The sequence below is a fragment of the Salvia splendens genome, chromosome 2, assembly GCF_004379255.2.
Source record: "Salvia splendens isolate huo1 chromosome 2, SspV2, whole genome shotgun sequence".
NCBI lineage: Eukaryota > Viridiplantae > Streptophyta > Magnoliopsida > Lamiales > Lamiaceae > Salvia > Salvia splendens.
Window position 1 is genome coordinate 25,302,123 of NC_056033.1, and position 72,089 is coordinate 25,374,211.

General features: G+C 39.9%; 5 protein-coding genes across 7 annotated transcripts; 4 read left to right on the plus strand and 1 right to left on the minus strand.

Moving 5' to 3' along the window:
• The first annotated feature begins 20,051 nt into the window (after positions 1-20,051).
• LOC121776914 lies at positions 20,052-21,209 on the plus strand. Its single transcript, XM_042174065.1, has 4 exons — positions 20,052-20,245; positions 20,291-20,321; positions 20,392-20,591; positions 20,765-21,209. Exons 1-4 carry the CDS (start codon positions 20,052-20,054, stop codon positions 21,207-21,209), a joined length of 870 nt encoding a protein of 289 aa, XP_042029999.1.
• Positions 21,210-24,720: 3,511 nt separating this feature from the next.
• Positions 24,721-31,091, plus strand: LOC121792045 (histone deacetylase 9-like). The gene is made up of 14 exons (XM_042189826.1): positions 24,721-25,070; positions 25,176-25,288; positions 25,368-25,485; positions 25,653-25,727; positions 25,813-26,032; positions 27,401-27,464; positions 28,087-28,179; positions 28,255-28,363; positions 28,502-28,551; positions 28,636-28,726; positions 29,773-29,843; positions 30,332-30,430; positions 30,617-30,683; positions 30,757-31,091. Exons 1-14 carry the CDS (start codon positions 25,034-25,036, stop codon positions 30,840-30,842), a joined length of 1,293 nt encoding a protein of 430 aa, XP_042045760.1. The 5' UTR covers positions 24,721-25,033; the 3' UTR covers positions 30,843-31,091.
• Positions 31,092-32,140: 1,049 nt separating this feature from the next.
• On the plus strand, positions 32,141-34,857 carry LOC121792044 (probable glucan endo-1,3-beta-glucosidase A6). Its single transcript, XM_042189825.1, has 4 exons — positions 32,141-32,239; positions 32,311-33,293; positions 33,625-33,955; positions 34,597-34,857. The coding sequence occupies exons 1-4, from the start codon at positions 32,188-32,190 to the stop codon at positions 34,632-34,634; spliced, it is 1,404 nt and encodes a 467-aa protein (XP_042045759.1). The 5' UTR covers positions 32,141-32,187; the 3' UTR covers positions 34,635-34,857.
• Positions 34,858-58,224: 23,367 nt separating this feature from the next.
• LOC121766749 lies at positions 58,225-61,158 on the plus strand. Of its 3 annotated transcripts, XM_042163005.1 has the most exons (3): positions 58,225-58,514; positions 58,682-58,737; positions 60,156-61,158. In XM_042163005.1, the coding sequence occupies exons 2-3, from the start codon at positions 58,692-58,694 to the stop codon at positions 60,872-60,874; spliced, it is 765 nt and encodes a 254-aa protein (XP_042018939.1). In that variant the 5' UTR covers positions 58,225-58,514; positions 58,682-58,691; the 3' UTR covers positions 60,875-61,158. The 3 variants fall into 3 exon arrangements, with proteins under 3 accessions (XP_042018939.1, XP_042018941.1, XP_042018946.1); XM_042163007.1 differs by lacking the exon at positions 58,225-58,514 and having other exon boundaries at positions 58,523-58,737; XM_042163012.1 differs by lacking the exons at positions 58,225-58,514; positions 58,682-58,737 and adding an exon at positions 58,748-59,586.
• A 2,279-nt stretch (positions 61,159-63,437) lies between these two features.
• Positions 63,438-68,042, minus strand: LOC121769147 (adenosylhomocysteinase-like). Its single transcript, XM_042165862.1, has 3 exons — positions 67,790-68,042; positions 65,989-66,454; positions 63,438-64,245 (listed from the first exon to the last, which is right to left on the minus strand). The coding sequence occupies exons 1-3, from the start codon at positions 68,032-68,034 to the stop codon at positions 63,499-63,501; spliced, it is 1,458 nt and encodes a 485-aa protein (XP_042021796.1). The 5' UTR covers positions 68,035-68,042; the 3' UTR covers positions 63,438-63,498.
• Positions 68,043-72,089: the final 4,047 nt, after the last annotated feature.

Sequence of the window (72,089 nt, forward strand, 5' to 3'; positions counted from 1 at the left end):
CCTCTATCTCTTCATCGGTCAACCCTTGGCTACTGATCAGATCACACCATGCAGCGGCTTCTACGTCAGCTTGCTCATACACATCCAAAGCTTGGAGTTTCTCCTGCAATAGTTCGGTCTCAAGAAAATCTTGGACTAAGGGGTCAATCACATCAACATAGCATACATTTTCAGAATCAATAGGCTTCTTCATGGCCTCATTGATATCAAAAGTAAACTTCTCCCCATGAAAATCAATGCAAATTGTTCCCTCAGCCATGTCTACTATTGTCTTGGCCGTCCTAAAAAATGGCCTTCCTAACAATATGCCACTAGATTCCCTAGCCTCGGACTCACTCATTTTGATCACATAAAAGTCAGCAGGGTAGGTAAAATCATGCACTCTAACCAACACATTTTCTAAAACACCCTCAGGACTTATGCATGACCTATCAGCCAGTTGGATCAACACCCTAGTACTCGACAATCTAACTCCCTTCAATCGATTATAGATTGACAAATGCATAACATTAATAGAAGCTCCAAGATCACACATTGCATGCTCGACTTTCACATCTCCTATAGTTATAGGCAAAGTGAACATACCTGGATCGGCCCTCTTGGGCGGTAGCTTCTCCTGCACAATTGCAGATGCGATCCCTTCTACCATAATCTTCCCATCCTCCTGGACTTTTCCGGCTATGAATTCCTTAATGAATTTCCCAAGTGGGGGTAGCTTCACGGCTTGGAGGAATGGTATGATGACATCCAATTTCCCAAAAATCGACAAGTAGTCCACCGGGTTCTCCTTCTTTCTTTTTGTAACAAAGCGGAAAGGGAATGGTTTCTTCCCCTTTTTCTCCTCTACCGGTCCCTCAGCAACCTTCTTGGAATCTTCCTTGGGCAAATTCTGGGTCTGAGCCTCCGTTCTGGATTCTACCTCTTGATGGGGTTCCTTCCTGACCAGTACGTTCTCGGGTGCACCTCCTCCACATGGCGTCTCCCCCAAGAAAAATGGGTCCCGCATCCGAGGCATGGATCTCTTAAGCCCTTCCACTGAGATGGTGTCGCCCCCTATCTTCGTTCCACTCGGCTCTCCACTTGGTTGTTTCGGTAGAGGTCCATCATAAGTAGTTCCTGACCTCAATGTAACCTTACTCACATTCGCCTTTTCGGGTATTTAGACTGTAGACGGGAGTTTCCCTGCATTTCCTCTTATTTCACCCATCGAGCTGGCCAGTTGGGCCAACTGCCTATTCATCATATCCATGTTCACTTTATGTTCCTTCTGGGCATTTTGCATCCCATGCACTACTTCGTTGTGGGATTGCAACTCGCCCTTGATACCTTGCTGCGATGCGAGCAATTCTCACATCATGTACTCCATGGACCTCCTTGACCTGTTAGGGTATTGTGACTGATTTGGGCCTTGGTGCTGGTTATACTGGGAACTTTGGTTGGGCTGGAAATTTTGGAAGTTTTGCTAGTTCTGGTTAGGTGGGTATTGGTTATACTGGTCAGGAGGGTTATACTGGTCTTGGTGATATTGATTCTGATTTTGGTTTTGGAATTGATTTTGGTTCTGATGGTGTTGGGGTGCTTGATTCGGCTGATTTTGGTAATTTTGGAAGTTTCTCTGGTGGGGTGGTACATAAACAGGGTTTTGGTTCTGGTTTTGTGGGTGTTGGTTTTGGGATTGTTGGTTCCTTCTTGACCAGTTGAACTGGTGGTCCGGGTTTGCTGGTCCACGGTTGGGGTTTTGGTTCGGGTGGGGGTTATATTGGTTCTGACCTTGACCTTGGTTTTGATTTTGGTTCCCATCTCCCCATCGAAAATTCGGGTGATCCCTCCATGGTGCGTCCCGTTGTCTCCCCTGGATCCAATTCCCATTTGAGTTAAAATACCCGGCAGCATTAGCCTGCTCCATACTGACCACGTCGTTTGGCTGATCATGGCTCGGTCCTTGGTTTCCCTGTTCTGCACCCTTGTAGTTCCCAACTGGGGAAGTCGGCGGTGTATTCTTCTCGATTGCGCTCAGGAGTGACTTCTTCAGCTCATCCATCTTCAAATCCATCTTCTGTTCAAGCTTCTGCTCCTGGTCAGTAGACGAGGCACTTGCAACCCTTTCTCGGTTGTATCCATCCCTTGAATGGTCATACTCCTTCTTTGCACTTAGTAGCTTCCTTAGGACCCTCTTTGCTTCGCTAACCCGTAGCTGCGTGAAGCTTCCTCCCGACGACGAATTGGCCAGGTCCTTGGTTGTTATGTTCATCCCCTCATAGAAGGTATGATGTATCTCAATGTCCGCCATGCGATGATTGGGACATGCATCTAAAAGGCCCATATACCTCGCCCAATAATCGCTCAAGGGTTCTTCGTACCCTTGCTTCACACTAGTTATTTCCCTCTTCAGCGCGCTTGTCTTGGATGACGGGAAAAACTCGCCTAGGAACACTGACTTGAAATCGACCCAACTCCCAATGGAGTCGGGGGGCAGGCGCATGAACCAGGTGTTTGCCTCCCCTTTCAAAACGAACGAAAAAGCCTTCAATCTGTAATCATCCTCGGTCGCCCCTGCTGGCCTCCTCTGCGCCCTACAAATCTTACAAAACTCATGAAGGAACTCGTAAGGCCCTTCGTAACTCTTCCCGCAGTATGTAGGCAGAATTGCGATCACATGCGGCTTCACACCACAGGCAGTTTGCCCTGGGGTCACAACTATGGCTTGAGGTGGTTCTCCCTCGGTATGTGCATTCAGTGTCCCGATCTCAGGATCTTCTTCTCCTTGAGTGGCCATCCTTCTCGGGTTTCGCTCTATCCTTGGTATCTCTTCCGGTATTGGTCCTTCTATGGTGTATTGCTCCTCGTCACTACTCGAACCTAAGTCAGACAAAGCAGTCGACAAGCCGGATCGAGTGGTTACGAGTATAGATCCTCGCTGAAGTATTTTCAGCCTCCACTAGTCAGGAGCCGAGCTGCTTCTCATAAACTGAAATGAAAAGAAAGAGAAAAAGTTATCCACAATATATACGCCAAAGTATCACGCACAATATCTACTAATAACGCCATCCATCCCCGGCAACGGCGCCATTTGAAAGAGCAGGTTTACGTTGGTGTCGTTCAAACAAGGATGTATCCTACTGATCCGTATGGAAGTCCCTGCTAATCCTGAACCTGGTATCAATAAATCCTCAACCCTCTTCTACTAGGTAGTATAGTGAAGGTAGGGGTCGAATCCCACAGAGATGGTGACGGTTGGAGTGATTGCGGTGATATTCTGGAAAGGTTTGGTTAGCTACCACGCTTTGGGTTGAGACTTATCTAGACTGGAATTTAAGGTGGTACTCTACTGACTAGGAGGTGGGAAAGATGTTGGACAGGCGACTGTGTACGTGGAAAGTGGGGAACATGGTTTTCAGGAAGTATATGGAGAGTACTAGTTTACTATAAAAGGTTAAACAGAATATCAGAGGAAAAAGAGGTAGTTAGGTGACTAGACTGACAGATTTGTAGGGTACGAGCTGAAAAGGTAGAAAAAGTAAAGGACAAAAGCAAAAGGTAACTAAAAAGTAAATGTGGTCCCAGATTTGGATGTGGACATTGTCTTCTCCAGCGAGTCTGAACACAAATCAAACAACTCGGGATTCATCACCATAAAAACACAGATTAACAACTTCAAGAACACAGATCTACAATTAAAACTTCGAATCATAAGATCGAACATTGAAACTGCAATTATGCTTACTGGTCAACATGCAAGGTGGCAGAATAACGTAAACTCGGATTTCACACTAAGACACTTCTGGAAAATAAATCTAAACAGCCACTGAACTAACAAATCACAGATCGAACAACTCCAAATGAAATCATGCTTTCAACACTTAGAAATTACTGAAACAACTAGATCTAAGCTACCTAGGCAGAATGAAACAGATTTGAACAGAAAGGGATGCATAAAAACAACTTCATTGCATAAAACGTTTGGATCTCAACAAAACACTTCAAAGGATGATAAGTACTGAAGATGCAGCAGATCCAACGAAAGAAAACAAGTAAAGGTTAACTAAGAAAGCGAATAAAGATTGTTTTGCCACACGGGCGATGAAACTGCTAACTACGATCGTGCTGACTGGAACGAGAGAATGGAACTCCGGCGAACTGATGATCTTCAAGTGACCATGGCTGTGGTGAGGAATGAGACTCTGGACTGGGCTGAAGGACTGAACTACCGAGAGAATTCTACCTAAGAGTGATGATGATGAATGAGTGCTTTTCTCTCTCTCTCCAAGTGGCTTCCTTTTATAGGGAGGCTTACCCTTGATTTTAGGGTAAAACCTCGTGGCGAGATGACTTCTTTGCCCTTAATTGTGGTTGATCAGTCCCAGCTATCCTTCTTCTCCATCTCGAGCCATTTTTGCATGTATACTGGTCAGTATGAAATCGTTCTGACGCCCTTTTCACCTGAAGTATCTGAAGCTTTGCCTACTGGCTAGAACACTCAACCTGCACACTTTGAGCAACTGTTTTGCAGATATAATCAATTATGCACATCATACTGACCAGTAACCAAGGCCTAGAATACGACGTATCACTCTTCTTTTACAATTGTGTTTTTTTGTTTATTGTTCATAATTTCACTAATTTATATGTCTATTGTTTATTTAACTTTATTTTATTTTCCTTCAACAACTTAAGACAACTCATCAACAATGATCATATAAACTAAAACTTTACTAATGGATGAACTTTGGCCAGATTTTAACATTGATTGTGCTTGCCTAAGACTTGTGGTTCAAGCTTTTTTGCATTTATTCAAATGTGCTTTAAGTGAAGAAGTGTCATTCTTAGTATCTCCACAAAATGTATTCTCACGGTGCACACTTAGTTATCTGTTTCTTTTTTTTTTTCTAAGAATGAAGTAAAATGATCCAATTCCTCTAATCTTTTCGCCATGGTTTTTCTCTTTTTTGCCTCTCATTTGTCCTGAGGATCCTCAGGTGGAGTATCTTCAATTGCATTATTTAATCGATTGTATCTCCAACCACTTCACTTTCATTACTTGGCATCTACAAAAGAAAGATTTAGAGATACTTAGCAATCAATTTGCAGCTTAACAATACATAAATGACACTAAAATTAATGAATAAACTTACATTACAACTTGATGCCGAATAATCTATGTTGTAGATTGGAGAAACCCGGTCTACTTTTTACGTACTAAAATCTGGAATCTGAAATACCAAAGAAACATGTCGTGACAACAGGAAAAATACTAAAATCTGGAATCTGCATATATTATCAATTAGTGTTCTTAATTTGAACATACAATTAGCTACTTACTACTTGGTGAGCTAATGAACAATGCATAATAAAACTACTAACTCCTAAACAAGGTAAAACTCCTAATTTAACATTTGAATAAACTCAACTCCTACAAAGTTATTTGAACTTTGGATTCTTCAATCACTATAAATTTTAAAACGACCTTTTGATGATTTTTGATGATCCCATGGATTATTCAATGTTGTTCAATGACAAATGAAGTTTTGAACTTTTTCTTAGTTTAGATATTGATTCATACCCTAAACTCAAATTCAGGAAAAAAAAATGAAATTATAGACTCATTGGAATTCTCAACTATGACAACACATTACCACCTATGTTATGCCTGAAATCTGAACCAATAACATAAACTGGTGGGGATTGACCAATAAATTTCAAATAGTAAAAGAAGGGTTAGATAATCATACTTCCATCATTTAGCTCGATCATATTTTCAATAGGAAAACATCAAATACATGAATACACCAAATACATGAATACACAAATACATCAATTTTAACATGTGTTTTCGACTGTGGCTCTTATCTTTATTACTCAAAGTTGAGGAAGGGGCAGATGGGTCACGTGATTGTGCAATTGTTGAAGGTGCAAGTAGAGTTTTACATGGAGCTGGAGCCGTGAAGACGATGGCGTGAATCTGTGAAGGGGCGAAGGCGTGGTGCGTGAGGACTGAAGGGCGACGGCGGAGCTCTCTCGCTGACGGCGTAGAGGGGCGACGACGTGGTGTTGGAAAGGAGGAGAGATTTATGTTTACAGAGAATGAGGAGGCTGGAGGCGGAGTATTTTGTATTCACGAGGGTTTTATTTTTAAGTATAATTTGGTTTTTCGGTCATTCGTTTTTTTTTTCGTCCGAACCGAACCGAACTGAAAACCAAACCGAGTTTTAAATTTTTGGTTTGGATCGATTTCGGATATTGGGTTTTTGCTCACCCCTATGAAGAAATCACCAAAGGTGGCATTGTATTCATTGCCCCCACATAATCCCCCTAGGTTCTGTTGAACTCAATGTTGGTTTCTGGGGATTACAAGAGATAAAAGCCGGGCGTAATACAACCCAAAAGAAGGAATACAAAAGAGGAAACTGAACTAGAATGAGATTACAAATGTAAAAACGAAACAGTAACCGTGAATAAAGTTTGAGCCGAGTCAAGGAAGTCTCTTCCCGCAAGACGAGATACGCCCCGGTAGTGCTCTTCGGTTTGGCGTGTCGTCCCCAAAGGTAAAACGGCTACGTCACTATTGATGCAGCACCGCAATCAGTAGAGCTCCGGCGAACTGGATGTAGGAGAGGGCAGAGCTTCGACAGAAAGACAATGCAGAGAGTGAGAGAGCTTATGTTGTAATGCTTGTGAATGATGTAGTGTAATGCATGGAGTGGCTAGCCTATTTATAGGCTCAGTCCACTGCAGTGGGTCAACAGCCATGAAGGCTCATCATGGTAGATTTGTAACCGCCGACGGTTACGAGCGTGTGGCAGGAGTGTGCCATCCGTGTGTGGAGCGTGTGGATTTCTCACGTGGCAGCCGTGACTGTGCCTCGCTTGACGACGTGTCAAGCCACTTGGATTGCTGACTCGGCGGTGGTCCAAAAAGAATAGTTTGGGCCAAGCCCCAAGCCCAAAGACCAATTGCCAAGATCCAAGTCCAAGTCCAAGTCCAAGTCCAAGATCAAGATCGGGATCGGGATCGGGATCGGGATCGGGATCGGGCCCGGGCCCGAGGCCCACGGCCGCGAGCGCGAGCGCGAGCACGGGCGGGCGGCGGCGGCGGCGCGCGCGTGTGCGCGCGTGTGGGCTCTTTCACCCATCTTGGTCCACTATAATTATTAAGTAACATAAAGTCACTTAATTTATACACATTAAAAAATGTGTTAATCCTCCAATGTGGGATAATTAACACTAGTTAATTATTCCCTAAGCTCCAACTCCAAGCTTTAATAAAAGCTAATTATGCCCAACTTTAATCCACTATTTCTCACTCACCGGAAATCGGATTTGAGAAAGTGAATATACTACATTTATCTACGTAAAATGTAGATCGACGCTATGTCATTTAATTTCACAAAATTAAATGTCTCGTCACATTTATTATTTGGTCAAAATCCATTGACCGGGCATATTTAATACCATGATTTCTACAATCCCCCACATGAGTGGAAATAGCCGAATGCATATGCATGCAGACACAAGCTCAACCCTCGAGAGGTATATAAGCATAAGGATAGGTAGTTGTTGACTTTGAACCCTCCATAGTCGACACCATCGGATACACAGGCGGCTTAGTAGCGCGATGCTTTGAACTAATCCCCCACGGCGTGCGCCGAGACAATGGTGTTAACGCTTAAACACCTCAACCTCATCCGTTCTCACGTTTTGTGTCCATTGCGGTCTTGGACACCACTTTGGATTCATAAGTGCGTTTTTTTATGAAGCGACCACACTTCGCACTTACATAGGTGATTCTTAGTCAAGTACCTTGCCATACTTGGTCTCTTTGAGAATTCTATCTCTTTGAGATCCTTAAGAACCGTTAAAAGTCATAGACTTAGCCTTTACCACTAGGCAAGCTCTCCAACACTCTATTGCTCTCTAGGGAATAGATATAGTTGAGTGTTTCTCATGAACTCTCATAGCTTAGTTGTCCCTTTGAACCAAGTTCTTGGGATCTCCAGTCATCATGGTTGGGTTACCACTATGATAATTCTTTAGTTTGTGGATTTCAAACCCATTCCCTCTAGCAACTTATTCATTTGATCACGGTTTAACCCTTTGGTTAGCGGATCCGCTAGATTATCTATTGACTTCACATAGTCAATTGTAATCACCCCTGTTGTGAACAAATGTCTCACGGTGTTATGTCGTCGACGTATATGTCGAGACTTACCGTTATAGAAGCCATTGTTTTCCCTTCCAATAGCTGCTTGGATATCGCAGTGGATCAACACTGGTGGCACTGGCTTAGACCAACATGGAATGTCTTCAAGGAAGTTCTTAAGCCACTCGGCTTCCTCACCAGCCTTATCCAAGGCAATGAACTCCGATTCCATTGTTGATCGGGCTATACAGGTCTGTTTTGTGGATTTCCACGATACAGCACCACCCCCAATAGTAAAGACATATCCACTTGTTGAAAGTGAGTCTCTATTATCGGATATCCAATTGGCATCACAGTACCCTTCAAGTACCGGGGGGTATCTCGAGAAGTGTAGCCCAAGATTTTGAGTGTGTTTTAAATATCTCAAAACCCTCACAAGAGCTCTCCAATGCTCTTTGCTTGGATTGCTCGTGTAACGACTCAACTTGTTCACGGCACAAGCAATGTCAGGTCGAGTGCAATTAGTCAAGTACATAATGCACCAGATGACCCGTGCATACTCTTCTTGTGCAACGGGCTCGCCTTTGTTTTTGCTCAAGTGAACGTCGAGTTCAATTGGAGTCTTAACCGGCGCGCCATCATAGGCTTTGAATTTATTCAATATCTTCTCAACATAATGTGATTGTGTTAAGATGATTCCATCATTCGTTCTTAGAATCTTCATTCCAAGAATTACATCGGCTAGACCCATGTCTTTCATGTCAAAGTTTCTCTTTAACATGGCCTTTGTATCGTTAATTACTTGAGTGTTCCTACCCAAGATTAACATATCATCAACGTAGAGACACACTATAACATGACCGTTATTAGTGCTCTTGATGTAGACACATTTGTCGCACTCGTTGATTTTAAACCCATTTGATAACATCACATTATCAAACTTCAAGTGCCATTGCAATGGCGCTTGTTTCAATCCATATAGGGACTTTACGAGCTTGCATACCTTTTTCTCTTGTCCAGGTACTACAAACCCTTCGGGTTGTTCCATATAGATTTCATCTTCTAGTTCACCATTTAGAAACGCGGTCTTTACATCCATTTGATGAATCTCAAGATTGTGCAATGCAGCAATAGCGAGAAGCACTCGTATAGATGTAATCCTTGTTACAGGTGAATAGGTATCGAAGAAGTCATGTCCTTCCTTTTGTTTAAAACCCTTTACTACTAATCGGGCTTTATACTTATCAACTGTTCCATCGGCCTTAAACTTTCTTTTAAGAACCCATTTGCATCCTAAAGGTTTAGCACCTTCGGGCAAATCAACCAACACCCATGTGTGGTTTAGCAAAATTGAATCAATTTCGCTTTGAACAGCTTCTCTCCAATGCAGCCCGTCTGGGCCAGCAAAGGCTACTTTTATCGATGTTGGTTCTTCATCCAACATGAAAGCAATGTAGTCAGGACCAAAAGTTTTTGGTGTTCTGACTCTATTACCACGTCTTAGTACTGTATCTTTTGGATCGGGCCTTGCACGCTTGCGCGATTCAGGTTCCGCATCTGCTGATTTAGAACTAGTGGCTTCTTCTTCCACTTGTTTAGAACTAGTGGCTTCTTCAATTCTTGTCTCAGAATTGGTTGAGACTTTTTCCTTGTCTTTGCAAGGAAATGTATTTTCGAGAAATTCAGCATTCCTCGACTCAATTGTTGTTCCTACTGTGATAGTCGATATTTCAGACTTGTGAACAACAAATCGATATGCACTACTGTTAAGTGCATACCCAATGAAGATGCAATCAACCGTCTTAGGTCCGATTGTAACTTCTTTGGGCAGAGGAACCATCACCTTTGCCAAACACCCCCACACTTTGAGGTATTTGTAGGATGGCTTCCTTCCCTTCCACAACTCATAAGGAGTGACATCTTTTCCATTGAGAGGGATCTTATTCAAGATATAGTTGGCTGTCAAAACAGCTTCCCCCACATGTTATGTGGTAATCCTGAAGTTAGAAGCAGTGCATTCATCATCTCTTTTAGAGTTCGATTTTTGCGTTCTGCAACACCATTAGATTGTGGTGAATATGGAGCAGTTGTTTGATGAATTATACCACTTGCGTTGCATAACTCCTCAAACGGGGCTACATATTCGCCTCCTCTATCGCTTCGAATCATTTTGATTTTACAACCAAGTTGATTCTCAACCTCGTTCTTATAATTTTTGAACGCTTCTATTGCTTCATCTTTACTTCTTAAAAGATAAATGTAGCAATACCTTGTGCAATCATCTATGAAAGTGATAAAGTACTTTTTACCACCTCTTGTTTGCACCATCTTTAAATCACATACATCCGTGTGAATTAATTCAAGGGGTTTTGTGCTTCGTTCAACCGAGTGAAACGGCAACTTAGTCATTTTTGCTTCAAGACAAATTTCACATTTATCTTGGATATCCAATTCATTAGCCTTTAGTAAGTCTAAATTTACTAATCTTTTAATGGCTTTTGAATTTACATGTCCCAATCTACAATGCCACAAATTTGAAGACTCGGTCAAATAAGAGGAAGTAGATGCTTTATTATTATTAGCCAATGGCTTTGCAACACTGCGAGTTGCTACACTAAGCTTGAAAAGCCCATCGGTTACATAACCTTTTCCGAGGGATTTTCCAAACTTATACAAGACAAACCTATCAGACTCAAATACAAGTTTAAACCCCTTATTAACTAGTATTGATCCTGACACTAGGTTCTTGCGGATGTCCGGGACATGCAGCACATCCTTCAAAGTGATTGTGACGCCAGACGTCATCATGAGAATCACGTTGCCAACGCCGAGGATTTCAGACGATGCTTGATTCCCCATGTTGATTTTCCTTCCTTCAACAGTCGTGTAGGAGGCAAACTTGCTCCTGTCGGAGCAAACATGAGCAGTAGCGCCGGTGTCGATGTACCAGCCTCCCTTGTTATCAACAAGGTTAACCTCTTCAGTGACCACTGCAATGAGGTCGTTCTCATCCCAGTCCTTGAACTCCTTCTCAACGACGTGGGCTGCCGGCTTCTTCTTCTTGCTGCGGCAGTCTTTGGCAAAGTGGCCCGGTTTGCCACATTTGTAGCAGTCGCCTTCAAACTTCTTTGAAGGATGCTTTCCCTTCCCTTTGTCGTTTGGACGGTTTGGGCGAGGGCGTTTGTTGGAGGGACCGCCCCGCTCCAACAGGTTGGCTTTGGCTTCATTTGGGGTGAAGCCCTTAGCCTTTTGATCACTTTTGCGCACGTCGGCCTCAATGCGCAACTTCACGATCAAGTCTTCAAGGGTCATCTGCTTTCGCTTGTGCTTGAGATAACTCTTGAAGTCCTTCCAACTTGGAGGGAGCTTGTCAATGATCGTGCACCTTAGGAACTTATCGGGCAAGGTCATCCCTTTAGCCACTAAGGAGTGGATGATCATTTGGAGCTCTTGGACTTGCTCCATGATGGGTCGAGAGTCGACCATCTTGTAGTCCATAAACTTGGATGCTACAACCTGTTCAGTCCCTGCAGCATTGTCTATGCTATATTTCTTCTCTAGGCTTTCCCACATTTGTTTAGATATGGTTACATTGGAGTATACATTATAGAGGCTATCATCTAATGCACTTAAAATAAAGTTTTTACATAGATAATCCCCTTTTCTCCAAGCCTCATAGTCCGCCATGACTTCGAGCCTAGTCTCTTGGTCGCTTGGCGCGGGCGGCTCGTTCTCCGTGAGGAAGTTGGCGACGCCCAATGTTGTCAAGTAGAACAACATCTTTTGGTACCACCTCTTGAAGTCTGATCCTCCAAACTTGGGTGGTTTCTCGGCCGGTGGCATCATTCTTGGTGCCAAAGGTGCCGCAGTTGGTCCTTGGAAGGAACCAATTCCGTTGCCCCCGAAGGAGCCAACAACGTGGTTGGGCATAGAGCCCCCACCATTCACGTTAGGCATAGAGCCCGCCATGAACGTACTATTCCCGAAGGGACTAGCACTCGCATGAGACCCGAAGGCCCCAGCATTCGTGTGAGGCCCGAAAGCCCCAACACTCGATCCATTAAAGGATCCGAAGGAACCACTAAAAGTGGAACCAACCGATCCACTCGAGGTGGATCCACCAGTGAGCCCAAGGGGGTTAACGAACTCCCAAGGGGTTGATGATGAAGAGGGATAGCGCCCGGGAGTGGGCATCATCATCGGAATTGACGACGTATTGACCGGTCCAGTGGTCGCCATGGTGGAGGGAATGGCGGCGGTGGTGGCGCGCGAAGACCAATTGCCAAGATCCAAGTCCAAGATCGAGATCGAGATCGAGATCGGGCCCGGGCCCGAGGCCCGCGGCCCGCGAGCACGAGCACGTGCACGGGCACGGGCTCGGGCGGGCGGCGGCGGCGCGCGCGTGTGCGCGCGTGTGGGCTCTTTCACCCATCTCGGTCCACTATAATTATTAAGTAACATAAAGTCACTTAATTTATACACATTAAAAGATGTGTTAATCCTCCAATGTGGGATAATTAACACTAGTTAATTATTCCCTAAGCTCCAACTCCAAGCTTTAATAAAAGCTAATTATGCCCAACTTTAATCCACTATTTCTCACTCACCGGAAATCGGATTTGAGAAAGTGAATATACTACATTTATCTACGTAAAATGTAGATCGACGCTATGTCATTTAATTTCACAAAATTAAATGTCTCGTCACATTTATTATTTGGTCAAAATCCATTGACCGGGCATATTTAATACCATGATTTCTACACTCAACAACTTCTAGTATATCCTCAGTCAAAGTAGGGCCATGATTTCCTACGCATTTCCATCACTCTGCATGATTGATTATGTGTTTTGAAAAATTAGTACAGGTGGGTTAGCAACAAAGATTAGTGAGTTTGAATTGTTTAACTATAATAACATCTACCATCACAATTCATTAACTATAATAACACCAATTTTGTGATATCCATTCAGGTTAAATCCCACCACTTAGAGGATCTGCTGCACAGATGTTGGAAATAATGTTAGAATTAACCTCCAGATCAGTTGTAGGGAACTCAACGCCTCCTCCAGCCTAACAAACTACCTAGCTTGAATTCCACCATCAGATCTCCAGCTTTGCATGACGAGCTCCTTCAAGATCGTCAGTACAACCTCTTCCTTCTGATCACTCCACATACCGCATTGTCCGCTTACTTATGGGTTGTTTCAGTAGAAGACTACTCCTAACAAGAACATATTAAAACACGAAAATACTATCACCACAAATGAAGTACGAACTAAATAAATGACAAGATCTAGGCTCCAACTACAAACCTCGAACAGCAAGAGATGAGTTCACACTTGCTGTGTTTCCTCTAGACAAATTTGAATGGTTTTTAGGATTTCCGACAAATCGAAAAACATCTTATGAAATTAAAACAAGAAATACTCCATCCGTTCCACAATAAGAGTTCTATTTCACTTTTACCATAAAAGGTAAGTACACCTCACATTTTACCAACTTATTTCACTCACATTTTTTTAAAACTAATATATATAAGTGAGACATATATTTCACTAACTTATTAAACCCACTTTTCTTTACATTTCTTAAAACCAGTGTCATAACTAAATATGATTCTTATTTCGGAATGGAGGGAATAGTAATTAAAAAGTTTCAAGTTACATAATTAGTACAAAATGTTATGTCAATTTTTAATTTTAATACAAACCGTTACTACAGCACTAAGAGTGTCACGACCGCCCTTCTAGGGTATAATAAATGCGGCGATCGTGACCTAACAGGACTTAAATGCAACAAGGAAAAAGACTAGGATTTTATAAAAGGGGTTTGACCAAGGTAATTAATGAACAAAAATCAAAGAGAGAAGGTCAGGGTGACGCTTTGACAGACAGACCAAAGAGAAAACAATTATCATCATTGATATTCAAGATAACAAGGGTTCAGCGTACTCCAAAACGTATCATGTCTTTAGATTCTAAACGGAACTCAAAATAGTGTCAAGATCAAACAATAAGTAAAACAGGTTTCAGCGGAAGCATCCAAGAGAAGAGTGAAGTTATGTATAAAGACACAACGATACTCACAGATCAAAGATAAACAATTCATTCTTCAATTAACTTGCTCAACACCACCATACTCTCGTCGCCGCTCAACCTGAACATAGGAAAAACATATGCAGGGCTGAGTACTATAAAATACTCAGTGGACTCATGCCGAAAACAGTTTATCAAAATATTATTTATCATGAATTTTTCAAGTATCCATCGGGGTTTTTATTTTTAGAAAGGCCAGAGGTACCAAAATATTTCATCGTTCAAAAGTCGACTGATCAGTCATTTCCCCATAGACGTTTACCATATCTGTCAATACATGACTTGGAATGTGGCCACAAACCAAGTCACTAGACCGGCCAGCCCGTACGCTAGCACACAGTCTACCATAGGTGTACACCAATCCAAGTAGGGTTTGCGGCCCTACGAGGACCTGAATTCGATTTAAATAATAGTGGAAAAAGCCACATCAGATAGGCACGTTAAAATCAAAATACCGCATGATAAATATAGTTGCATTCCCATCGATAAGATATTTAGGACATGGTCCTTATTTAAAAGAAAAGCCCACCTCGCTTGTTTAGATAACACAATACAAAACTCAAAGCAACCCTCGTTCCTTGTGCTCACGTACGCACGACAACCCTTGTCAACACCACAATACAATCAGCCTTTCATCACAAAAATTATCATGCATGCCCTAACGTTCCTTCCATCGTCTCTTTAATTTACCCATCCCAAACATTCATCAACACAAGGAAACACACCATAGCTTACATCAACGAACAACACATCACTTCATCATAGAATGGGTTCCTTAACACATATGCATCATGTATATCATTCAAAACTTAACAACATAGATTTTTTTATATGATAGAAATCTGGCAGAATAGCACAGTCATTTTGTAAAAATCATTAAACATTCATCCGACCTTCGTTGGGGCTGAAATTTACCACAATACAGAAGACACCTTTAAGTTTACTCAGTTAAAATTTCATACCAAAATAAGATCGTTTGGTCAGTCAAACACACGTTGGAATCTACTGTCCGAACACCACAGTTGTCATGCTTCCAAATTTCAAATTAGGGTTTATCAAATATTCATCCAAACACATATATTCATGCTAACAACACATAATCATGCTTCAAAAGATCTCACCATCATGTTCTCATATATTTACATAGCATTCACCACAAATCATCCATAAGTTAATTCATAAACAACCATAAACGCATATACATATCTTTTTCTAATGCAACCATCAATCCCACCCGATTAAATCTTAGATCTACGATCTCTACACTCATTATATGCATGAAGGAATCAAAATCAAGGTTTCAATGGAGAGGATGAGGAAAAGAAATTCAATTATACCTTTCTTGATCGAAACGATCGGTAGAAACAAAGTAAAATCTTGATTCTTCAACAATTCTTGAGGCTTCAACTTAAATTCTTCTCAAAAGATGAAGAATTCTTGGAGAAAGATAGAAGAAAAATTGAGAGAGAGTGGGAGAGTGGAGAGTGGCGTGTAGTTAGTGGCCAGGGTTATGGTTTTCCTCCCTTATTTATAGAAATAATTTCCAAGATTTGATTCTCCATAATTAATTAAATGAATAATGTGGAGTTAGAGAAAGAGAGAGAGAATGGCGTGAATTATGGGAGAAGAATAAGGAGGAATTCAAAATCAAGGCTATTTAATTAGCCTACGATTTAATTTGGTATTTCACGGAGTAGAATAAAATAATACGGAGCAGAATAAAATAATAATTTCCACCATTAAAATAGGGAAGTAGGCGATTTTTATTCCTCTCCCACAAGGAATTAAATTCAAATCCTAATTTAAATAGGATATGACAAGATCTCCTTAGATATGGTAAGATTGCTAGAATATTTGTATTTATTCATGGAAGGGAGTAAATAAGGGATCAAATAATATAATAAAATAATTTCCTTCTCCCATAAATAGGAGATTTTTGAAATCTCCCTTGGAACAAGCATAGGGGTCGAATTCTCATGGAGAAAAATAAGGAATAATCGGGTTTTGGATTTAATTTGGATAAATATCCCAAGCAATTAATTAAATCCAAGGGAAAAATATGATTTCTTCTCCAATAATAACAGGGGTCGAAAATGCCAAATGAATATTGATGCTCATATTTAATCTCACTCATCCCTTAAGAAATAATTTGCCACAATATATTTCACGCCGCATAGATTATTCACACAGCCACGTCACAATTTCAACCATTTTCACTTCCACCACATATTCTCAACACTTTGACCTTTCAATGGCCACGTCATATGCTCAACGGATTTGACTAATCAAATCTAAAATCCAAAACGCAATTAGGTCACACAGAAAACATGCAATTAATTCACTCATCATTTAATTCACATACTTCACGGCATTAAAAACATTAAATGCAAAAAATTTATGCTTCGCAAATTAGGGTTCCAAAAGTGGGGCGTTACAAAGAGCATCTCCAATGGCGGCGAGCGGACAGGCTAGCCGATTCCCTGCGCTAGCCGGTCCGCTCGCCGAACCATTGGAACCTGCGAGCGCCATTTCGGTGAAAAAAACGACGACCCAACGCCGATTTTCGGGTGCTGGCCGATCCGTTCGCCTGTCGGCAGGGCCGCCATTGTAGGCTCCCCATCGGCGAGCGATCGGCCAGCTCAATTTTTTTTTATTTTTCGAAACACTATATATACGCGATTTGCACGTCATTTTCATTCGCACCACTTGTTTTACGAGTTTTCTCTCCATCTTAATTTCTGTACAAGAGCAACAACGTGAAATGAGTAACGCGGGTGGTAGTAGTGGTGGTAGTGGTGGTGATGTTGAGGAGTACGAACGGCAAATGAACGAAGAGTTGGAGGCCTATACATCCCGCGAGATAAACCGGTTGATACAAAGGGCCTTGCAGCCGGCGGTACCTCGACCTCCACCCGTTGTCCACCGACGAGCAGTGATTGATCGGGATCACGTAGCTGCACATCAGCGGGTATATAAAGACTACTTTGCGGAGGAGCCGCAGTTTGGGGTGCCTCTTTTCAGGCGGCGTTTTAGGATGCGTAGGGCAGTGTTTATGCGTATCGTTGATGCTTTGGAGCGTCGATATTTGTGTTTCCGGTTCAGGTACGATGCGGCTGGCAGACCCGGCCACACACCTATACAAAAGTGCACTGCGGCAATCAGACAGTTGGCCTACGGAGGCGCGGCAGACATGTAGGATGAGTACCTCCACATCGGTGAGACGACTGCCCTAGATTGTCTGAAGTATTTCTGTCAGGGCGTCATTGAAATATTCCGTGATCAGTATCTTCGAAGCCCTACCCCTAAAGAGTGCCAGGATCTGATGCAGATGCACGGGGAGAAGCATGGGTTCCCCGGGGTGTTGGGCAGCATAGATTGTATGCATTGGGAGTGGAAGAACTGCCCCGCTGCCTGGAAAGGGTTCTACACGACCGGCTACAAGGGAAAGAATCTCACGATGATACTCGAGGCCGTAGCTGATTACCGGCTATGGATTTGGCATGCATATTTTAGGGTAGCCGGGTCGAACAACAACCTCAACTCGTCGCCCCTTTTCAACGAGCAGTGCCAGGGTGTCGGTCCGGCCATCAGTTTTATCGCCAACGGGAACCAGCATGATATGAGCTACTACTTGGCGGATGGGATATACCCTAGGTGGCCCGTCTTTGTGAAGACGATCAGATGCGCATCAGATGAGAGGAAGACCTACTTTGCGGAATGGCAGGAGTCGGCGCGCAAGAACGTGGAGCGCGCATTTGGTGTGCTCCAGTCTCGATGGGCGGTAATTAGGGGTCCAACGCGTTTGTGGCATGTCGACTGCATTGCTGATATAATGTACGCCTGCATTATCTTGCACAACATGATTGTCGAAGATGAAGGTGTACAACTGACAAGTTGGGCCAATGACGATGAAGCCGGCCCAAGCCACGGCGTGGCCACCCCCAATATACGAAGGGGGGTACCTCACGATGAAGTCGGCCGCCTCAAGGCACATGCCGACATGCGCCAAGTGGATGCTCATATTCGACTCCAAAAGGATTTAATTGAAAAGTTGTGGGCGCGGAGGACTGCACGTCGTTAGATTTTTTTAATTAATGTAATTTTTTTTAATTAATGTACTTTTTTTAATTTAAATATTATTATTGAATTTTCTCTTATCTATGTCGTAAATTTAATTCCGTATTTTGTGTGATTGTTAATTATTTGTTTTTTATAATTTTATTTATTGTGGCTAGTCTATTGCTTGTCCAGTTGCTTGTCCTGATGATATGGCAAGAGGAGTTTTTAGTGCTGATGATGTGACATGAGGAGTTTGTGGCTAGCCTATGGCTGACCTATTACCATTGGAGATGCTCTAACTCCATTAATTAAGTGCTCGTGTGGCATGTGACTCATCAACTAAATAAAAAAATCAAAATTCTAGATAAAAACTCCTCAACTCCCATAAGCAACTCTTGACATTCTTCAAAGACCAGTGAACCAAGAGCAGCATTACCTCCACTTCTCACGGTAAAACTTCTCTCTCTCTTTCAATTTTTTGTCAATCTTTCTATTCTTTGTTGTTATTTCTTGTAAAAAATTGTGTTTTTGTGTATTTGAACTATTACATTTTTTTATGTTAGATGAAGTATATTGGTTGTTAAAGTATATGAGCAGAAACTTGTACACAGGAACATAAAGGATTACGCAAAATAAATTAAATATGATAAAGTAAATTGCATAGCCTTTCTCTAATATGCTTATTATCGCATGCCCTCCATATGGACGACATGATAGAGCCTTCTACTTTGAGTTACATTGAGTTCAACAGATCTTGAAAATCTTTTAAAAAGTAGTCGAATTTAAGTATAGTTATTATTTTCTTGAAAAATGTAAGAGTTCGAATAGGAGCATATATATATATATGTTAATCAGTATGCTTACATTTTTATGTTTTTATATATATTATTTATAGGTATAAGATGGATGCGGATTTGGGTTCAGATTATGATATTGATATCAATCTTGATGAGTTTGATGGTATTTTAACATTTTATGACAGTGATTTTGACTTAGTAGATGATATTAATATTGATGAACTGAATGATGTTGTGGATGTCATTCCTCTTTATGTTAATGTTTGGGAGGATGAAAGGAACGGAGATGGCAGAGATGGGATGATTAAAGAATCTGAGTTTGATGAGAATATGGATAAAGAAGATGAGATTTGGGCAGAAGGTGAAGGGAGTGAGTCTGATGGGACGACAAGTGTTCATTCTAGTGAAGAGGAAGCAAGATCAAGATGGCATGTATTCAATGCTAAGAGGGATATGAAAGACCCAAAGTTCAGCATGGAATGTTATTTACAAACAAGGAGGTGTTGAAGCAGGCTATTAGACAATATGCCATTGTTACCAAGTACAATGTAAAGGTTGTGAGGGATGAAAAGGATAGGGTTAATGCTAATTGTTTAAACTGTGGATGGATGATCAGAGCATCTACAAATAAGAAAGAGAAGGCAATTCAGATAAAGAAGTTCAAGGATAATCACAAATGTGCTTTAGAGATTCCGCAGAGATATATCACTTACAAATGGTTGAGCGAAACTTACAAAGAACACCTACGAGCAGACCCCAAATTCTCTAATAAGTCATTGGCTCATCAACTTGAGGTAGACTTTAAAGAAAAGACATGTGGGTCAAAGCTTTGGAGAGCAAGAAGGCATGCTTTAGAAAAAGTTATTAAATCTGAGGTTGAACAGTATGGTAAACTCAAGGATTATGCAGAGAGTTGAAAAAATTTAACCCCAACAGGACTGATCATCTGATTTTTCAGAACATGTATGTATGTATTGATGCATGGAAGAGAGGCTTCTTAGTTGGTTGTAGGCCTTTAGTAGGATTAGATGGTTGCTTCATGAAAGGTGGATACAAAGCGCAACTCCTTGTAGCTGTGGGAATTGATCCAAATGATTGCATATTTCCCATTCCATATGGAGCTGTAGATGTTGAATGCAGAGAATCATGGACCTGGTTTGTGAGGGAACTTGTCCATCGACTTAAATATTGAGAATTCAGGCTCTGGACATTTATGAGTGATAAAGAAAAGGTACTTTGTTAGTTGCTTTGTTTTAAGGATTGATTCTTTCTCTATACTAACTTAATGTATTGTGATTCAGGGACTGATTGTTGCTCTTGATGAACTTATGCCACATGCAGAGAAAAGATTTTGTGTAAGACATCTCTGGAAGAATTTGTGTAGGGCAACAACTATAAAAGGTGGCCCAGAACTAAAGGATTTGCTATGGAATGCAGCAAAGGCAACCTATCCTGCAGAATACTATAGGAGAATGGCTCTCATGAAGAAAAAGATATCAAGGCATGGGAGTGGCTAGAAAATAAGCCCCTAGTCTAAATCACACTTTAGGGATTTTTCCAAGTTTGACATTCTCTTAAATAACCATAGTGAAAGTTTCAACAGCTATATTTTGGAAGCTAGAGATCAACCAATTCTTACAATGTTAGAAGTGATTAGAATTAGTTGATGAATAGAATTTGTTTGAAGAGGAAGGTGGCTCATAAGTACACTGGGGCTATTTGTTCCAAGATCATCAAGAAGCTTGAGAAGTATAAGGAATTGTCGTCTAATTGTTGGGCAACTGAAGCTGGTGCTAGAAAATACAGCGGTGATGTATGGGAAAAACTATATGTGGTTGATCTAGATGTTCATACTTGTAGTTGTTGCCAATGGAAGTTTTTTGGAATTCCTTGCCAACACATCATTCCTTGCATCTTACAAGAAAGAAAGAATCCAGAGGAATTTGTGCAGGAATTTTACAACTTAGATAGATTTAAGGTTGCATATGGACATGTCATAAATCCTCTTAGAGATATAGACGACTATGAACCAGCAGGTTATCTCCCGATGCAACCACCTCCTGTGAAAGTGATGAGAGGAAGAAAACAAAAGCGTATGAGAAAAACAATAGATGAATAGGTTTGTAAGGTAGCAAAAGATGGAACGAAAATTTTAGGCAATGTAGGACAAGTAAAAGGAAATTGTTCTATGTGTGGAGGTCAAGGCCACAACAAAAGGACATTTGGTAGGCAAGCTTCTCAAGCTTCTCAGGGAAATGTTAGAGAAGATCAAAGTGAAGTATAGTGAAGTATGTGTAAGCATGGTAATGAGAAGAAACAAGCTGGCCGCGAGAAGGAAGAGTGCTAAGACTTCACAAGAGCATCAAGATATATCATGTCAACCTTCTAATGTTGAAAATTGAGATGATCTTGCTCTCCATGATTTGAATGTTTCATGGCTATTATCCTTTTTTTGAACGACATTTTTGGATATCAAGTCAGCTTTTGATATTGTTGTTACTTTTTGTTGCAATATTAGACATTTTATATTGCTGTTAACTTTTGTTGCAATGTTGGACGGTTTCATATTTTGCTGTCAATTTTTATTGGATATTAAGTCCTAAGTACTAATTTTCTTGCTATAGTCATTTGTCCTCGCCTACATCTTTTTTCTAATATTATGGATTTGATTGTGATTTTAATTATGTGTTATTGCTATTTTGTTTCTGGATTTTTAATGTAGGGGATTTGGAACGTGGTTGCTTTTGATTGATTCAAAGGTTATGGAAAAGCTTTTAATTATTTTAGGTGTAATTGTAGTGCTCATCCGAGGAAGCCATTATGGCTGCCCGGGCAGATTGGTCTGAAGTGGTGGTCGTGTATCGACACAAAAAATTCCACCCGGTGTCGATCACAAACCATCAGCTTTTTCTCGTGGAGGTAAAGCCAATCGCAATGATCCCTTATGGAGCTTTGAGTTCATCTCTAGCAAAAAGTAAGAGCATCCACAGTGGGACGGATGTCCCGGCGGACATCCCGACGGACTTCCCAAAAACACCTCCTGTCACGTCATAAGGACATCCCACTGCACAATGGCGGACATCCCCAAGGACATCCCGACGAACATCCCACAATAATAAAAATTCACAAATTCACCAAATTAAACAATTTACGGAATTAAATAAAAAAATATTCATTAAATAAAAAAAGTACATTTCAACAAAAAAAAAGTCTAAACAAATTACATTCTAAATATCAACGACTACCCCTCCGCGTCCATATCTCTTCAATAATATCGTTCTGGAGTCAAATATGGGCTTGTCGTTGGCACATGTCGGCAAATGCACGGACTCGATCGGCCTCTTCATGGGGTATCCCCATACGTACATTGGCGGTGGCCACGCCGTGGCTTGGACCGGCAGCATCAACATCATCATTGGCCCAATCAGTCAGTGCTGGACCTTCATCTTCGACAATCATGTTGTGCATGATAATACATGCGTACATGATATCAACGATGCTGTCAATATACTACAACCGTGATGGACCCTTCACTGCTGCCCATCGAGCTTGGAGCACACCAAATGTCCGCTTCACGTCCTTGCGCGCTGCCTCCTGACGACCCGTAAAATAGACCTTCTTTTCTTCTGTGGGGCATTTGATCGTCTTCACAAAGACGGGCCACATAGGGTATATCCCATCCGCCAAATAATAGCCCATGTTGTGCTGGTTGCCGTTGGCGACGAAACTGGCGGCCGTACCAACATCCATACACTGGTCGTTGAAAAGGGGCGATGACTGGAGGACATTGATGTCGTTGTTCGACCCGGCTACTCTAAAATACGCATGCCGAATCCACAGCCGGTAGTCAGCTACCGCTTCAAGGATCATCGTTGGATTCTTGCCCTTGAAACCGGTAGTGTACACCTCTTTCCAGGCGGCGGGGTAGTTCTTCCACTTCCAATGCATGCAATCTATGCTGCCCAACATTTCCGAAAACATGTACTGACTCCCAAGCATATCCATCAGAGCCTGGCAATCTTCGGGGGTAGGCTTCCGAAGATACCTATCCCCGAATATCTCCCTAACGCCCTCACAAAAATACTTCAGACAATCGCGGGCAGTCGTCTCGCCAATGTGGAGGTACTCATCGAACATGTCGGCCGCACCTCCGTATGCCAGCTGCCTGATTGCGGCAGTGCACTTCTGTATAGGCATGTGGCCGGGTTTACCAACCGCATCCTCCCTCATCCTGAAATACTCGTATCGACGCTCTAAAGCGCCCATGATATGCAAAAATAGTGGACGATGCATCCTAAAACGTCGCCGGAACATGTTCTCCCCAAACCGCGACTCCGGAGTGAAGTAGTCCTCATACAACCGACGGTGTGCAACGATGTGGTCCCAGGGTACTATAGTTCGACGATGGATGGGTCGAGGTACCGCCGGCTACTGCTGCTGCTGCAAGGACGCTTGTATCTCGTGATTTATCTCCCTGGACATAACGACCCGCAACTATTCTCTAATTCGCTGACGTACGTCATCAGAAATTCCACGACTACCACTACCACTAACCATTCTGGATATATAAAAGAAACGTAAAGAGAGAGAGAGAAACTCTTTAAAACAAGTAGTGCAAATGAAATAAAGTTCAACGAGTCATATATATAGAGTTTTTTTTATAAAAAAATGAAAAATCGCGACGTCCGTCGGGAACCTGGAATAGCGAACGTCGCGACGGATGTCGTCGGAATGCCGCGGAACTCAGGTGTCCGCAGCGGACGTCCGTATCCGTCCCTCCCGCGCCTATTGGCAGACATCCCGCGCGGACGTCCGGCACGCCGGTCGGACGTCCGCTTGGACGACCGCCGTTGTGGATGCTCTAAGATGAATGAATGGTTACATTAAAGGCAATGCGAAGTCGGACGTCCGCGCGGGACGTCCGCCGTTGTGGACGCTCTAAGATGAATGAATGGTTACAGTAAAGGCAATGCGAAGTTGGGAAACGACAGCCTCTCTATTATGCTTTTGTTCATTCCCTTTATATTCATTTTGGTATATTTTAATGAGTCATGTGTCAAATAAGCACTTATTTAATGGAGTTAGTGTTGTAGTAACGATTTGTATTAAATTTAAAGGCCGGCATAACTTTTTTAGTAATTATGTAAACGTGAAACTTTTTATATCAAATTGAAACAAGTGTAAAATATTTTGTATGAAAATTGGATTTACTCCTAAAATATAAGATTCAGTTTTTTACATAGGTTTTATAATAAAATGTGATTGAAATAATGATATTTGAGACCTACCTACCATTTATGGTAAAAGTGAAATGTGACTCTTATTGTGATCGAAATGGTAAAATATACCGTCCCAAGATATTAGACTCATTTCTTTTGGCACAAGAATTTAGGAGGTGTTCTTTAGTAATGTGAGTGGGGTTAGTAATAAAGTTAATTTTTACCATAAATAGAAATGACTCAAGGATGTTGGGATAACCCAAAGTAATATACGAGTCTAATATCTTAAGATGTAGCGAGTAGTAGAACATGGAGTAAATTTTTGTTCTTTTTATTAAATTGAGAGGACATACCCAAAAATTTAAAAAGAGTCGAGGTAGTACTAAAATCAAGAAATAAGGACAAAATGGAATTGAGATGAAGTGATGAACAATGAATGTTATGAGGGAAAGTTGTTAACACAGAAAATTAAAAGAAAAACACTACGGAAAGCAGAAACTCAGGAAAAGGAACGAACAAGAAGATAAAGATGAAGATGACGATGAAGTGAAGCACACTATAATTTAACGAGTTTCGATTTCGGAAACCCAAATTAATCGTTACAGCTCCTCATTCCGGAACTAATTAGGGTTTAGGTTTTCGAAAGTCATTATTTCACATTTCTTCTCCATTTCCGCCGGCGGCAAGCGTAATTCAGCGCTCATCTTCCCCAAATCGCTCTACAATGCGCACCAAGGACCGGATTTCCTATTTCTATGACGGTTTCCTTTTTAACTCTCGACTCCTACTTTCAATTCGTGCTTGTGTGTGTGTGTGTGTCTGTGAAAACAAGGGGAACCGTGCTGACCGGATGAAGGGAACTGCAGGGGATGTGGGGAACGTTTATTTCGGGCCTAATCACCCGATGAAGCCGCACCGTTTGTGCATGACGCACCATTTGGTTCTGGCGTATGAGCTTCACAATAAGATGGAAATCTATGTTCGTGCCTTGACCTTACTCGATTCCTTCTTCCCTTTTCTAGCTATTTATACCTGATTAATATTTCCTGAATAATTAGAGGCCTCACAAGGCTTATCCTGTGGAGCTAGCTCAGTTCCATTCTCCGGATTATGTTGAGTTTCTGCAGCGAATCACTCCCGACAAGCAACAACTTTTCGCTAATGAGATGGCCAAATGTATGAGTTTTCTGTGAAATTTATGGCTTTTATAAGTTTTATAGCTTTTATAAGAATTAATCCAGCCACAACTGTTTTTAGTTGTTGGAATTTGTGCATTGATTTTTTTTTTGTTCAGATAGATTTGATGTTAATGTGATTTCTTAAATAACTGTTGTAACTTGTAGATAATCTTGGTGAAGATTGTCCAGTCTTTGAGAATCTGTTTGAGTTCTGTCAAATTTATGCTGGCGGTACATTAGGTATGTTTCTGTTTACATATTTGGTGGCTCTCTACCAAGCCTTGCTTCCCCAAACTTTCACTGAGCCATGCTGATTTGCTGCCAGATGCTGCACGGAGATTAAATAATCGGCTGTGTGACATTGCCATAAATTGGGCTGGTGGATTGCATCATGCAAAGAAGTGCGAGGCATCTGGGTTCTGTTACATCAATGACCTTGTGTTGGGAATTCTGGAGCTCTTGAAGTACCATGCTCGTGTGTTATATATTGATATTGATGTCCACCATGGTGATGGGGTGGAAGAAGCCTTTTATTTTACTGATAGGTACCATAAAAATAATAGTTGATTCATTGTCAAAGTCCTTCTGATGGGTGATATTTTATAATCTGATGATTATGCTCCATTCTAATCGGCATTAAAATGGTGATGACTTCTCTTGGACTGGTGCAGCTGCCAGCTAGGCTTGTGCTTTCATGTTACTTGTAGATGTCTTAAGAAGTGTCGGATAATTTTCTAATGTACTGTTTGCTGTGTCTTCACAAACTCTCCTCCAAATTTTGCCACTTAGACATGAAAATACCATTGGAAACGCTTACCAGATTTCCACGGGCCTTTTCCTCATGTATTATAAAATGCTAGAAGTAAGTTAGATTTGTGACAGAATGAATATAGCTAGATTATGGCATTATGCACATCGCAAATAATCTATTCTTGTTATGCCTTTGAATTTATTGTGTTGGCATATATCAGTGTTGTTAGGGTCGCGGGGCGCACCGGGTCGATGGGGTGAAAATTCGGGTCGCGGGTCGACGAGTCGACGGGGTCGAGAGACCCACAAAGCTAGGTTAATTTTTTTGCCTTTTAATATTAAATAAAATAAATATATTGCTCTAATGTTTATAATATATCAAATAATATAAATGTAGACGCAATTCATGTGAATAGAGATAAAACGGAAAATAGAAATGATCAAAATATCAAAACAATTCATAAGTCATAACACAATAAATAATTGAAACCATTGTCTGAAAATATCAAAACAAAGGAATATATGAAGGGTGGCAGAAACAGATCTTTGAATTGTTTATTTGTTTAGGAGTGAAGAGGCCGAATTCTAAAGTGTAGAAAGTAGGTTTGAAAAGTTTGATGTGGTGCATGCATATATATAGAGAATTGTGATTGAGAGAGTCAGAAAACATGTGAGAGATCTGAGAAAATCAGAGATAGCATGTGTTTAGGGCGACCCAGGCGACTCACTCGACCCAGGCGACCCACTCGACCCAGGCGACCCAGCGGCGACCCAGTATCTCGATCGACCCACCCATGTTGGGGCGGTGATGGTCTCGACCCAGGCGACCCGGGCGACCCGAGCGACCCGAACGACATTTTGACAACACTGGCATATATGTACTTTATTACATATTGAGGCATAACATAATAAATTAAATAACACTAGAGCGATTGATATGTAGGCTTATATGCTCTTGGCATCGATGCTTTTGCTTTTGGAAAGTATCTCTCGAGTAGTAAGACATCATGCTTTAGCTAAATATCCTTTAACTGCTATTTGATGATCATAGAATTTCTTGGTGATGTGGGCTAGAAGGTTATATGCTGGTCATTACTTTGAAGAAGTTATGAACCTGCAGTATTCAACTAATAATTTTTGGTACATAACTTTTTACATGGCAGGGTGATGACGGTTAGTTTCCACAAGTACGGTGACTTGTTCTTTCCTGGAACAGGTGATGTCAAGGTGCTTCCTTCCTTCCGCTATTTTCTGTTTGTCATAGTGGAAAATATGGTGACACTTGAAGATATAATGAACTTCTCTTGGTTCAGTTGTATCATATGATTCGATGGATCGCCACTTTATAAAATAAGTGGATTACATTTTAAAGTTATCAATTTTTGTATTATGATATGCTAGAATTCATGAAGAATTCAGCCCTTCAGATTATCTCTTCTGTCAGCTTGTTGTGTCTGTCTCAGAATATTGTATCTAAATCTGCATCGTATTATGGACTCAAAACAATTTACTGCTAACCTCTTTCTACCCTCTCACCCTTAAATCCCAGATATTGGTTTAAGGCATGTCATGTTTTCTGTTAGCTCGACTTGATTACTGATAGATTTATGATACCTGAAATTGTATTATTATATAATTTCTAATTTCTGGCGATTAAACCTTCAAATTCGGGCAGTAGTATAGGGACCAATTCCTATACTGCTCCATTCAGAATATTCATGCATGCATGGAATTAAATTGTTAAAAAAGTAATCATTGATTCATTACGAGGAAGTGTACTGCTTCTAAACCTCTGTACCATACTACCGATGTTGAATAAGTATGTTCTTGTGTTTTTTTAATTCTCAAGGATGTTGGAGAAAAAGAAGGCAAAAATTATGCGATAAATGTACCCCTTAGGGATGGAATAGATGACGGAAGCTTCTTACGTCTCTTTAAAATGGTAACTTTTCATCAGCTCTGTTTGTCGTGCTTTCTTTTCGGTATTAATAAATTTTCTTATGTGTTGATTTTATAGATCATTTTGAAAGTTGTTGAGTGCTATGCTCCTGGAGCCATTGTTCTCCAATGTGGAGCAGATTCACTTGCCGGGGACAGATTGGGATGCTTCAACCTTTCTATCGATGGTAATATGATTGCTGTTTGAAGTTTAAACTATTCTTTTTTCCTGTTTCATTCACCATCATGTTCGCTGTTCTGTCCTGGGCAGACTGTTGTGATAGTTTGTCTTATCACTTACATGTCACGTGGGGTTTTTCCTACAGGTCATGCAGCTTGTGTGAAGTTTGTCAAGCAACTTAATTTACCTTTGCTGGTAGGCCTTTAAATAGATTATCAGTTTATTTCTGCAATATGGTTTTTATTTTCTGAACTTGCAGAAAGAGTTTTCTGCTTGCAGGTAACTGGAGGTGGGGGATACACCAAAGAGAATGTGGCCAGATGTTGGACTGTGGAGACAGGAGCACTTCTAGGTGTGGAGCTTGCTAGTGGTATGGTTATATACTTAGAGTTGCCATTAATGCTAGTTTACGTTTTACATGATGTATTCCACAGCACTTCTTTGAACTTGGATGACTATTATACCTATTCATCCCTGTCCATTTAGTATAGTTATGTTGCTCACATATCTACTGTGAAGTTATGGTATGTGCTATTCGATGGATCAAAGATTGATTTCTGGCAGTTATGCTCTCATTTATCTTCTTTACCTGGACTTAAAAACATATATTCTCTTCTTTATATGCTCATATCATGAGCATGCTCATAAATATATTTGGTGACATATTAATGGGGCCAATATATCTAACTATTCCTATCCTTTTTCCCTAGATCCTGAGACTTATTATTCTAGATTTAGCTTATGGAATTATATGGTCAATAACAGCACATGTTTGATGCATAACTTTTTTCACTTCAGCCTTCAGCACCAGCACATGGTCAAACTTTTAGTTTTAGTTTTTAGTAAATGTTTGTGTTATGGAGTGAAAAAGGCAGGTTAGAACCATTGATAAACAACTCGAAGATAAAGACCAGAAAGTAACTCTCAAGCTTTTGTAAACAAGAACCAACAGAACTTGGAAATAAAATAGATAATAATCCTCTCACTGAGGCCTAGGTTTTCACTGCCTAATAACTTTGATCTCTCTGGATAGTGGATACATTCTTCAAACTCCACTGTGGAATATATAGGAGTGCAGTAGAATAATCCCATCAAATTTGCTCTAATTAATTTAAAACAAAATAAAAAATAATGCAATAAGCTTAGAAATCTGCAATCACGTGGATCCAATCACCATCCTTTCCATTCCTGGTAATCAATATATTTTGTCTTAGTCATGTCATCATATGTAATTATCCTTTTGAGTCCCTTCTGCAATAAGATATCTTTACAACCTTTGCTATCTTAATACACCTTGTTCTGTGTGTGAGTATTATTGGTTCAAATTCATAGAGGCCATCTATATCGTCGTATAGTTATGCAAAATGAAACTACCTTATGTACCATATTTAATCACTTATGCATAATGTTTTGCAGAGATACCAGAAAATGAGTACTTCAAATATTTTGCTCCGGATTACTCGTTGAAATGCCCAAGCGGGCACATGGTATGTGATCATAAATATCTTATATCCCTGTTTCCCACTTGGGGTTGATATATGAGAATTTAGTATCAGCTTAATCGTGCTTAACTATACTCCCTCCGTCCATAAAAATATGTGCATTTGAAATGGCACCGAAATTAATCCAAAATTGGTAAAGTGAGAGAGAGGAGGAGAAGGATAGTTAAAGTAGTGTCAGTGGATAGTGAGACCCATATTATTATAGTGTTCAATGAGTTGTAATGGTGGGCCAATAGTTGTATAAGTTGTAAATAAATTGATGTATATGGGTAATGCTATAAATGGAAATGCCCATATTTTATGGACGGACGGAAATGGAAAGTGCACATATTCTTATTGTACGGATGGAGTGTATATAGTGGAGTATATGTTATGGTTATTGGCCTAGCCAACCAGGTTGGACTTCATTTGATTCATTTTTGTTGAATGCATTTGATTAGTTTAACAACTTCAGCCTCTTGTTCATCTGGCAGGAGAATTTGAACAGCAAATCATACCTTAACAACATCCGACAACAAGTTTGCGAAAATCTTAGTGCCATTCAACATGCACCTGGCGTACAAATGCAAGAGGTAAATAGAGTACTGATGGGACTTGATTGTAGTCTTGATCTTGCTCATGGCTTTCTATTATTCGTTTGTTCATGCTGAAGCCGTTGTCTGAATAGTGTTGACGTCTAATTATCAATTATGCATGGTATATCATGTTTAACGGATAGTTGTTTAATTGGAATCCTGAATTTATTGTGTTTTATCTAGGTGCCTCCGGATTTTTATATTCCTGATCTTGATGAGGATGAGCAGAATCCTGATGAACGTGTAACTCGTAAGTAAAAGTTTGCCCTCTTCTGATCTCACATCTTTTTGGCTCTAATTTACAAATGAAATATTTCTTCCAGGACAAATGCAAGACAAGCATGTTCAGCGTGACGATGAATATTATGAAGGTGATAATGACAACGATCAGAACAACGATGGTACGTAGCCGGTATTAGGAATTTTGTTTCGATATAGTTCCAAGTCTCTGCTCGAAATGTGAATATGTAGCAACCTCGAAATAGCTACCCTTTTGTCTGTTATTGGAACAGTGTATCTCGACTTTTTTGGATCATGTGTAAATTTATTTTTGTAACGTTGCATTACCAACGTTATTGTAAGCTATATATGGCGAATGAAATGATCAAAACTTAAATGCAATATTTCAAGTTGCACCAGCGGCGGCAACTCACAGTCACTTATTTGAGTATTCATATTTTGTAAACGTTTCAACTATGTTTCATTAAAACCAAAAGTGAATAGTTTCACCATATGTTTTACCAATTTGTCTTTCCAATCATCTTCCATCTTAGTATTTCAGAGGTCTATCTGGAAAGAGGACATTTTAGTTGAGACAGAGATGAGTATGTAGTACTCCTATTTTATCATCCCAAAGTTATTTGTTTATAGAGATTTGATTACTTAAATTACAGTTTCATGAAATTACAACCTAAGTACAACCAAATGGACACCAGGAAAAAGTGCTATTAATACTTCAGGTCTGTACGGCTGAAACAAAACTATGATTAATGTGATAAAATATACTCCCTTTATCCCATAAGAATCCACACTCTTTCCTTTTTAGTCCGTCCCACAAGAGTCACATTTCACTTTACCATATAAATGATAAGTATGCCCCACATTCTACCAACTTATTACACTCACATTTTATTATAAAAATAATATAGATAAGTGGGATTCATAACACACTAACTTATTCAACTCAAATTTATTACATTTCTTAAAATCCGTATCCACACCAACTATTACTTCGGCTAGAATCTGTTACTTGAATAAAACTGGATCTTGTAGAATCATATTGAATATTTGTGGAACGGATGTAGCATTATGTATCCATTGTATACAGATTCCAAAAAGATATGCATAAAATGGCGCCTTGTTTTATAAATACTTATGTTTTTAAGCAAACACAGATAGACATTAATCACCCTAACAAATGAAGAGTCCTAATAATTATATAGCACACGATTGGTGTCTCGTTTATATATTCTTTTCAGACAACAAACCCCTAAAACAAGACACAACCTAACCTTAATCAACTCATCACAATGTTCCAATTATTTACTAGTCACAATCTTTGTCTTCTATTATAGATAATTATTTGTCTTATTCTCCAACCACAATGCATTCCTATTTTCTTATCATACATTGCAAAAAGATCATTGATCAGCTTATTCTTGAATTTGGTAGTTCAACAGTTTCTACAGCATTTCCCACAATATATATAGGATTAGTAACTCTGCATTTTCACAAAACAACAAAGGAAAGCAACAATGAAGACTACCATTTTGGCTCTCTCACTATGCTACATAGTTTCACTCTCATGTAATTATATTAATTTCATTCCTTCATAAGCTTGAATTTTACTAACCATTTATTCCCTTTTTTTTCTTCAGCTGCATTACTTGGATCGGACAAAATCGGCATAAACTACGGCCGGATCGGAAACAACCTCCCGTCGCCCTACCGCTCCATCGAGCTTCTCCAGTCGATGAACGTCCGCCACGTGAAGCTCTATGACTCGGACCCCGAAGTCCTAAAGCTTCTCTCGGAGACGGACATCCACGTCTCAATCATGGTCCCCAACGACCAGATCTCCCGGATCGCCTCAAACCGATCCGAGGCGGACCAGTGGGTCAACCTAAACGTCCTGGCCCACTACCCAAGTACGAGAATCCGTTTCGTACTTGTGGGGAACGAGGTCTTCAGCAACAACGACAAGCAGATGTGGCTGGACCTCGTCCCAGCAATGAGGTACATCCGAAAATCGCTAAGCGAGCTAAACATCCACAACATCAAAGTGGGGACCCCGGTCGCCATGGACGTCCTCGAGACAAGTTTCCCGCCCTCGGCCGGGAAATTCCGGTCCGACATCCCGGCCCAAGTGATGAGGTCACTAATGAAATTTTTAAACGGCACAAGATCATTTTTTTTCCTAGATGTGTACCCTTTTTTCCCATGGTCTAAAAATCCCACAACAATGAGCTTAGACTTCGCATTGCTCAAGGAAGGCAACCTAACTTATACCGATCCAAATAGCGGATTAATCTACATGAATGCTCTGGATCAAATGCTCGATTCGATCAACTTCGCGATGGCGAAGCTCGGTTTCGAGAGCATTCGGATGGCGATCTCCGAGACCGGGTGGCCACACGAAGGCGACATCGACCAGCCCGGTGCCAACGCCTACAACTCGGCCACTTACCTCTGCAATCTTGCGGCCAAGATGTCGTACGAGCCACCTCTCGGGACGCCGGCTCGGCCAGGAGTTGAGATTCCGACCTTCATATTCTCTCTCTACGACGAGAACCAGAAGCCCGGCCCCGGCACCGAGAGGCATTGGGGGATTCTCAGCAGCAGTGGCCGATCCATTCACCAGGTATCATCTTCGCCAAAACCTGACACCTTTTTTTATAATCAAACAAAAAACACATTTCATCACGTTATTTTAATACAAAAAAATCCTTATTCAAATTATAGATATATGGAGTAATAAATTTTCGATTTTATAATATACCAAAATCCATCCAAAATTGGAAAAACTATAGTTTGATCATGACCAAATTTTGAAATAATTTCACTATGAATATTCGATTTTTAGATATTTTACTCATTCCTTCATACTTACTCTTCTCACCCTAACATAAAATAACTTTAAAAATGCCACTCCATCAAAATAATGCAAATTCACTTGAATAAATTTGTTCCAGATGGATTTGGCCGGGTCGTGCCCGGCCGGAGATAAGGGTGAGGCGCGACATTTGGCGAAGCCGGTGAACAACCGGCCTTACAAAGGGAAGATATGGTGTGTTTTGGCCACCAAGACAATGAGGGAAGTGGACTTGGCTCCGGCTGTGGAGTTCGCCTGCCTGCAAGGCAACGCCACCTGCAACGAGCTAGCCCCGGGTGGGGCATGCTACACGCCCGTGTCGATCGTGTCTCATGCTAACTATGCGTTCAGCTCTTATTGGGCTAAGTATAGAGGTGATGGTGCGTCTTGTTACTTCGATGGCCTTGCAGTTCAGACCATTGTTGATCCTAGTAAGTTTAATTACACTTTATTTATTGGTACGTAATCAAATGCAAACTCTATATATCGTACAAACTCAAAATTATGATCTGTACTGTTAGAAAATGTCAACGCATAATAACATCAACCGATAATGTCATCACAGTATCAACTGTTGAAGTTGTGTTGGCACTATATATGTTGACATCAAAATCTTGAAATTTAACAATGTGTTGACGTTGTGTTGCGGAGTTTGGAGTTTGCATTTTATCAGTGCCCAAACATCATATATATATATATATATATATAGGGTTTTGATCTATGCAAAACTGGATTTAAATACAGAAACGCAGAACAATATCATAATTAGGGCACTTTTAGGTCATAATTAGGTAATTTGTAGGTCATGCTAACAAAGCATGACCTAAAACGATCTTAGTATGACATTAAATCCAAATATTATAATATGACCTAAAATTGCTTAATTATGACCTTCCGTGTTTTTGGTTAATTATTGACCATTAGATCATCTAATCCTAGGGCTGAGATTTGGTCTGCATTTCTGGATTTAAACACATACTTATTTTGATCATCTCCCTATATATATATATATATATATATATATATGTTCAAATATTTTTATGTCGAGTGAAATTGAGTGTTGATTTTGCAGGTCATGGGTCGTGCAAGTTCCCTAGTGTGACCGTGTGATGAAGGATGGGGAAGGCATAATGTTTGGTTTGGTTTGGTTTGGTTAATGAGTTTTCTTATAAGGTCTTTTTATTTTATTTTATAATTGCTATAGTCTTAATATTTATGTTTGGTTGATGACTATATATAGTTTGCTTTGTATCGAGAAGAATACGAAATTGTGCCGTATCTTAGATGCGGAGTGGTTAAATTTGTTATGGAATTTGAAAGATTACTATTGATATGTGTGTTGGATCGTGTGTCTCAAAGTTTATTTTATTCATCATCAGTTTGATTACTACTACATTTATCAATTTTTCATTTGATACCGATACCGATACCGATACCGATACGGATTTTAAAAAGGTAGATTCATCCGTTCTGCGGTAGTAAAGAACGTTCTTTTTCGGTACGCAATTTAAGAAAAAATGTTTTAAGTGATTAAGTAAAGAAAGAATAAATTATGAAATGAAAATGGTAGAGAGATGAAGAGAAAATAAAGTAAAGGAGTCCAAATTAAGTTTAAAAAATGTGATAACTTTTATAGAAAATGGAAATGACTCGCTATTATAGAATGTACAAAAATGACAACATAACTCTATTAGTATAGAGTAGATGCTAAAAGTTAATTTAATTTGAATTTTTGGTTTATATAGTGACAAGTATCTAATTAAATATAATTATAATCAGTGAAATGTAGTACAAGAGCAATGCTAATTAACTGGAGTAACAGAGAAATGTGAAAGGTAAGTGTGAATAACAAATATAGATCTTGGACTTTGGGTTTGTATTAATAGAGAAATGATATGCTACACACTTAATTATGTGAGCTCTGTCAAGAAAGGAAAGAAGAGTAAATCATGTCAAGAAAGGAAAGAAGAGTAAATCATTCTATTTTAGGTAGAAGAATCAAATTGATAGGGAATTGATACAATTAGGGCTGATTGATCTTTTCCTTAGTTATCATATGTCTATACCTATATAAGGTGATGTATTGTACACAAATGAGATCAAGAAAAAGAAATACAAACCAATGTCTTCTACCAATCTCTCCTCTCTCGATTACCATCTTTAAGATGGTATCAGAGCAGGCAAGCGCTTTTCTTTTCAAAAACTAATCCCTCATCCCTGCAAAACCAAAACAGCCATGTCAGAATCTGAAAATTCGGACACAGAATCACCCCACAGCCCACCAAAAACCAACCTAACAAACTTCCCAATGGAATTTGCTGCCCAATTCGCAGAATTTCTCAAACAGAGTCTCAGAATTCCCAAAAAATCGAACTCATCATCGACATCCCAACAACCAAACTCAAACCAACCTGAATCCCTTGGAGAAATCTCCATCAAAACCAAACTCAATGGGGATAATTACCCCCTAAACCAAACTCATCATCGAGCAATAGGGGGGAAGGGATTGACTTCTCACATTGCCGGAGTTTCAAAACCTCCCCCAACCACCGATCCCAGCTACACGAAATGGCAGCAATGGGACTACTGTGTATTCAACTGGATCATCATTAACCTCGAGACAGAACTTGTGAACGAGGAGTCAAGATATGCGACAGCCAGGGACCTTTGGGGAGGTCTAGCGGTCACTTACGAAAGTGGGACTGATCCATTCCAGATCTACGACCTACACAGACGAGCCATGACAATCAAACAGGGAAACATGACCTTGGAAGGTCTATGGAACAAGATGCAAGATTTGTGGATATCAATTGATACCCGAGACCCCAGCCCAACAGATGTGGAACATTACAACAAGAGAGAACAGAGTCATCATCTATACCAATTTTTGAGCGCCCTAGATGACAGATACGCAAATATCAAAAGGGAAATCATGGACAAGGACCCATTACCATCGGTCCGGAAAGCATACAAAATAGTATGAAGGCAGGCAATTAACGATGGTGTTCTCGGAGTCTCAGAGCCACCAAACGGCGGAATAGGCTCCGGACTCGCTGCCATCGACAGAAATCGACCATCACCGCAACCCAATCAACCTTCACACACGTCCAACCGAACCTGGAATGGCCGAAAACCGGAGGAAGACAAAAGTAAGCTCACATGCTCCCATTGTGGGGGAAAGAGGCACACTCGAGATGGATGCTTCCTCCGAATCGGTTATCCCGAATGGTGGGACGAGATGAAGACAAGGGCCGCTCGAAATCGGAATCAAGGGGGACGGGCTGCCGTCGCCACTAGCGACCAACCGTGGAGTCACGGCGGCCAGGCGGCGGCGCAAGGAGGACCAACAACCGGCTGGACAACCGGAAATCAGCTGTGGAATCAGCAACTGCAGACAACAACAACAATTGGAGGCCGGAATGGCGACACCCACCGCGCCACCAGCGCCGGCACCACCGGCGCGCCGCCAGCCACGAATCAATCTGGAGAGGAAGGGGCGGCTATATCGATTAGGGCTGGAGGTAATGAGGGGTTAATCAATTTTAACTCCTCAAATTTTCAAAAATCTCCTTTCTTACCACATATTACTCCTTTATTAGATTATGGTCCTCCCAATGTTCCAAATTTACATCATCGGCCCCACTTATTTCCTCGCAACCCCAAAAGATCCGGGAAATCCGACATTAGCCCCAAAAACACCCACATGATGAAACCTAAGGCCAAAAATAATGCATATTTTAATATTGAGCCCAATATAATATGTACAAATTCGTTCCAAGCCTTAGCTCTCTCATCCACCTTCACCGAAACCCAAGGGAAATACTATCATTGGATTTTTGATTGTGGGGCCTTGGATACCATGTCTTTTGATATCTCCGATTTTAAGGAAATCTCTAGTACTCGAAAAAATACATTCGAACTGCTAGTGGGGAAGTTGCACATGTTCAAGGGGCGGGGACTATTACCATCTCACCAAAATTGAGTCTTTCAAATTATTTATACGTCCCTTCCTTGTCCCATAAGTTGGTGTCTGTTAGTCAAGCAACGAGGGAACTACACTGTACCTTACTAATGCAACCTGGATTTTGTATTTTATAAGATACGAAGACGGGGGAGATAGTTAGGCGTGGCACTGAACACCGAGGACTTTACTACGTGGATAGGATGGCTCAACAGGGTACTGCGATGCTGACTCAAGGACTGACTGAAAGACAGACCTGGCTTTGGCACCGTCGGTTAGGATATCCATCCATAGGATATTTACGGTTGCTTATTCCAAATTTAGCCACTTCACATCCCTTGAATTGTGAGACATGTTTTTTGGCCAAAAGCCATCGACATTCATATAAACTTAATAATACTCGTGCCAAGTCTGTTTTTTCTTTAATCCACTCTGATGTCTGGGGTCCCGCACCTGTTACTAGTGATAATGGCTTTCGATATTTCTTGCTATTTGTTGATGATTGTTCTAAAATGACATGGGTATATTTTTTAAACTCTAAATCCGAAGTTTTTGACAAATTTACCCAATTCTATAGCCTCATACAAACCCAATACAAACAGAATATCTAAATTCTTAGATCAGATAATGGGGGGGGAGTATGTAAACACCAAAATGAAAACTTCTTCATTGAAAAAGGACTCGTCCACCAAACCACCTGTGCGTATACACCTGAATAAAATGGGGTAGCAGAGAGGAAGAATAGGATACTCTTAGAAATGACCCAGGCCCAAATCATCGAATCCCATATCCCAAACTCCTTTTGGCCCGAAGCCGTAGCCACTGCAGTTTACCTCCTCAATCGACTCCCGACCCATGCCTTACACTTGAAAACTCCCTTAGACTATCTCTCCGCTTATACGAGTATACCATCATCCCTTACCCTCGAACCAAGAGTGTTTGGATGCTCAGTATTCGTCCATATTCCGAAACAAAACCTGTCCAAATTTTCCCCAAACGCTGTTAAGTGTGTGTTCTTAGGGTACAGAAAAAACCAAAAGGGATACCGATGCTATGACCCCAAAACAAGACACCTTCATACCACCTTGAATTGTGACTTTGTCGAGTCCAAATACTTTTACCACCAACTTAGCAGTCAGGGGGAGAACAAGAACACAGACTCGCTAAGTTGGTTTCATACACACATCTCTACCTACCCCAAGCCAAGTCCCAAGCTAAGTCCCAAACCAAGTCCTAAACCAAGTCCCAAGCCAAGTCCCTACACCCACCCCTATCTCCAGTTCAATGCCAGAATCTGCACTAGATGTCGGTCCACCAGAGGAGGTTAGCGTACCCACCGAACCGACCTCATCCGCTCATGTACCGCCCGAGAGGTTCAATGCTTCTACCCCACCATCATCTCCGTCTTCAAATCCTGAGGTAAACTCCAGCACTCATAACAGTTCCCAAGTTAGCACTGACAGTGTGAGACAGGAAAACAGTGAGACCCAACAAGATGATCCAAGCACGAGCAGATCAAATGGATACTTACCACCCAGAACTACGAGGGGTGTACCACCAAAACGGTACTCTCCAGATTGGCAGGGGCGGAAATCTAGATACTCAATAACAACCACTGTTCAGTGGCAATACACGGAGATGGCTCGGGCTTTTGAAGCAGCGCTATACAAAGAAGTCCATATTCCTCAATCATGGGAAGAGGCGATGAAGCATGAGCACTGGAGAGAGGCCATGAAGAAAGAAATGGATGCTCTAATGAAAAATGGTACATGGGAACAATGTAACCTGCCAAAGGGAAAGAGACTTGTAGGTTGCAAATAGGTGTTCACTATCAAACGACGGGAAGATGGATCAATCGAGAGATACAAAGCGAGATTGGTGGAGAAAGGATACACCCAGACCTATGGGATAGACTACGATGAAACTTTCTCTCCAGTGGCCAAAATGAGTACAGTCCGGACCTTGTTGGCCGTAGCAGCCTGTAAAGACTGGCCATTACATCAGTTTGATGTAACTAATGCCTTTCTACATGGAGAGTTGAAGAAGAATGAGGAAGTGTATATGGAGGCTCCCCCAGGATTCTCGGAACAGTTTGAAAAAGGACAAATATGCAGGCTAAGGAAGACGCTCTACGGGTTAAAACAGTCACCTAGAGTGTGGTTAGGGAGATTCTGCCAAGCCATGACAAAATATGGCTTCAAATAGAGCAATGCAGATCATACTTTGTTCCTGAAGAAAAGAGAAGAGAAAATAACGTGTCTAATCATCTATGTTGACGACATGATCATCACGGGTGACGACATCGAGGAAATTGAAGGACTGAAGAAGAGTCTGTCACAAGAATTCGAGATGAAGAACCTTGGGGCAATGAAGTACTTTCTGGGAATCGAAGTCCTGAGATCAAAGAGGGGAATCTTCCTAAGACAGAAAAAATATGTCTTAGACCTACTAGCAGAACTGGACTACTCGAATGTAAACCCGCCGAGACTCCGATCATGTTGAATCACGGACTGAAGATCACTGAAGGGGCTACAATGACTGATCGAGAAAGGTATCAACGTCTTGTAGGGAAACTGATCTACCTCACCCATACAAGGCCGGACATTGCATATGCTGTAGGAGTGGTGAGTCAGTTCATGCACAAACCTCAAGAAGAACACATGGAAGCCGCCCTCAGAATTGTGCGGTACCTAAAGGGGACAACAGGATATGGCATACTGCTCGAAAAAAGGGAGAATTTGGAAATAGAGGGTTACACGGATGCTGATTGGGCCAGTAACCCAAACGACAGAAGATCTACAGCGGGATATTTCACCTTCATTGGTGGAAACTTAGTCACTTGGAGAAGCAAAAAACAGAAAGTGGTGGCATTATCTAGCGCAGAGGAAGAGTTCCGTGGAGTAAAGAGTGGAATCAACGAGATCTTGTGGTTGCGAAGATTACTCACGGAGATTGGTTTTCCTCCAAAGGAGAAAAGTCGACTTTTTTGTGACAACAAAACAGCCATTAGTATCTCGAAAAATCCAATCCAACATGATAGGACCAAGCATGTGGATGTCGACCGTCACTTCATCAAAGAAAAGTTAGATGGGGGCATCATCGAACTTCCATTCGTTTGGTCCGAAGAACAACTGGCGGATATTCTAACTAAGGCGGTACATGCCAAGGTCTTCAAAGAAGCTCTGACCAAGTTAAGTATCGGAGATGTCGTTACTCAACTTGAGGGGGAGTGTCAAGAAAGGAAAGAAGAGTAAATCATGTCAAGAAAGGAAAGAAGAGTAAATCATGTCAAGAAAGGAAAGAAGAGTAAATCATTCTATTTTAGGTAGAAGAATCAAATTGATAGGGAATTGATACAATTAGGACTGATTGATCTTTTCCTTAGTTATCATATGTCTATACCTATATAAGGTGATGTATTGTACACAAATGAGATCAAGAAAAAGAAATACAAACCAATGTCTTCTACCAATCTCTCCTCTCTCGATTACCATCTTTAAGAAGCTCTTTATGTGAACACCATTCTCGTTTGAAGCACGTTTATCATTTTTCATTTCGATTTATATATTTAGTTTGATTCTAATACATTAAAAAATATTATTGAAAGTTTTAATTTCATAAATTCATAAAAATCAAAGCTCAATTTGCTCGTTTTCTCTATAATTTCAAATAATTTAATAAAATTTCAATAACATTTTTAATGTATTAGAATCAAACTAAATATATAAATCTAAAAGAAAAATGTTAAACGTGTTTCAAACGAGAGTGATGCTCACATAAGGAGCTTACATAAGGTGTGTAACATATCATTACTCTATATTAATATACACTAAATTGAATGTTTTCTTTTTGCCTGCAGGGGCAGCGCAGTTGGCAACGGATGGGCAGATCTTGTTGTAATGAGCCTGGGTTCGAATCCCACTACTGTGGTGTAGTTGCTTCCATCTCTCAGGCACAAGTGTGACCTCTTGGGAGATGGGCTCCTGACAGCTAGTGGGTTAAGGCCTCCCCTTTAAAGGGCTACTGCGTACCCTGATTGAACCCCCTCACATAATATCGGGCCGGAGTGTGGGGTCGCCAAGATGACGGAATCGTCTTTTTTGCTGCAATTAAAATTTTATTAAAAATTAAAAATTAAAAATTTGGGTACAGTTATACCCCTGTTCACACTTAGATAATAAATTAATCAAGCGACTTAATTAATTTTTCTGCGGGGTGAATTTTATAAGTTTTGGTGGTCAATTTTGTAAATCTTAGGCCGATGGTAAGAAAAAATTCATACTCCCTCCATCCTACAAGAATATGCATTTTGTGTTTGGTGTGAGTTTTAATATAAAATTGGTACAGTAAGAAACCTCCATCCTACATGAATATGCATTTTGTGTTTGGTGTGAGTTTTAATATAAAATTGGTAAAGTAAGAAAAAGGTAAAGAGAAAAAGTAATTAAAGTATTATTAATGAATAATGAGTCCCACCTCATTAAAGAGAAACGAGTTTCCAAAATGTGGATATTCGTGTGGAACAGTGAGAGTATTTGCAAATCCATAAAACACTGCTCAACTCAAAAGCATATGAGGAAATATTGGTTATTGTATGTATTACTCCCTCCATTCCATAAAAATATGGGCATTGAATATGACATGAGAATTAAGACAAAATTGGTAAAGTAAAAGAGATGAGGAGAATGGTACGGTAAAGTAAGAGAGGAGAGGAGAATGGTAGTTAAAGAAGAGTTAGTGGATAATGGGACTTACATTATTTAAATGATATAACTTTCCAAAATGGAATGCACATATTTTTGTGGAATGAACGAAAATGGAAAGTGCACATATTTTAAGGGACGGAGGGAGTAATAATTAATGTATTTAATGAATCAAATACAAATATCAACTAATGTTTAGAGCTTTCACACTTAAGAAAATAAATCAGCTCATCATCATTTTCCTTCATCCACGTTATTATTTTATCATCCAGCCCAAATTCCTGCAATAGTGCCTTACAATTCTGTTTAATAAATCAGCCCATCTCTATTTTCCACATCACCATTATTTAGTTATTTTTTAAAATTTTATAACATTATCAAATAAAATAAATTGAAATACCAAAATAATACTCCCTCCGTCCCGCACTACTTGCACTTATTTTCTTTCTGGGCGTCCCAAGTTATTTGCACTCTTTCCATTTTTAGTAACAATTTATACCTACAGCCGTAATTGTTGACTTTGTCTATCACTCATTCCTTAATCTCCGTGCCCAAAAGGAAAGGTGCGAGTAGTGCGGGACGGAGGGAGTATAGTACAAAAATCTTGGTAGTATCATAATATTAGAAATAATATAACAAGAAACATACTTAAAAAATATACAAATACATTTCAATGGACACATGCTCAATTTTCTTCAATCATATTGATTAGGAGGCGAGTATCGACTTTTCCCTTGTGGATACTAATGAAGGCACGAAGAGTGTGAGTGGAGCCGTGCGGTAAACCCTGATGTTGGTGTTAGGGTTTGTATACTAGAAATCACCTTTCGAGAGATTGAATACTGTAAAACTCTAATTATTATTTTCCAATAAATGCAACAGATTATTTTTGTCGTAATGTTGCTATGTTTTACATTTAATGGATGTTTATTGCATATTTAAATGTATAAGTGAACATAACAAAGTCTAAATCTTTGTTTTAATAGACCGGTTGTGGGCTGCGCTCAATTTAAGGTACGCGGTCAGTCCTGAACAAAGAAAAATAAGAATTTCACAACCTAGATAATCCTAGACTACCTATCGTGAAAGGTTGCAATGTCAGTCCGATTATTTCTAAGCCTTATTGAAATATGATGACGTTGGTGTGGTATAGCACTGAATGAATCTAACAGCAAGACAAGTCTTTATGCTATCTACTGAAAGACGAGGTCTTGATAATTAATTTCTTAATCAATGTACGTTAGCATTGAGCATACGATATTGAGTATCTACTACTTTGACTTACCAAAGGTGCGGGTTTTTCGTCACCCAACGATCCAGGTATATTGGGTAGTGGTGATCATTATCTGGCGGTGCTAGGATTGCTATTATATTGAATCGTGCGCGAGGAGAGTCTCGTTTGATAACGTCCACAAGAGGAGCTCGAAACAAGGTTTTATTATTCGGAACCTAGCTAATTGGAGTTTGATTACTCTATGAATAATAAATAAGAGTTTCTTGTTAAGTCTACTCTTGGAAATTAAAATATGTTAATTAACTAAGTCCATAGTAGACATTGATTAATTAATGGATGTTTCTATCTTAAGCGCGGTAAATGAATTGAACATATAAAAGGAAACCCGGAATACTTGTAATTTCAGATTTGGAAAGGCAATGCAATATTACTTCTGTAGTGGCTGCTTGTAATATTCTAATATAAGCTTGTATTAAATTGTGGGTTCAACTTAATTAGTAAAAAGCTAATTGGGTGAGGCCCATGTCCAAATTTTTCCTTAGATCCCTAACTGGGCTCAATGTGTGACTTAATATAAATAGGAGAATAAAGGAGACATAAAATACACTTTTCAATAGCATAACTTTCGTCCACCTCATTATTGAGAGATGATCGAAATTCCCTCCTTCCGTGAGTAGGTTTCTGTCTTCGTTATTTAAGTCCTAGTACTCTGGTGAGATTTGCCCACACAAATATCATTCTACAGTCCGGGACACCCGTCAGAAGATCCGAGGTCGAGTTCTGAAGATCTTCACGTGGAGAAGACGCAAGCCATCTTCGATTCTTTAGTGAATCAACGAGGTAAATTGGCTAACTCCGTGGTATGCATGTTTTAGGGATTGTTTGTTCTAAAGTATGATTATGATTCAAGTTGTGAGCATGATACGTGTGATAATTACATGAATAGAATTTATCTAAATAATCTGCTAAATAGATCAGATTCATGTGATCGTTTTTTATGCACGCTTCCGCTACCAACCCCTTCAGTTGGGGCTCACGGGCCACATCAGAGCTTGGTCCAGCACTGTCTTCATCAGCCCAATTGGTGACTTCTTCACCTACATTCTCGATTATCATGTTATGCATGATGATGCAAGCATACATGATATTACCGATACACTCTCTCTCGAACAAATGCTTCGGGCCTTTAACTAATCTCCAACGCGCTTGTAGCACACCAAACGTCCGTTCCACATCCTTCCACGCAGCCTCTTTTGCCTTTAAGCAAAGAAAGTTCTCTTTGGATCTGTTTAGCAAGTGATCGTCTTCAGAAATAGGGGGTCACTTCGGGTATATGCCATCAGCCTAGTAGTACACCATATAATACTAGTTGTCGTTGACAATGAAGTTGATGGTCGGGGCTCTACCACGACATTGCTCGTTGAAGAGATGCGATGAGTTTAATACGTTGATGTCATTGTTTGGGGCAGCAACTATGTTGAGTAAGAGGTCTTGAAAATTATGAGTTCAGTTACTGGAATGAGCTTGGTAAGTGGGGCTAAAGTGTTGATCTTTTAATTATCAAAGCTTGCTACTGTTGTGAGGTTCCTACATCCATGATTCTATGTTCTTGGGCCTAGCATGATGTATAAAACAAAAGCAGAGGGTGTGCTAGTGACCTATTCCTCAATGATTCCTTCAAACACCGAACTGCCCTTAAGCTCGTCGCCGCTCCTTCCTCCCTTGGTGCACTTCTTATATTTTGTGAATATTGAGAGGTGTGAGGAAGGAGATGGTGGTGGGATTGTATTTATAGCCAAACTCCTTGGCATTTTGTGGCTAATTTGGGATAAAGATTCATTCTCTTTTGAAAATATGTTAAAAGCCTCTATACCTAAATTGGTGTAAGGCATTGGAGAGCTCCAAATTCCGTTTGATCCGGTATTCATGTGATTCTTATGAATCACTCAATTTCGTTTTACAAACTTGAGATGTGCGTTACAGTTTTTATATACAACCTGTTGGGGATCAGGGGTGCACACCCGAACTCCACATTAGTATGATATTGTCCGCTTTGGGCAAAGCCCTCACGATATTGCTCTTGGAGAAAGGCCTTATACTAATGGAGTTGGGGTAGCTCATATATATGCTTGCAACTCTTGTTCATTCTCCTGTTTGCCCCCACAATTCTTCCCTCAAAGTAAGACCACCAGACCAAGACCACATGTCGACCACACATGCTACAGGTCACCAGGCCACCACAGGTCTTGATCGAGCTCACACAGAGACATTGGAGAACTTGCAAGCGCAATCCACCGATCCCCGAGCCACACAGGCCCCGCCCTGAACCAGGACTCTGATACCACTGTTGGGGATTGGTGGTGCATACTCGAACTCACATTAGTATGATATTGTCCGCTTTGGGCAAAGTCCTAACAGTTTTGCTCTTGGAGTACCCCCAAAAAGCCTCATACTAATGGAGTTGGTGTAGTCCATATATATGCTTGCAACTCTTGTTCATTCTCCAATGTGAGATATTGCTTGCCCCCACAATATCTCTGTCCACATTTATAGTCCCACGAGTTTTAAAAAATTGTTTAATTGTATGAAGAAAATTGAAAGAAAAGTTAGTGAAATATAGTCCAACTTTTACCTATTAGTTTTATAATAAAGTGTATGAGTAATGATTTAGTCGTATAACAGGTTGACTTACTCAAAATCGGAAAGCAGTAAATAAGACTTTCAACCGTAGACATCATGAAATAGCTATATGACAGTTTTTCTCATATGGAAAGAAGAGAATAATAGCCGAAATCTTCTAAAAACCATTATATTTACTCAAATTCCTGTCAGTTTGAAAACTCAACATCTAATATCATGACTATCAAATTTTTACGCAATTTTGTCATGATCATGGGACTCAAGAGAAATCATAAAAATTGCATGGACAATATTCCAGGCCACTTAAGCAACCTCATTTTTTATTTCTACCAAATGATGTCATTTTTTTAAAATAGAAAAACATAAGATAAATATATACTTCCTCCGTCCCAAATTACTTGAGTCATATTTTATTTTGGGTTGTCCCAAGTTACTTGAGTCATATTTTATTTTGGGTTGTCCCAAGTTACTTGAGTCATTTATCTTTTAAGCTAAAAATAAAACATCTAATCTCACCTAATTTATTCTTTCTTTTACTTTATTTTTTCTTACTTTATTCTCCCATCTCCTTTATTTTGTCTTTATTTAACTCACTAAAGACCACTTTCTTAAATTTTGTGCCGAAAAGAAACGCATCAAGTAACGTGACCTTAGTACTCTAATTGAAGTTGCTAGAAAGGCGCCACAATCAAAAGTTGATATTGCGACAAATGAAGATGCTCGATCTCAAAAGTACTTAACTCGATATGATGGAATAAGAAATAAAATGCTCATCTTGAACTTCAAAATGCACTAGTTGACCATTTGTGGGAACAATATGCAAATTTTGAACATTTACTTTAGTTATTGTATGTGTACGGCGTAGTATGTTTTATGTAAGGAATAGTATGTTTTGTGTACTTGTGGTATCTTTAAATGCATTTTAATTTTGAATTTTATTATTTTATGTGTACATTGTAATATTATTATACTCCCCACCGCCCTAAGAAAAGCGAGTCATATTCTTCTTTGGGATGTTCCATTATAAGTTAGTCATTTCCATTTTTAGCAAAAAATCATCTCTCTTACTTTATTTTTCACCTACTTTATTATTTCTTTACTTCTCTACTTTTCTCTCTCACATATTTTACTCTATCTATTTTACATCTTTAAATATCAACTCATTCCCGTGCCCAAAAGAAGTGTTTCGTTTATCTTGGGATGAAGAGACTATTATTTTTATTGTATTTAAAATTTCTAAATTATGTTATTTTTTATTTAATAAATAATACTCCCTTCGTCCCATAAAAATATGAGCAATTGATATGACACGGAAATTTAGACAAAATTGGTAAAGTATGAGAGATGAGGCAAAAGGTAGTTAAAATAGTGTTAGTAGATAGTGAGACCCACATTATTAATAATGTATAATTGTGGTATAATTTGTAAATAAGTTGATATATAGGGATAATAAATTATGAAAACTTTCCAAAAGTGGAATGCACATATTTTTGCGGGACAGACGGAAATGGAAAGTACATATATTTTTATGGGACGGAGGGAGGAGATTTCATATATAGTTATATTAATTAATAAATCTTATTATATTATTTAATCTAATTTAAGTTATTGACAAAGTGTCATGGGGTTAGTGTACAATTTAAATTAAATATATAGGTATGATTGAAAAGTATAGTAAGTAAGTAAGTGGGAAATATTTTTTTAGTTTTAAGTTTAGTGCAAATAGTTGAATTAAAATCATTTATTGTTACATTTACACTAAAATAAGTTTGATTTTAATGTAATAATTGGAGTGTCTTATATACTAAAATAAGTTTGATTTTAGTGTAATAATTGGAATATCTCTTAGAAAGCAAGTAAGATCCATTTGAGAGTATGTGGTTGTGGGTGCAGGTGAATTAAATGAGATGAAGGACATAAATTAAATAAAGTTAACTACACGGAAAAGGACAATGCATATTACTCTTCCCGTCTTATTCAAGATGTTCACTTTTTCTTTTTAGTTCATCTCACTCAAGATGTGCACTTTCTGTATTTGAAAATAAATCTCTATTCCCTCTCTCCTTATTAAAATATTCAACTACATTTTTCTCTCTACCTATTCTAACTAACAATTCCTCCTAAAATCTCGCGTCACTCAAGAATGTGGACATCTTGAGTGAGACGGATGGAATACTTAAAGGCTTTGTTTGACATGGATTGTGGGCTAGGAAAGTAATCTAATTCTCAATTAATAAATTCCTCTATTTGATGAAGATGTGGAAAGTAATATGGTTCCGAATTATGAAATTCTTGTGTTCGGTGAAATTATAGAAAAATAGGGAAAGGAAACAGATCAAGAAAAATTAGTAGTTATTTAAGGATTTTTTTTCGTAGGTATTCTTTTTCTCACAAGCAGTTCTCTTCCACTACTACTCAAATATCTCATTTCTTCACTTTTCCATCTCTTTTTTGTCACTCTTCCCTCCGCTATATATATATCTCTTTCTCACTCTTCCCTATAACTGATCGCCATAAGAGCATCCACAATAGCGGCGAGCGGACGGGCTAGCCGATTCCCGGCGCTGGACGGTTCGCTCGCCGAACCATTGCAGGCGGCGAGCGCACGCCGATTTTCGGGCGCTGGCCGATCCGCTCGCCGGTCGGCTAGCCGCCATTGCAGGCTCCCGATCGGCGAGCGATCAGCCAGCCCATTTTTTTAATTATTTATTTAATTTTGGATATATACGCGATTTGCACGTCATTTTCATTCGCACCACTTGTTTTAACGAGTTTTCTCTCTATCTTAATTTCTGTACAAGATCAACAACGTGAAATGAGTAACGCGGGTGGTAGTAGTGGTGGTAGTGGTGGGGATGCTGAGGAGTACGAACGGCAAATGAACGAAGAGTTGGATGCCTATACATCCAGTGAGATAAACCGGCTGATACAAAGGGCCTTGCAGCCCTGCGGTACCTCGACCTCGACCCGTTGTCCACCGCCGAGCAGTGATTGAACGGGATCACGTAGCTGCACATCAGCGGCTATATGAAGACTACTTCGCACAGGAGCCGCGGTTTAACGCCAACCTTTTCAGACGGCGTTTTAGGATGAGCAGGGCCTCGTTTATGCGTATTGTTGACGCTTTGGAGCATCGATATCTGTGTTTCCACTTCAGGCACGATGCGACTGGCAGACCCGGCCACACACCTATTCAAAAGTGCACTGCGGCAATCAGGCAGTTGGCCTACTGAGGCGCGGCAGACATGTGGGACGAGTACCTCCACATCGGTGAGACGACTGCCCTTAAATGTATGAAGTATTTCTGTAGGGCGTGGTTGAAATATTTCGTGATCAGTACCTTCGAAGCCCTACCCCCGAAGACTGCCAGGAGCTGATGCTGATGCACGGGGAGAAGCATGGGTTCCCGGGTATGTTAGGCAGCATAGATTGTATGCATTGGGAGTGGAAGAACTGTCCCGCTGCCTGTAAGGGGTTCTACACGACCGACTACAAGGGAAAGAATCCCGCGATGATCTTCGAGGCCGTAGCTGATTACCGGCTATGGATTTGACATGCGTATTTTGGGGTAGCCGGGTCGAACAACGACCTCAACGTCTTCAACTCGTCGCCCCTTTTCAACGAGCAGTGCTAGGGCGTCTGTCCGGCCATCAGTTTTGTCGCCAACGGCAACCGACATGATATGGGCTACTACTTGGCGGATGGGATATACCCTAGGTGGCCCGTCTTTGTGAAGACGATCAGATGCGCATCAGATGGGAGGAAGGCCTACTTTGCGGAACGGCAGGAGTCGGCGCGCAAGGACGTGGAACGCGCATTTGGTGTGCTCCAGTCTTGATGGGCGGTAATTAGGGGTCCAACGCGTTTGTGGCATGTCGACTGCATTGCTGATATAATGTACGCATGTATTATCGTACACAACATGATTGTCGAAGATGAAGGTGTACAACTGAATAGTTGGGCCAACGACGATAATGAAGCCGGTCTAAGCCACGGCGTGGCCGCCCCCAACGTACGAAGCGGGGTACCTCACGATGAAGCCGGCCACCATCAAGAACATGCCGACATGCGCCAAGTGTATGCTCATATTCGACTCCGAACAGATTTAACTGAAGAGTTGTGGGCGCGGAAGACTGCAAGGCGTTAGTTTTTTTTTAATTATGTAATTTTTTTTAATCTACCTTTTTTTTAATTAATGTAATTTTTTTAATTTAAATATTATTATTGAATTTTCCCGTATTTGTGTAGTAAATTTAATTCCGTATTTTGTGTGAGTGTTAATTATTAGTTTTTTATAATTTTGTTTATTATGGCTAGCCTATGGCTAACCTATTGCTTGTCCAGTTGCTTGTCCTGATGATGTGGAAGGAAGAGTTTTTAGCGCTGATGATATGGCAGGAGGAGTTTGTGGTTAGGCTATGACTGGCCTATGGCTGGCCTATTGCTATTGGAGATGTAACCCCTTTCTGTCTCCAAAATATGCTAATTTTTATTAACTGTAATCAACATGCTTGATTATATAGATAGAATATTTCATTATATGTTTTACGTTATTTGATTCATTAAAATAATTTCAATAACTAAAACTTATAATTTCAAAATTCAGATATATTTCTAAACACATGAATCATATTTTTCATCATTCATATTCTTCGTAATCATTTTATGAGAAATTATAAATCTAAGAAATCATAATTCTAGAAATCACAATCCTAGTAATCATTTTCCTTAATAATTTTACTTTCCTGCCAAACAAACATGCTCAAAAAGATACTAAAGCACAAGCGACTCTCTAGGTTGTACTACACTTGCAAAAAAGTAAAAATACTCTTTAATTGATACTCCATCCGTCCCATAAAAGATTATGAGAATTGAAATGGATGGAGAAACCTCCATTGAAGGAGAAAAAAGAAACTACTCTCCGTGAGAGAAGAGAGGAAACGAGAACTTTCGTTAATGACTACATTTTGCTAATTGGTTGATGGCAATTTACAAGGTAAGAGCATTAGCAATGGGGCGCCCTATGGCGCGCCACGTCAGCAGTTTTATCCTCCTACCTCCCCACCTGCAGTGGGGCGCCCTAAGGTGCGCCCTATGGCGCGCCACATCATCATTTTATTATTTTGTTTAATTAATTTAACTGTTTTCAAATAACAAGTAACGAGTAAATAAAAAACGGTCTAAATAACAAACGGCGAAGTTTTAATAAAAAAAAGTTACATCATTGAAATAATAAAAAAAAAAAACTAAGTCGGACCAATTCCCAACTTCCGACGCAGCTCATCGAGTAACGCCCGGAGATATTCGGCTTCGTCGGGGTCGGTACACTTCTTGAGGGCCCTGTGCATCTGCAACATCGTCCTTGCCATCGACGTTGTTGCTAACGACTCAAACGCGGTGGCCGTCTGGGTCGGGAGCTCTACCGGGACCAGAGCTTGGGTTGCAGCGGTCGACGATGAGGTCGCGGTCGCCTTCCCCTTGGCCTTCGCAGCCTTGACGCCGGGAGGACGCCGGAAGGACACCGGTGTGCCGGAACTCCCTTCATCCACGTACGTCCGGTTGAGGTCAACCGGGTGGTTGCCGCTGCCGCTGCTCGTGTAATCACCAGCTTCAGTGGTCTTCGTCCTCTTCGGTGCACCAGTGTGCAGAATTCCACCTTGGAACTTCTGCTTGTCCCTTAGAGCATCCACAATGGCGCCTAGCGCACCGCCTAGCCGAGCGCCGGCGCTAGGCGGTCGCTAGGCGAACCATTGCCGAAGCCGAAAACCGCCGAGCGGTTTTTCGGAAATGAATTTCGCCTAGTGCTAGGCGGTCAAAATCCACTTGGCTATGCGTTGGGCGATCCTCTCGGCGCCATTGCAGCACCCGGATCGCCAAGCGCATAGCCCAGCAGTTTTTTTTTTCTTTTTTTCGAAACACTATATATACGCGATTTGCACTTCATTTTCATTCATTAACAAGTACTCTCTCTAGCTTAATTTCTGTACAAGATCAACACCGAGAAATGAGTAACGCGGGTGGTAGTAGTGGAGGTAGTGGGGGCGCTGAGGAGTACGAACGTCGAATGGCCGAAGCGCTTGAGGCATATACCAATCGCGGGATAGACCAATGGATGCAAAGCGCCTTGCAGCCGGCGGTACCTCGGCCTCGGCCAGTTGTCCATCGCCGACAAGCGATTGATCGTGATCACGTAGTTGCACATCAATGCCTATACGAAGACTACTTCGCAGAGGAGCCGCGGTTTAACACCAACCTTTTCAGGCGACGTTTTAGGATGAGCAGAGCCCTGTTTATGCGTATTGTTAACGCCTTGGAGCAGCGATATATGTATTTCCTCTTCAGGCACGATGCGGCTGGCAGACCCGGCCACACACCTATTCAAAAGTGCACTGCGGCAATCAGGCAGTTGGCATACGGAGGCACGGCAGGCATGTGGGACGAGTACCTCCACATCGGTGAGACGACTTCCCTGGAATGTATGAAGTATTTCTGTGAGAGCGTGATTGAAATATTTAGTGATCAGTACCTTCGAAGCCCTACCCCCCAAGACTGTCAGGATCTGATGCAGATGCACGGGGAGAAGCATGGGTTCCCGGGAATGTTAGGCAGCATAGATTGTATGCATTGGGAGTGGAAGAACTATCCCACTTCCTGGAAGGGGTTCTACACGACCGGCTATAAGGGAAAGAATCCCACGATGATCCTCGAGGCCGTAGCTGATTACCGGCTGTGGATTTGGCATGCGTATTTTGGGATAGCCGGGTAGAACAACAACCTCAACGTCCTCAACTCGTCGCCCCTTTCAACGAGCAGTGCCAGGGCGTCGGGCCGGCCATCAGTTTTGTCGCCAACGGCAACCGGCATGATATGGGCTACTACTTGGCCGATGGGATATATCCTAGGTGGCCCGTGTTTGTGAAGACGATCCGATGCGCATCAGATGAGAGGAAGGCCTACTTTGCGGCACTGTAGGAGTCGGCGCGCAAGGACGTGGAGCGCGCATTTGGTGTGCTCCAGTCTCGATGGACGGCGGTTAGGGGTCCAACGCATTTGTGGCATGTCGACTGCATTGCGGATATAATGTACGCTTGTATTATCATGCACAACATGATTGTCGAAGATGAAGGTGTACAACTGACTGATTGGGCCAACGACGATAATGAAGCCGGTCCAAGCCACGGCGTCGCCGCCGCCAACGTACGAGGTGGAGTACCTCACGATGAAGAAGCCCTCCTTCAAGCACATGCCGACATGCGTCAGAAGGATGCTCATATTCGACTCCAAAATGATTTAATTGAAGAGTTGTGGGCGCGGAGGATTGCAAGACGTTAGTTTTTATTTAATTTTATGTAAGTTTTTAAAATGTAATTTATTTAAAATTTAAATAAAATTGTTGCATTTTCCCGTATCTGTGGCGTAAATTTAATTCCGTATTTTGTGTGATTGTTCATTATTTGTTTTATATAATTTTGAGTGATGTGGCTGGGCTATGGCTGGGCTATTTGCTTGTTTTGATGATGTGGCAAGAGGATTTTTAGTGCTGATGATGTGGCAGGAGGAGTTTGTGGTTAGGCTATGACTGGCCTATGGCTGGCCTATTGCTATTGGAGATGTAACCCCTTTCTGTCTCCAAAATATGCTAATTTTTATTAACTGTAATCAACATGCTTGATTATATAGATAGAATATTTCATTATATGTTTTACGTTATTTGATTCATTAAAATAATTTCAATAACTAAAACTTATAATTTCAAAATTCAGATATATTTCTAAACACATGAATCATATTTTTCATCATTCATATTCTTCGTAATCATTTTATGAGAAATTATAAATCTAAGAAATCATAATTCTAGAAATCACAATCCTAGTAATCATTTTCCTTAATAATTTTACTTTCCTGCCAAACAAACATGCTCAAAAAGATACTAAAGCACAAGCGACTCTCTAGGTTGTACTACACTTGCAAAAAAGTAAAAATACTCTTTAATTGATACTCCATCCGTCCCATAAAAGATTATGAGAATTGAAATGGATGGAGAAACCTCCATTGAAGGAGAAAAAAGAAACTACTCTCCGTGAGAGAAGAGAGGAAACGAGAACTTTCGTTAATGACTACATTTTGCTAATTGGTTGATGGCAATTTACAAGGTAAGAGCATTAGCAATGGGGCGCCCTATGGCGCGCCACGTCAGCAGTTTTATCCTCCTACCTCCCCACCTGCAGTGGGGCGCCCTAAGGTGCGCCCTATGGCGCGCCACATCATCATTTTATTATTTTGTTTAATTAATTTAACTGTTTTCAAATAACAAGTAACGAGTAAATAAAAAACGGTCTAAATAACAAACGGCGAAGTTTTAATAAAAAAAAGTTACATCATTGAACTAATAAAAAAAAAAACTAAGTCGGACCAATTCCCAACTTCCGACGCAGCTCATCGAGTAACGCCCGGAGATATTCGGCTTCGTCGGGGTCGGTACACTTCTTGAGGGCCCTGTGCATCTGCAACATCGTCCTTGCCATCGACGTTGTTGCTAACGACTCAAACGCGGTGGCCGTCTGGGTCGGGAGCTCTACCGGGACCAGAGCTTGGGTTGCAGCGGTCGACGATGAGGTCGCGGTCGCCTTCCCCTTGGCCTTCGCAGCCTTGACGCCGGGAGGACGCCGGAAGGACACCGGTGTGCCGGAACTCCCTTCATCCACGTACATCCGGTTGAGGTCAACCGGGTGGTTGCCGCTGCCGCTGCTCGTGTAATCACCAGCTTCAGTGGTCTTCGTCCTCTTCGGTGCACCAGTGTGCAGAATTCCACCTTGGAACTTCTGCTTGTCCCTTAGAGCATCCACAATGGCGCCTAGCGCACCGCCTAGCCGAGCGCCGGCGCTAGGCGGTCGCTAGGCGAACCATTGCAGAAGCCGAAAACCGCCGAGCGGTTTTTCGAAAATGAATTTCGCCTAGTGCTAGGCGGTCAAAATCCGCTTGGCTATGCGCTGGGCGATCCGCTCGGCGCCATTGCAGCACCCGGATCGCCCAGCGCATAGCCCAGCAGTTTTTTTTTTCTTTTTTTCGAAACACTATATATACGCGATTTGCACTTCATTTTCATTCATTAACAAGTACTCTCTCTAGCTTAATTTCTGTACAAGATCAACACCGAGAAATGAGTAACGCGGGTGGTAGTAGTGGAGGTAGTGGGGGCGCTGAGGAGTACGAACGTCGAATGGCCGAAGCGCTTGAGGCATATACCAATCGCGGGATAGACCAATGGATGCAAAGCGCCTTGCAGCCGGCGGTACCTCGGCCTCGGCCAGTTGTCCATCGCCGACAAGCGATTGATCGTTATCACGTAGTTGCACATCAACGCCTATACGAAGACTACTTCGCAGAGGAGCCGCGGTTCAACACCAACCTTTTCAGGCGACGTTTTAGGATGAGCAGAGCCCTGTTTATGCGTATTGTTAACGCCTTGGAGCAGCGATATATGTATTTCCTCTTCAGGCACGATGCGGCTGGCAGACCCGGCCACACACCTATTCAAAAGTGCACTGCGGCAATCAGGCAGTTGGCATACGGAGGCACGGCAGACATGTGGGACGAGTACCTCCACATCGGTGAGACGACTTCCCTGGAATGTATGAAGTATTTCTGTGAGAGCGTGATTGAAATATTTAGTGATCAGTACCTTCGAAGCCCTACCCCCCAAGACTGTCAGGATCTGATGCAGATGCACGGGGAGAAGCATGGGTTCCCGGGAATGTTAGGCAGCATAGATTGTATGCATTGGGAGTGGAAGAACTATCCCACTTCCTGGAAGGGGTTCTACACGACCGGCTATAAGGGAAAGAATCCCACGATGATCCTCGAGGCCGTAGCTGATTACCGGCTGTGGATTTGGCATGCGTATTTTGGGATAGCCGGGTAGAACAACGACCTCAACGTCCTCAACTCGTCGCCCCTTTTCAACGAGCAGTGCCAGGGCGTCGGGCCGGCCATCAGTTTTGTCGCCAACGGCAACCGGCATGATATGGGCTACTACTTGGCCGATGGGATATACCCTAGGCGGCCCGTGTTTGTGAAGACGATCCGATGCGCATCAGATGAGAGGAAGGCCTACTTTGCGGCACTGTAGGAGTCGGCGCGCAAGGACGTGGAGCGCGCATTTGGTGTGCTCCAGTCTCGATGGACGGCGGTTAGGGGTCCAACGCATTTGTGGCATGTCGACTGCATTGCGGATATAATGTACGCTTGTATTATCATGCACAACATGATTGTCGAAGATGAAGGTGTACAACTGACTGATTGGGCCAACGACGATAATGAAGCCGGTCCAAGCCACGGCGTCGCCGCCGCCAACGTACGAGGTGGAGTACCTCACGATGAAGAAGCCATCCTTCAAGCACATGCCGACATGCCTCAGACGGATGCTCATATTCGACTCCAAAATGATTTAATTGAAGAGTTGTGGGCGCGGAGGATTGCAAGACGTTAGTTTTTATTTAATTTTATGTAATTTTTTAAAATGTAATTTATTTAAAATTTAAATAAAATTGTTGCATTTTCCCGTATCTGTGGCGTAAATTTAATTCCGTATTTTGTGTGATTGTTCATTATTTGTTTTATATAATTTTGAGTGATGTGGCTGGGCTATGGCTGGGCTATTTGCTTGTTTTGATGATGTGGCAAGAGGATTTTTAGTGCTGATGATGTGGCAGGAGGAGTTTGTGGCTAGGCTATGGCTGGGCGAAAACCATTGTGGATGCTCTCAAGAGCGCCCAGATGGCCTCGTGCTTGAAGTAGCCGTACATCGACCGGTACGACAACAGCGCTTTAGCGCGCACGTCGCTCGCTCTCTCGCCGCTCCCCTGTGACTGCGTGAACTTCTCGAACTCCGCCGCGTACAAGTTCACTTGCTTCTTGATTTGATCCCAGTGCTTGCGGAGTTGCTCACGCTTGCGCTTGTACGCGGTCGGCGGCTTCACCGAATTGTAGAGGTCCGCGATGCGTTCCCAGTACGCGATCTGTCGCTGGTTGTTCGCGAATTTCGGATCTTCCGATATATCTACCCAACACCGGGCCAAGGTGAGAGTTTCGTCGTCGTTGTAGTTCGTACGGTCGGGGGCGTACTCATCGCAATCACCGGGAGGCGGCAACTTCTGCGCCCGCTGCCGGTTCCGCTTCTTTCTTGCTGGGGCGGAAGCGGTCGCGGCGGGGTCGGGATCGGCCGCTGCGGTTGGGCGGTGCGGAGACGGCTCCATTTTAGACAACCCATACGATTCCGTACTGAAATCGGGATCGTAATGGGCGTTGGTGTCGAACGAACGATAATCGCCGGGTTCTGTACCCGGCCAATGCGCCCCTGCGCTAAACGTAGGACTATTGGGGCTTGAATCCATTTCATAGTAATTATGTAATTGTAAGTTTCGAAAATGAAATCGAGTGAAATGAAATGTTACAAATGAACGGTATTTATAAAAAACGAAACCGCGTGCCATTGTTCGCGACAGCCGCAATGGGGCGGACGATGGCGCGGATGATGGCCATCGTCCGCGCTATCCTCCGCGACCGAAGTATAGGGCGCGACTATCGTCCGCGCCCTATGGCGCGCACCCGCAATGGGTGCGGACGATGGATGGCGCGGACGATGCGCGCCATCGGGCGTGCCATTGTCCACCCATTGCGGATGCCCTAATGCCTTATATATAGGTAGGAGAAATGCTAAAGCTAAGTAATACTCCATCCTCCATCCGTCCCTAAAAAAAATGCACTCTTTCTTTTTTATTCCGTCCCACAAGAATATGTATTTTCTAATTTTGGAAAGTCTTTTCTCTCCATTCTCCATCAAAATACTTTATTTATTTTTTCTCTCTACCTCTCTCTTACTTTATAATTTTACATTAAAACCCCGTGCCGATTCCAAAGTGTATATTCTTTGGGGACGGAGGGAGTAACAATTTTATTTTTCTATTTCAACATCCTTCCATGGGCGACATGAGATTAAATGTTTTCATTTTAACTAATGAGTCATCTTAATTGAGACGAACAAAAATGGAAAATAGATCAACTTCGACGGAAGTACTGAAAATGGCTAATTATATCATTTTTTCGTCTCATAGAATCTTTACGTTTTTATTAGCTAGAAAAATAATTACAGATCTTAGAGTGGTTTTGGACTTGTGTGTGATGAAAGAAATCGATCGTGAAAATTCTTCAATTCGCGATACCCAAAATATTAGTTTGGGTATGAATTTTAAAAAATGTAAAGAAAAGCCCAAAGAGTGTTTTGGCCGATTGCCCCCGCCATCTTCAACCGCCGATAACGCCTATTTTTTTTTATAGATTTCTTCAGCGATTTCGTTGATGAATCTTATTTGAGATTTAGAGATATTAAGCGATGGATGCATCTACAATCCTGTGTGGCAATGCTTCAATCTGCATCTTCCAACTACAGAGAGGTTTCTAACTGAACTATGTGTTAATGTAAAATGTGATTAGGAATGATTTAATTATAATATTAGCATTCCAATTGTAATTTCTTGTATCTGTCACGAGTTAGACAGTTTTGTTTTTCTAGAATGTGCTGATGAATTGGTCATAAATCTCACTTTGCTGGCTGATTCAGTTTGTGCTTGATGGCGAAAACAAATGAACTGAAGAATGAATTAGCAGGAGACGAAGGTATGTTCCTTTTAATTTCTTCTATGTATCTGTGTTTTAACATTGCTAGCTGAATCAGAGCTTGTCTTATCACTCAGTTGTTCTTCAGATTTAAGTACAATTCAGATTTGTGGATGTAATATAGTTATGAGAATAGACTTAGCATAATCATCTAAAAAAACTCATGTAAGGATAGAAAGGTGTATGCAATTACAGCAATTTTCAATGAAAGTCACTACTCTGTTTGTTTGTTTTCTTTAGCCCTTTATTGCACTAGTACCTTTAAGAGTATGGTTTTCTTGAGGAATCTTTTCACGACTATTAAAATTTCACGCTTTCAAGTAAGTCTAGCTTCATCTGCCACTTACAAGTACTTTAGTTAAGCCTTAAACTTGTCCCGTCCCATTTGTTCTTTGCCTATCTGTTTCTAGTTGTTTAGTTTTAATGAAAGTAGCTCTGTTTACTCATTGGTTTGAGTAATGTGATATGCTTTGAATAATAAATTTATTAGATCCATCCAGCTATTATAAGTTTTAGAGTCTGATATTGATGGACGGTCGATTTCATCAGCATTTTGGTTTGACGAGAGCTGAAGATATCTGCCTCGATTATTTTACTATTGTAAAAAGTAAAGTCGTCATTCCTGGTTAAAGAATCTTGTTTTAGTGGAAAAGGCTGGATGAATTAATTGGCAAAAATGAGTAAATGCACATTGCTAAGCTATATATGAAGTAGTCGTGTTTTAATGGAAGGCGACACGTGATTAGACTTTCCGATTCTTATATAATACGCATAGCCTTGTGCGTTCCAAATTAAAATAGGGTTTTTCGCCGCCACTAGTTCTATTCCATTTACATAGCAGCAGAAGAGGTAAACATTCCCCCCCCCCCCATGTTTTCTTTTCATTACAATTAGTTGGTTTGATCTTCATATCGAAATAATTGGTCATCTATTTTATGGTTTCGTCTTTTGGATAGAAGCTTGGAATCGGAGATTTTGTTTTTTTTGTACTTCTTACCGAGAGCTTTCTTTAAATTCTCTGTATTGATTCATTTCACTAGACTGTAATAATAGATCTATGCAATATTAATGTGTATCTTAGTTAGATCTGACAATTCATGATGTCGTGTATCAACTTTTCATGTTTTGGTTATCCAATCTGTGCCTTTCAATAATGTCCTATCTCTCTGTATTCATCATTGATATTGTCTTGTTTAGATGTTGCTATCATGATGTCAGGTCGAGGATTGTCTGTGTCTTGAACTTAATAATGGATTGGGAAGTTTATTTGACTGTGATGAAGCCAACTTAGTCGATCTGATTTGTCTTGTATAGTTCGTGCAATTGTGCCCGCACAAAAAGGCCAACTTAGTTCACAACTTATGCACAATTTTGCACAATTCACACTGTCTAATGTGTTTTTTTGGATACCTTATTAGGCCGTTATTCGAAAAAAATGAAACAAGCGAAAATGGAAGAAGGAAATGGGGTCGATCACATTGCTCGCATCACAGAGGAACTACTCTCGTTGATATTAAGCCAATTTGAAAACCTAAAGCATCTGTGTGGATACTCCCTTGTCTCAAAGCCTTTTGCTTTAGCTATTTATGAATTGAAATATGTTCAATTGACTCTTCCAAGTACTGAATCAGCTGATGAAATCTGTGAGCTTATCCCTAAGCTAGCAGGCTTTACAAGTGAAGAAATGAATGAATTCATCAAGTCATCACCGATTAAGGAGTTGGGGCTCTTGTCATTCCTTCGAAACTTCAGGGAACTCAGATCTATTTCGTTGGACTTCACATGTCCTCGCTGCATCTGCAGTTCCTCACTTTTGAAAGTGAGGGTGAAATTCAGCAGCGGTAGAGCCATGGTGGAACTCTTTCTAGAACTACCAGCTTTTGTGCATGAGGAGGCTTCATCATCTGATGACGAGGACTCAAACGATGCACTAACAGGCACAGGAATGCGTCTCTCTTTGGATGTTGCTGTGTTTGGTTACTTGTGCTGTGTTTACTCAGAAAAAGTCACCCTTTGCTTGCGAGTGTCACCATCACAAATAGCAAGAAAGAGGGGAGAATATAAATCTTCTTTTTCGGATAAACAAGTGGAAAGCAGAACTAGACTCATTGAATCAGACACTTGTTTGGATGAGTGACTCAAAAATCCCGGAATCAGGTGGATGAACTCGATCCTGATTCAGGCGCATTGGATGGCGATGATGGATGCAGTAGTGACTTAGGACTATATAGTTTCAAATTTGCTTAATTTCACTTATTTTAAAAAATAAATGTTCTATGTACTCATAAAATTAAAGCCCACACCATTAACTTTAGTTTGATATAATTTTCAAAATAAATCAACATTAAAAGATTATAAATATTGAGGACATGTTAAAAACTGCTTTATATAAAAATGGTGTATTTAATTGTGGCACCAAATTAGTAATATTCTTATACAGTTATTTTTTATTGACAAAAAATACAAAAACTATATATTGCAATGATAGATCGGAAGATCAACTTTTTTTTTAGGTTGACATACAAGGAGTGTTTTGGGCATACAACGCCTATTTTCAAATTTGTTTAGCTTCTTATAAATTTCTTTAGCTATACTTTGTGAAGTTTTGTTGATAAATCTTGGGGAGTCATCATATGATTTTATTATTGTGCTGATTTACATTATTAGGTAGTTACTCCATCTGTTTAAAAAAATATGCACTTTGGGTTCAGCACGAGATTTAATGAAAATTGGGAAAGTAAGAGATGTAGAGAGAAAAAGTAATTAAAGTATTGTTAGTGGAGAATGAGTCCCGCCACATTAGAGTGAAAAGAATTTCCAAAATTGGAAAGTACATATTCTTGTGGGACGGACTAAAAGAAAATAGTGCATATTCTTGTGGGACGGAGGGAGTAATTAAATTGATGGAAACGTTTTGTAACATTTTACAACCATCACCCAAAATGATGGCAAAACTAGCCTTTTATATAGTTACAACCCTAAACCCAGAGGGAGTAATATATTATTATAAATATTAAAGCTCTAAACTTGTACTCCCTCCTTCCCTAAAAATGTTTCACTTATTTCTGTTTTCATCAATCCCTGAAAATTTGTCACATTTCACTTTTATCATTTTTGGTAATGGACCTTATATTTTACTGATACATTCTCACTCACATTTTATTACATAAAAGTAGGATCCACGTGTCATCAACTTTTCAACTCATTTTCTATTACATTTCTTAAAATCTATACTTATCAAATAGTAATAAATTATTAAGGAGGGAGGGAGTACTTTTTTCTATTTGAATGTAAACTATAATAATACAGTCCGTCTTCATAACTTCATTATGAATATAAAATAAAATCAAGTAGATGGTGGAGGAATATAGCTTCACATTCCAAGCTAGGGACATTCTCATGCAAACGATTGCACACTCCACATATTTAAATTACTGTAAGAGATCCATATACATTGACCACTTTAATTACGTGGTAGTAAAATACAATTATTAATATATAATAAAGACAACAAGAATAGTTCGCGCACAACGCTGGTTATACTTATAAGAGCATTTCTAATTGTGTTCTAAGCTAATAGTGCGATTGTGGGCCTGATCCCACTTTTATTAATTTTTATCTTAGCTCTTAGCTAAGGCACAATGCCCCCAATCGTGCTCTTAGCTAAGGCATGCTTCATAGATTCTATTATTCTATTATTCAATTTAAATACTTCAATTACCAAAAACACTTCCAAATAATAAAATATATTAATAAACTAGAAATACAATTATAGATTCCTAAAAAATAAAAATAAAAAACATAATTAAAATCCTAAAATTTTTTAAATTGCTTAATTAAAATTCTAAAATAAAATTTTTAAAAATACCCACTACTCATGGCTGAATTTCACCCAAAGGTGTTCGACTAGGTTACATTAATTGAAAAAACACCTACATTACTTCAATTTAATTTAGATTATCATAAAAATATAAACATGCATATAGGAAAAATGTATTAAAAAAATTGAAAATCTATCTATAAAACAACCATGTATCATACATCGAAGTCACAATGAAAGTTAGAGTTGAAAACTTGTCTATAAAAGGTTTACTCAAGCAATGCAAAACTTGTTCATCCAGTGTGAATGATTATATTCTACAAAATATAATATTACAATAATTCATTGATCTATCTTTTGGTATTGATCGTTGTGAAATTATAATTTTTTATTTAAATTTAAAAATTGTTATTTTTAAATTATAAATTGAAAAAATGTGTAGATCCTCCTCGTCTGTGCTCGTCCGTGGGCCTGCATTGGGCGGACAAGGCGTCGTACGCGCCCGAAAGTTTGGGCGTGGCGATCATCCGCTGGCTCGTCCGTCAGCCTGCAATGGTCGGACGAGCGCGGACGAGGGATCATCCGGACGATTTTTGCACCATTGTGGATGCTCTTACAAAGTCAAACAATTTTTTTAAACCTGTGTTGGTAAAAGATGAGACTTTTAGCACGGACCCGGGGGTGTACTAGTACTGCCCTTTGCTGAAATTGACATTTTCAAGTCCTTGTAAAAATGTTTCATTTTGCTATTTTGGGTGTCCATGATTAAAAGTCTCATTTGCTTTTTTTCCAATTTAGGTAAGTGGTTCAGTAAAATCATTACACTCACATTCTATAATAAAGCCAATATATAAAAGTGGGCCTACAAAAAAATCTTCCAACCTTAGAATAAATAAATAACTAAAATCCAACTTGCCATCTTATTTTGTCTCTATCATCCCTCAATACCTGTAGTGAGCCGGCTTGTATGGCCCCTCGACCGGCAAGCTTACGTAGTCGGCCTGGTCCTTGGAGAGCTTGGTGAGCTTCGCCCCGAGCTTTCCCAGATGCAGGGCGGCCACCTTCTCGTCGAGATGCTTGGGCAACACGTAAACCTTCTTCTCGTACTTGCCGCTGCCCTTCTCCTTCCAGAGCTCGATCTGCGCGATGACCTGGTTGGTAAACGAGCACGACATCACGAAGCTGGGGTGGCCCGTGGCGCACCCCAGGTTCATGAGCCGGCCCTCGGCTAGGACAATGATCCCTGTCCTGGTGTCGGGGAACTCCCACCGGTCCGTCTGGGGCTTGATGGTGGTCCTCTTCACCCCGGGGAACGTCTCGAGGCCGTGCATGTCGATCTCGTTGTCGAAGTGGCCGATGTTGCAGACGACGGCGTTGTTCTTCATCTTCCGCATGTGGTGGAGCATGATGATGTCCTTGTTCCCCGTGGTGGTGACGAAGATGTCAGCTATCGAGACGACGTCTTCGAGGGGGAGGACCTGGAAGCCCTCCATCACGGCCTGCAGGGCGCAGATGGGGTCGATCTCGGTCACGATCACGCGGGCGCCGCCCTGCTTCATGGCGGCGGCGCAGCCCTTTCCGACGTCCCCGTAGCCGCACACCACGCCGACCTTCCCGGCTATCATCACGTCCGTCGCCCTCATCAAGCCGTCGGGCAATGAGTGGCGGCATCCGTACAGGTTATCAAACTGACAAAATCAATAATATCATCACGAGCACAATATTATATGTATAAAAATATTAAAACTCAGTCCGTGATTAAATGTCTAATATTTTATCAGCACGAGCTTTAAGAAATTGTTTGAGTTTATGTAGTAAAGTGGGTGGAAAAGTTGGTGTAATGTGGTGTCTACTTTTATATATTGGTTTAATAATAAAATGTGAGTGGAATGAGTTAGTGAAATGTATGACTCACTTACCAAATATAGTTAAAGCGAACACTACAAAAAACGCTCGAAATTTAGGCACTTAACTCATATAGTGACGGATTAATTACTGGCGGATCCGTCAATAAAAAGCTTGTCAGTAAAAAATATTAGTGACAGATTTGTCCGTCACTAAAGTTACAATGACAGAAATCAAAGATGGTTACAGTAGTAATTTCATATTAGTGACGGAATTTTCTGTCACCAATTAGTGACGGTATTTTCCAGTTATTTATCTGTCACTAAATCTTGAAATTTTCGTTGCTGTCACTAATTCCGTCATTAATTAGCGTTTTTTGTAGTGGAAATGACACATTTATTGGTGGATGGACGAAAAAGAAAAAAAGAGAAATTTAATGGCAGACAGAGGAAGTATGATGTTGTGATAGCACACCACCTGTTGTGGAGGAAGCACAACAGAGGATCTATGCCCCATCACACATCGTGAATTCGGAATTGAACTCATGCACAACAGAGGAAGCACATTGTGTATTAATCTGGAGAGAGAGTAGGAGACTGGTGTTTTATAGGAGGACAGAAAGATCGGTCCCATAGAAACAGTAAAATACTCTCTACGCTCATCAATAGATGTCCCATTTTTTATCGGCTCATGTTTTAAGGAATTATTTGACTTTGTAAAAGAAAGTGATAAAAAAAGTTAGTGGAAGGGTGAGTCCGATTTTTATATTGATTTTATAATAAAATATGAGTAAAGTGGGTTGTGGAATACGGGGACCACTTGCCAACAGTGGTAAAAGTGAAACGCGACATTTATTGTTAGACGGACAAAAAAAAGAAAAACGGGACATTTCTTCATTCTTAATACTTCCTCCGTCCGCCATTAAATGTCTCATTTTTGGCCGGTTCGGGTTTTAAGGAAATTGTTTGACTTTGTAAAAAATGGTAGAAAAAAATTAGTAAAATGCGAATCCTATTTTTTATATTGATTTCATAATAAAATATGAATAAAATGAGTTAGTGAAATGTGAGGACAGCTTGACAAGAATAATAAAAGTGATATGAGACATTGACAGACAGATAAAAAAATGAGACATTTAATGACGAACAGAAGGAGTAATAATTTCACACTCCAAATAAATCAAATCTAATCAGACTAATAAAATATAGAAATAATTAATAAGAATAATACTAAACTATTCTCTCCATCCAAAAAATCAATCTTTTCTTTTGGTTTTGAGTGTCTAAAAAAATAGTCTTAATCATAAAATTTTTTTTTTCCAAATTTTACTTATTTTTTCTCCATAGTTCTCGTATTTTATCAATTAATGTCTCTAAGTTTTATTCACTTCTTCATTATTTATCTTACCTTACCATTTTTTCATTCAAACTCACAACGTCCATCCATGAAATTATTTTTAATGGACGAAGCTCAATTTATGAGAAAATTAGATGACGTAATAAATGTTGAACACAACAAGAACAGATCAAGTGATCAACAATCTAAATATAACAAAGACTATGCAAATAAAAATTCAGAAATAATACCTTGCTCTTGGTGACGGAGTCATTGACATTAATGGCGGGGAAGAGAAGAGCGCCATTAGCCTGCATCTGATACAGCCTCTTAACTCCGGTGGTTGTCTCCTCAGAAACCCCAACGATTCTCTCCTTCATCTTGGTGTACTTGTTCGGATCGACCTTCAATCCGTCTCTTATGATGGCGAGCACGATCTGAAACTCCGCGTTGTCGGTCGAGGCGGGATCGGGCACCTTCCCGGTCTTCGCGAACTCCTCCTCCGCCTTCACCCCCTCGTGGATGAGCAGCGTGGTGTCGCCGCCGTCGTCCACGATGAGGTCGGGCCCGCCGCTGGGGCCCCAGTCGAGGGCGCGCTCGGTGCACCACCAGTACTCCTGGAGGGTCTCGCCCTTCCAGGCGAACACCGCGGCGCTGTCGCGGGCGATTGCCGCGGCGGCGTGGTCCTGGGTGGAGAAGATGTTGCAGGAGCACCACCTAGTGACGTACGCAGAATTCAACATAAGTAGAGGCTACAATTCAAAATTTTACTTTAAAATAAACTTTTAAGTAATTTAGATTATTAATATGGGCTTTCATATGATATGATCTCTTTGGCCATGTTTGGTTGCCAGGATTCTGTCTGAGAAAGTAATCTGATTTCTTAAATTTTAAATTCTTGTGTTTGTTTCCATTTTTAATCAAAATAGGAAAGTAATCAAAATCCTGAAACAAGGAAAGTTAGTACAACTTTCCACGATTCTGAATCCTAACTTTTCTTAGGTATTCTTTTTCCCAGTTTTAGGATTCTTACATATTTAATGCAATATAGTACAATTTATTATTATTATTATTATTATTATTATTATTATTATTATTATTATTATTATTATTATTATTATCATCATCATCATCATCATCATCATTCATCATCATCATCATCATCATCATCATCATCATCATCGTTATTATTTATTACAATGTTTTAAAAATAATTTAAAAGTATAAACCATACTTAATTTCATGATAATAAATAACTATAATTCAAATTATCATAATTATAACTATATTATTAATATTTATATTTATTTTTATTATCATAATAATAATAATAATTTATTAAATAATTAAATATAATTATAATTATATAATAATATAATAATTATTAATTTATAAATTAGTAATTAACAATAAAATTGTAGTGAAATTTTAAATTATAAAATTTATTCAATTAAAAATTAAGTAAATATAATGATGATAATAATAATAATAATCTTATTTATTATTATATTATTATATATTATGATGTATAATCCATATTTAAACTATTCATCGTAATAATAAATAAAATAATATAATTATTATCATTTGTAATTAATAATTTATTAAATAATATGTATTATTATTTTTATAAATAAAAAATGATAAGTATATTTTTAGTTTAGTGTTTAAATCAAATATATACTTTCAAATCTTGATATTTTCTAAACACGGGAAAGTAAAATTATTAGAAATCATATTCCCGGGATTCATTTTCCCAGGAATCATTTTCCTTGCCGACTTTACTTTCCCGCCAACCAAACATGGCTTTTGTTCTTTTTAATAGAGGCGTTTCTTTTCGTCACATAGATTATGAATATTGGGTTAAGTTGTTAGTGAATAAACTAAGAAAGAATAAAGTAATAGAAATAATTACGTTTTGCTAAAAATAGAAATGAATCAATTATCTTAGATCGGAGGGAGAACTATAAAATATGAATAAATTAATAAAACTTTATAATGGAAAAAAGTTTAAAAAATGAATTCATCAAGGGCTAAAGCTGTTCCACCCACCTGACGTCGGCGCCGAGGGCGGTGAGGGTCTCGATGAGGACGGCGGTCTGGATGGTCATGTGGAGGGAGCCGGTGATTTTGGCGCCCTTGAAGGGCTGGGAGGGGCCGAATTCGGCGCGGGAGGACATGAGGCCGGGCATTTCGACCTCGGCCAGCTCGATCTCGAGGCGCCCGAAGTCGGCCTGGGACATGTCCTTCACCTTGTACTCGCGGCCGGAGGAGGTCTTCTCGACGAGAAGCGCCATTGTGAAGAAGAAAAAGAAGCCGAATTTGGTGACTAAAAAAGTGAGCACTGAGATGGGAATATAAATAGGTTTTAGTGTGTGGAATAGACAGTTAAGATTTAGAGGGTTTGGTGGATCTCACATTTGTTGGTAGATTGTTTCTTTTTTTCTTCTTGTTGGGATCCAATTGTTGTGTTACTCAATTTAGAATAGTACTAATACTAAATCAGTGTGTCTTCTTCTCTCTCTCTCTTTATTGTTGCATCAAGGGTAAATCAATTGCAAAACATCAAAGTGATCCTTGTCCTGAAAATCAAGGAGATCAAACCACTGACAAGTTATAGATGAAATATCCTGCTAAGTTGTTGCGCAATCTTTACATATATAAAACGGAAAATTTTAAAAAATTAATCAAAATACCAATATAATTTATAATATCATATAATAAATATATTTTTTAATATGTATATAATTATTTTTATTTTTTATTTTGATATTTTATCGTTTGGCTTTCCATTTTCCTGCAACTTCTATTAGCTTTATGGTTTGTTTAATAGTGGTTTAATTTTATAATTCTTCATATCCTTAACTTGTGCCTATAAAAGGCATGAGGTGTAGATGAATAAGATGAATATTACTCCCTCCGTCCCAACTTCAGAGTCATGTTTTGCCATTTTCGTCCGTCCCAACTTAAGAGTCATATTTCACTTTTACCATAAATGGTAAGTAGGTCCCACGTTCCACTAACTTATTTCACTAACATTTTATTATAAAAAGTAATACATATATATAAGTGAGATTCATATTCCACTAACTTATTCAACCCACTTTTCTTTACTTTTCTTAAAATTGGTGTCTTAACTAATTATGACTCTTAAATTGGTTAAAGATAGAACCATTCTTAAGTGTAGAACCTAAAACTCTACATATTTTATTCATTGGATGAGGAAAAAATGACGGTCAAGATTAAAAATCATACATATTAGACTATGTTTTCACGACATTCCGGACTCAACATGTGAAAAAACTCACATGTTGATGGAAGAATGAATGAAACGAAGAAGAGTCCATGCATGCTTTATTTTTTCACTTATCTGCATTCACCCATTAATAATAGTTTTGGTTGTAATGGGAAGTTGTTGTGCAAATCAACACCATTGGATTAAAAGATCTAACGACCTCCGTTTGGCATTTGTTCTACGTTTAAGAATGGTTCTACCTTTAAGAATGGTTCTATCTTGATCACAATCCCATAGGGGTATAATTCAAATCATTTATCTATTTTGTGTCATTTGTATAATTGTATTCTAGCATCAGAACATTGAGTCCACATTCATTTTTATATCGTTTTTTAATTAATTTATTTGTTCTCCACTTGTAATTAAACTTGGAGAAAAAGTTAGAATTTCCTATATTTAAAAATAACATGCTGAAGAATTGAGCTTCATATATATCCAATATGCTGTCGTGAAAAGAAATTCATAGATCGAAGCAACACGTGGAAAAGGAAGTCAAATAGGCAGCTATGGTATTTTAGGGTGGCAATGGTGGAAGGTTTCTGTATGGGAAGGGAAATCGAAGAAATGAAGGTAGTTAGTACGTAGATAACCTTTTTTTTGTTTAGCTTATTTTTCTTGTAATAAAATGATAACTGATAGTTTAAGTTCAATTTAAATTTATTAGTAAGTAGATCACGTTGATGGTAATAATTAATTAATTTCATGTAAAGAATTAAATTAATCTACCTATACATATATAAAAGGAGAATTTTAATTGGAGAAATAGTTTTTGTATGTATATAACTATATATGAGATTATAAATTGAATACTCATTTACATAAAAAGTTTATTTAGATCTTATTTATTGGAGAAAGTGAATAGACTTTAAATGAAGGGATGTGAAAAGGTTTTGGAGTTATACCTATTGAAATTATAATTATATATAATTATAATAAGTTGCACGTACGCATGGGATTATACATTAAAATTATAATAGACCGGTTACTTATTTTTTTGCATGTCTATATGTATTTATTTGCATGATAAGATTTATATAAAATGTGGAGTACTATGTTCAGATGTTTTTAGTTTTGCTTTATCCTAATGTATTTCTTTAATTATTTTGATATTAAATTAATATTGTAATGGTTAATTGGATTCATATTTTATAGAAAATGTGAGTAGATATATTTTATCGATAAAGTACTTTAATTATGTTCGTTTAATTCTACATATAATGTAGTGTATAAATAAGTTTTCCAACATTTATGGGTGATTCCTCTTTCGTCAAATTCTTTAATATGATAGGTTTTATTCTCCTATGATTTAACAATGGAATATTGTAGTAGGCGTATGTGATTAATTCTTTCATAGTATTTATTATATACATTTCTGTTTACCATTTTCATATAATGATATTGTGATGGTATATGTCCCTTATTGAAGAAGCCTAGTTCTGCCAACTTGTAACCATGCCTGATATCTAGTGGCCCATTGCATTATTAGTGTCTGGCCCATGTGTTTGAGCCTGGTGCCACGTATTGGCTGTTAGATGGTGGAAAGGGTTGAGTCATTTATATACTTCAGCCCTAATCTCTCTTCCTCACTTTTCACTCTCTATTCTCTCCGCAGCTTCTCTCTAATATTTCTAGGGTTTTCCCCCTTAAGTGTTTCTCTGTGCTCTGGCTTGAGAACTTTCTCATCTTTGTTCCTGCGTGTGTAAACACTGGTATGTGTGAGTGGAGAGTGGTGTGGAAAGCTCTGGTTTTTGGTCTGTGATTCTTGACCGTTTGTGAGGCTTCTGCTGTTGGTGAGAGTATCTGTGAAGGAATACCTGATGTGTGTGGTGTGAGTTCTTGAGGAGATTCTTCAGCAAGGCTACTGGATCTAGGGTTTCTGAGATACAGTACTTGGTAGACTGCGGTCTGCTTGTCACACCTTCATCCTTGTGGTAGATCGAACTGTGATTTGGGATATTGTGGGCTTGGTATTAAAAGGACCTATGCAGTTGTACCTAGTGCAACTTGAGCCTACTGTTTTCCTGATCTGATTTCTTTTGATTATTGTTATCACTTGTAATGTGTGGAGTTTATGGTTTCCTTGAAGTTACTAATTGTGTATTGATGTTTCAGGAGGATATAATCATTTAATTGTTTTATATCTACACTTTTGTAATTGATCTGTTTAAGTGAGGGTTGATCTCCTCACATATCTGAGTGTACTTAGGTCATTCAACCTTAGCCTTCGGCTGGTCGATCCCTAACAGATATTATTTCTAATTTTATTTAATTAATTTATAATCAAAATTAAAATTTTAAAAATATCTTAGTCCCTGCATAACACCGACAGTAATACTAGTATCAGTTATGTTCTTAGATTATGTTGCTCGACAAATGGATGAACAATGTAGCCACTTCCCATCCCATAAGAAAAATACCTCAAATTTTGCCAAGAATAACATTCACATCTAATCAAACAACGTCTACACTTCCTATGCATTGCATGCATCTTCTTGAAAAAGAAATCCAATCCAATCGGTTGCCTCTACTAAATTGTTGGATTTCATTTCAAGCAACGACTTCAATCCCTCATCACAAATATAAATATACATGACTGCAATACAATAAAATAAGACACGCGAAATTGTGTTAATGAGGACAAATTATACTTTAAATTATCAATAGTGATATTAGTATAAACCACCTCCGTCCTTTTTAACTTTAAACTATTTCTATTTTGGTTCGTCCCTTAAAAATAAAAATTTTCTAATTTTTCTATTTTAAGAAGTAGACACTACAATCCACTAACACTACTTACACTACTTTTTTTTTCTTTATCTATCTTACTCTACCAACTATACTCTCTTATTTTATCATGTGTGCGATAAAACCCGTACCATTTTAAAAGAATCTATTTTTCAAGGATGGAAGGTAGTAGTGAAAATGATATTTTTACTAGGAAGGAATGCTATGATCATTGCTTTATATTCATCAGTCCATATGCATTACATCTTCTTGCATACTTTTTAGTTTTTATATCATTCCTATATAGTACTCGCCTCCGTCCTTATCCTAAAC

Bases quoted from the DNA above. Each gene is read 5' to 3' on its own strand.
- LOC121792044 (XM_042189825.1), top strand. From the start codon at position 32,188: ATGAAGACTACCATTTTGGCTCTCTCACTATGCTACATAGTTTCACTC. The intron at 33,294-33,624 runs GTATCATCTTCG...AATTTGTTCCAG, and splicing joins GTGGCCGATCCATTCACCAG to ATGGATTTGGCCGGGTCGTG. The intron at 33,956-34,596 runs GTAAGTTTAATT...TTGATTTTGCAG, and splicing joins TCAGACCATTGTTGATCCTA to GTCATGGGTCGTGCAAGTTC.
- LOC121769147 (XM_042165862.1), bottom strand. From the start codon at position 68,034: ATGGCGCTTCTCGTCGAGAAGACCTCCTCCGGCCGCGAGTACAAGGTG. The intron at 66,455-67,789 runs GTGGGTGGAACA...GTACGTCACTAG, and splicing joins GCCCTCGGCGCCGACGTCAG to GTGGTGCTCCTGCAACATCT. The intron at 64,246-65,988 runs GTATTATTTCTG...TGATTTTGTCAG, and splicing joins ACTCCGTCACCAAGAGCAAG to TTTGATAACCTGTACGGATG.
- LOC121792045 (XM_042189826.1), top strand. From the start codon at position 25,034: ATGCGCACCAAGGACCGGATTTCCTATTTCTATGACG. The intron at 25,071-25,175 runs GTTTCCTTTTTA...AGGGAACTGCAG, and splicing joins GATTTCCTATTTCTATGACG to GGGATGTGGGGAACGTTTAT. The intron at 28,180-28,254 runs GTAACTTTTCAT...TTGATTTTATAG, and splicing joins TCTTACGTCTCTTTAAAATG to ATCATTTTGAAAGTTGTTGA.
- LOC121776914 (XM_042174065.1), top strand. From the start codon at position 20,052: ATGTATGTATGTATTGATGCATGGAAGAGAGGCTTCTTAGTTGGTTGT. The intron at 20,246-20,290 runs GTTTGTGAGGGA...TTGAGAATTCAG, and splicing joins TGCAGAGAATCATGGACCTG to GCTCTGGACATTTATGAGTG. The intron at 20,322-20,391 runs GTACTTTGTTAG...ATTGTGATTCAG, and splicing joins TTATGAGTGATAAAGAAAAG to GGACTGATTGTTGCTCTTGA.
- LOC121766749 (XM_042163005.1), top strand. From the start codon at position 58,692: ATGGCGAAAACAAATGAACTGAAGAATGAATTAGCAGGAGACGAAG. The intron at 58,738-60,155 runs GTATGTTCCTTT...ATACCTTATTAG, and splicing joins TGAATTAGCAGGAGACGAAG to GCCGTTATTCGAAAAAAATG.